General features: G+C 39.8%; 1 protein-coding gene across 2 annotated transcripts; it reads left to right on the top strand.

Moving 5' to 3' along the window:
• The first annotated feature begins 2,720 nt into the window (after positions 1–2,720).
• On the top strand, positions 2,721–58,468 carry HERC6 (HECT and RLD domain containing E3 ubiquitin protein ligase family member 6). Of its 2 annotated transcripts, none has more exons than XM_025425172.3 (23): positions 2,721–3,063; positions 4,561–4,720; positions 6,493–6,569; positions 10,132–10,359; positions 11,670–11,764; positions 13,333–13,460; positions 14,412–14,548; positions 16,233–16,300; positions 24,770–24,888; positions 26,025–26,084; positions 27,825–27,918; positions 32,005–32,194; positions 36,466–36,620; positions 41,718–41,825; positions 42,150–42,257; positions 46,246–46,392; positions 49,373–49,516; positions 51,014–51,180; positions 53,290–53,353; positions 54,409–54,479; positions 56,213–56,399; positions 56,488–56,590; positions 57,962–58,468. In XM_025425172.3, the coding sequence occupies exons 1-23, from the start codon at positions 2,865–2,867 to the stop codon at positions 58,189–58,191; spliced, it is 3,039 nt and encodes a 1,012-aa protein (XP_025280957.1). In that variant the 5' UTR covers positions 2,721–2,864; the 3' UTR covers positions 58,192–58,468. The 2 variants fall into 2 exon arrangements, with proteins under 2 accessions (XP_025280957.1, XP_025280925.1); XM_025425140.3 differs by having other exon boundaries at positions 2,744–3,063; positions 46,249–46,392.
• The last annotated feature ends 5,804 nt before the right edge of the window (positions 58,469–64,272 follow it).

Raw genomic sequence — 64,272 nt, forward strand, 5'->3', positions numbered from 1 at the left:
CTCCATGCAGGGAGCCTGATGCAGGACTCAATCCCCACAACCAGGATCACACCCTGAGCTGAAGCCAGACTCCCAAGCACTGAGCCACCCAGGCCTCCCGAGGGCTGTCTTATGCTGATGATACCAAACTCTTATAATTTGTGCCTGAGGAAAATGATAAATACTTAGGAAATTACTATTCAGAAAAAGGTTAGATACAGTGCATACTGAAATGGAACCAAAAGTCTGAATATTCATTTCTCACCACTCATGAACCCTTCTGTCCAATACATATTTATTAGCATCTACCATGTGCCAGGCACTCTTGAGCTAGAAAAACACTTATCATTATTGTTAGAGAACTTAAAATGTAGTAGTCAGGAGAGTGGAACTGCAAGCATATAAGTAGATGCTGCAATAGGGCAGCCTGGGTGGCCCAGCAGTTTGGCGCCGCCACCTTCGGCCCAGGGTGTGATCCTGGAGACCTGGGATCAAGTCCCACATCGGGCTCCCTGCATGGAGTCTGCTTCTCTCTCTGCCTGTGTCTCTGCTTCTCTCTCTCTCTCTCTCTGTCATGAATAAATAAATAAAAGCTTTTTAAAAATCTTTAAAAAAAGTAGATGCTGTAATAATACAAAGAAAATAGTAATGCCAATGATAGTTAACATTGACTTAGTCACCAATGACCTCAATTTTGCCAAAGCTAAAGATTAACACTCAATCCATCTTGTTCAAAAGGCAACGGGCAGAGGTGATCATTCCCTCGTTCTTCACTAGCTTAGTGCACACCCCATGTTCCTGGTTTTCTCCTAGGATCAGTCCCCTGCGACATGCTAGCCACATGCACCTCCCACTGAGTGATCTCATTCAACCACCTGATGACTGACTTCTCACTTCTACACTGAGGACTCCCAATTTTATGATTCCACCTTGACTTTTCTGCACAACTCCAAAATGGTTGATCTTACCACCCTTTCTATAAGAAACATCTTTCAGTTATTACCAGACTGGATTCCTGATCTATCAGCCCCAAAACGAAGCCTTCCGCAGGGTTCTACATCCCAGGAAAGAGAACAACTGTTCACCCATTTGCTCAGGCCAACCTTGGAATAATCCTAATCCTTTTCTTTCTTTCTTTCCTCCTATTTCCATTTTTTAAAGATTTTATTTATTTATTCATGAGACACACACACACACACACACACACACAGAGAGAGAGAGAGAGAGAGGCAGAGACACAGGCAGAGGGAGAAGCAGGCTCCACGCAGGGAGCCCGACGTGGGACTGGATCCCAGGTCTCCAGGATCATGCCCTGAGCCAAAGGCAGATGCCCAACCGCTGAGGCACCCAGGGATCCCCTCTTTCCTCCTATTTCCAGATCATCAGCAAATCCGTGGACTCTTTCAAAAATGTCCTGAATGTGATTATTTGTTCTCTCCTGCCTTCTAGGGTATTGCCGTAGTCCCAAGGTCATCCTTCAGACCTGGTCTCCCACAGCAGCCTCTCCTAACTGGCTTTTCTTGTACCATTTTTATTCTATTATATTCCACACAGCAGCCAGAATGAATCTGCTAAGACTGAAGCCAGATCATGTCACTTCTCTGTTCAAAAGCTTCCAACTGCTCTCCTCTGCCCTCTGCAGATACAAGGCTGACACACTCCCTCATTTTCTATGTGCCCTAGGCTCTCTGCACAAATATCACTTCATCAGAGAAGTGTCCCCTGAAGTCTTATTAAAAAAATAGAAGTTCCGGGGTGCCTGAGTGGTGCAGTCAGTTAAGCATCTGCCTTGGGCTCAGGTCATGTCTATCCAGGATGGAGCCCACCATCAGGTTCCCTGCTCAGGGGGCAGCCTGCTTCCCCTCTGTCTGCATGTCCCTCTCCCTGCTTGGGCTCTTCTCTATCAAATAAATACACACATACATAGAAATAAATAAATAAACAAAGATACAAGTTCCTTCTACCTCCATCCTCTATTACTTTGTTATTTTTCTCAGCGTTGCCACTGACATTATACTAAGTATTTACCTTTTTTTTTTTTTTAAGATTTTATTTATTTATTCATGAGAGACAGAGAGAGAGAGAGGCAGAGACACAGGCAGAGGGAGAAGCAGGCTCCATGCAGGGAGCCCCATGTGGGACTGGATCCCAGGACTCTGGGATCGCGCCGTGAGCCGAAGGCAGACGCTCAACCACTGAGCCACTCAGGTGTCCCGGTATTTACCTCTTTATAAACAGGAGAATGTCAGCACCCTGAGGATTTTGCAACTCCAGCGCCAAAAACAGCCTAGAAAAGGGTGGATGCTCAGATGCTTTTATTTTTTTTTTTTAAGATTTTATTTATTTATTCATGACAGAGAAAGAGAGAGAGGCAGAGACACAGGCAGAGGGAGAAGCAGGCTCCACGCAGTCAGGATCACACCGCGGGCTGAACGCAGCGCTAACCGCTGAGCCACCCGGACTGCCCTCGGATGCTTTGCTAAGCGCCCTAAGCATCATTCTAGCATTATGCATTATCTGTTGAATTGCCCTGACATTAGGTTTGCTGCGTTGCTGTCCACATTTCACTGACGAGGTGGCTGCAGCACAGCCTGGTTAGGTAAGCTGCCCAAAGTCCCACAGCTCGTGCGTAAGCTGCTTAGCCGGGAAGGAAGTAAACCCCGGGACTCCGCTGCCGAGCAGTGGGCGCTCACGTCCGAGCCCCGAAGGCCATTGGCCGGAGCCCGGGTGACTAAGGGCGCAGGGCGGCGCTGCGGCGGGGCGCAGGGAGCGGGCTCCCACCGAGCTGTCAGAGCGGGCCGGGCCGCCGAGCTTTGCGGTCTCCGCGAGCCAGCACGCAGGGTCGCTGCCCGAGGGCGCGCTCGGCCGCCCGGCACGCGAGCGGGATGTACCTCTCGTGGGGCCCCGGCCCCCGCGGGCCCGTGAGCCGGAGGCGGGTCGGCCTGGGGGGCGTGGAGCTGCGACAGGCGGCCTCCGGGGAGCGGCACTCGCTGCTGCTGCTGAGCAACGGCCAGGTGCACTCGTGCGGGGACAACGGCCGCGGCCAGCTGGGGCAGAGGGGCGCGCCGTGCTCCGCGCAGCTCAGTGAGTGCGGGACCGGGCTGCGGGCGCGGGCGCGGGCGGGCGCGGTGCTGGGCCCCGGAGACGCGGCCCCAGAGGCTCTGAGCTCCGGCGCGCGACTTCGTCAGTTTCGGTTTCCGGGAGCGCAGTTTGTTTCGGTTTCCAGCGCATCTTAAAAGCGAAACCGAGAGTGAAACTTCCCGGGACCGCGCTCCTTTGGAAAGGGACGTGCCCCCCCCCCCCCCCCTCGCCTTCCCAGACCAGTCCCAGCCCGCGCGTCTAGCTGCCGCCGGGCTACCTGCCCAGGTGCTAGGGGCTGGACAGCTCTAACTCGCTCAGAAGTACCCCGGGGCAACTGTTTTCTTAAAATTAAAAAAAGTCTAATAGCATTTTTACCTTTCCTGATTATTATGGAAACCCAGGAAAAGAAACTGCCTATAATTCCAATACCCAAAGACAACTACTAATATTTTGATGTATTTCTTTCTTGCTTTATTTCTATTATATATTTACTTTTATAAAAGCATGTCATTAGGGCAGTCGGGGGGCTCAGCGGTTTAGGCCGCCTTCAGCCCAGGGCGTGATCCTGGAGACCCGGGATCGAGTCCCACGTCGGGCTCCCTGCATGGAGCCTGCTTCTCCCTCTGCCTGTGTCTCTGCCTTTGTGTGTGTGTGTGTGTGTGTGTGTGTGTGTGTGACTAATAAATAAATAAATTCTTACCAAAAAAAAGCATGTCATTATATAGTTTTATATATGTAGTATTTTTTTTTTAAAGATTTTACTTATTGATTCATGAGAGACACAGTAGGCAGAGGGGGAAGCAGGCCCTGACAGGGAGCCTGATGTGGGACTTGATCCCCGGGCCCTGGGATCGGGACCGAGCCGAAGGCGGACGCGCAACCACAGAGCCACCCAGGTGTCCCGAAACTCATCCTTTTAAACAGCAACCATTGGGGCGCCTGGTTCAGTGGTTGAGCATCGCCATTTGGCTCAGGGCCTGGTCCTGGAGACCTGGGATCGAGTCCCACGTCGGGCTCCCTGCGTGGAGCCTGCTTCTCCCTCTGCCTGGGTCTCTGCCTCTCTCTCTCTGTGTCTCTCACGAAAAAATAAACTTTTTAACAAAAATAAATAAATAAATAAATAAACAAACAGCAACCATATTTCCACACAGACCGTGAAACACGCATGGAGCTTATCTCCCTCACAACTTTCGTGTGGATGTCAGGCCTTAACTTTCTTTCTTCTTTAAAGATTTTATTTACCTATTCATGGGAGACACGGAGAGAGAGGCAGAGACAGAGCAGGGAGCCCGATGCCGGACTCGACCCCGGGTCTCCGAGATCACGCCCTAGGCCAAAGGCGGCGCTAAACCGCGGAGCCACCGGGGCTGCCCGAACTTTAGTGTGCGTTGGGAAGATGAGAAATCTGAGTGACCTTTCTTTTTGAAGAAAATAAACTTGTCTTAAAGTTGTTAAATTCATAATCTTCTGAGGTATTTTGTTCTGTTTTTGTTCCTGAAGAACGAATTCGGGCCTTGGAAACTCTACACGTTGATCTCGTGAGCTGTGGAAAGGAGCACTCTCTTGCTGTCTGTCACAAAGGAAGGGTGTTTGCATGGGGGGCTGGTTCTGAAGGGCAGCTGGGAACTGGAGAATTTAAGGAAACAAATCTTATACCTATGTAAGTATTTCCATTCATTCATTCATTCATTCATCCAATAGTTTTGAGTTTTCATGTGCTAGGCACTAGGCAAGATATCAGGGTACAAAGGTGGTTATGACAAACACAGTCCCTAGCCTCAATGATGATAGTGTACCGAGAGAATGAGGCAGGAAAAAAACTTGTAACACCAATGATTACTTAATTAGAGTCCTATGAAGGAGAAGGACAGGGTGAAATGAGAACACGTGACTCTTCGATCCAATTCTTAGGTATTGGAAATAACTGTGGGGACCTACTCAGTAAATAAATATAAAATAGATGTAAAATAAACATAAAAAGAAAATAAATGTTATTTTAAAGTGAAAACATTAAATAGGAGATACAGAAAGAAATCTTATCGAACCACCTGACTAAAGCAGTCTCCTTGAAAAAAACAGCTTGAAATGAGTTTGTTATGAATCCAGTTGCTGTGAAGACAGAGTGCCCAGTCAACATTTAAAAAAACCCTATGGAACTTTTCATACTCCTCTATTGAAGCCCTAAGACCATTCCTTATGCTAAGTTGATATATACAAGGTGATTCCACACATTTTCCATTACTGGGAGCTCCCATATGTACATGTAAATAATAGATGTTATTTGTTTTTTCTCCTTTTACTCTATTGTCAGTAAGTTTGCATGTCCCCCAACTGGATCCAAACTGGAAGAGGAAAAGATTTCCTCCCCACATAACCTTTTGGTCTGTCTTAAGCCAGACAGATCCTAATATTTTATATAGTGAGATGTAGGGAGAATCCTATCCTCACAAACAGCTTGCTCTAGGACAAATGATGACAAGCAGTCTGAATTGTGTGTTCATGAATTACATGTTTAAGACTTTTCAAAAGCATGGTTTTTAATATTTGGAAGTTACTTTTTATTACTTCTTCTAGTTTTTAATTGTATAAGAGAGTGCTGTGGTTTGGGGGGAACAAACATTGAACTTGGAATGAAAAGACAAAGGTTTGAGTCTAGTTCTACAACATGATACATGTAACATGATTCCCTAGAGCAAACTAGAACTCTGAATTCTACTATATGAATTTCAACCATATGAAATTGCTGATAGTTATGTTTTTGATTCACACAAATGGCAATTTAATAGGATCTAACCATTTCTTCATTGCATAGGGCTTAAATCAGGTGATAATAAATAACAGTGTTCTATAAATTCTAAAACCCTGTGTCATATGTGTATGAAGAAATTTATTTTTTAAGCCAATAAGTATAGAATAAAAGTTAGTACATGATATACTGCATTAAAAGTCTAATAAAAATCACTCTTGTATTAAACTGGATTCTGCTCTATACCTTAAAAATAGTTGGAGGGCTTTGAAATAAGGGTGCTGTGGAAAAATAAGGAAATAAAGTTATTTCTGGGAAAAATATACCCAGGTTACCAACAGTCCTAAAAATGATGGATGGATAAATGCAGACTTGTTGGTTTGACAACAGTTTCAGAAAATTAACTCCTTAAAATTACTGAAGACTACATGCCAATCAGGAAAATCACCATTACCGTGCTGTTTCTAAATACTACCAAACAGCTTTACATACCTGTACTCATCAAGAGAACTGTTTATTCTATAGAAAAAAGATTAAAATAGCCCTATTTGAAAAGAATGGAAAGGAAGAGAAAAGTTATTTTCCTAAACCAAATGTATTACCTGGGATCGTTTTAAATATCTGTCGTTCACTTGGTGAGCCACTCTAAAGAAGGATTAATAGATTTTGTATCATTTTTATTATAGGAAGATAAAAACTCTGAATGATATAAAAATTAAACAAGTTTCCTGTGGACACTACCACTCTCTGGCATTATCAGAAGGTAAAAAAAAAAAAAGCCTTTTTGGATCTTATAAGTGTCATTACAAAGTAATTTTTTTGAATATGAGTGATGCCTGTTGATTTTTAATGCACTGGGGCTCATTTTAATGCATTTAGAAGTTTTTGACTTTTTAGATTTCATAAGCTATATTGTTCTTCATTTTTTTTCTATTTTCTTCGTTCTTACTATATTCTAAAGTAGTGCCTAATTCATTCATATCAATGCCATAAAGGGTCATTTCTGTTCACATGACCTGATCTAAGTCAGAATTGAGTAATGGTTTTATCTTGAACTTTGTCTTTTATGCTGAATTGTTGCATATACCAGCAAACTCAGCTAAACTAAGACCTATTTGTCTGTTTTACTTAGATCAAAGAAAGAAAAGAAAGCAAAATTATGACTTTACATTTTTTTCTACCATAGTCAGTCAAAATGTTTCAATGGAGAGTGCTGCAGTGGAAAAAATTTTCTCCTATCCTCTTTGGTTTGGTACCTGGGAGCCAGCAAATTTAAGAGACAACAGATTAACAAGAGAAAAGGCATACCAATTTTATTAGTAATTTCATGCATAGAAGTTTACAGAAAAGAAGTGAAACTCAAGAAGTGTTTAGACTTGAGGGCTTATGTACCCTTTTAACAAGGGAAAGATTTGGGCTTTGCAGGATGATCCATCATAGGGAAGTGACATGGAAATACATGTGAGAAACTAATGGAAGATAAGAGTTATTTTATTAAGAGTTATTTGTGAAGACTTATGTTGAGGAAGATTCTCCATCTCCGATGATGAGCCACTGACCCAACCCTGATGCAGGAGAAGAGGACAGCTTCACAAAGGGAAATATGTAACTTGCTTTTGGGTAGAGGAGGGCAGAGAATTTTCCCCACATTTGTGGATTCTCAATTGCCTTCAGCACAAAATAATCCTTTTTTTTTTGTAAAGATTTTATTTATTTATTCATGATAGTCACACAGAGAGAGAGAGAGAGAGAGGCAGAGACACAGGCAGAGGGAGAAGCAGGCTCCATGCAGGGAGCCCGATGTGGGACTCGATCCCAGGACCCCGGGATTTTGCCCTGAGAGCCAAAGGCAGACCCTCAGCCACCCAGGCGTCCCCAGTTCCAAATAATCCTTATGCCAGAGAGGCAGATTTTGGGGTGGCATATTGTGATTGCCTTCAAGAGACACGTGATATTTGCAGATCCCTCAAGTGATGTCATAATCATAATTGCAGCAGGGCCATAGGGGCTCTGGATAGCCGACATTTCCTGGTAGCCTTCTGTGCTGCTACCATGTGAAATGCTTTACCTGTGTAATCTCATGTAATCACCTAACAATCACAGAAGCTGCACATTGTTTGTATCCTTATTTTAGAAATGAGAACATTTGGGCTCAGAGACTTTCAGTGATTTGCCTAAACTCACACATTAAGAAATAGAAATGAGATTTGAACCTACACCTGCTAACATTCCAACCCTAAGTGCTTAACCACTGTACCATGCGGGCCATGAGACCATACCATAGTCCTGTGGCTAATCGTAGAACTCGCTCCTCCCATCTCCAGTGATTTGATCTAGGGCAAGTTATTTAACCTGAGTCTCAATTTTCTCATCTGTAGGAGTACTGATGCCTACCTTATGGGGCATTTAGAAAATTCTGTGAAAGAAGGAACACAGTATATCCAGTACAGACTATAGCAGATAGCAGGGATACAATAAATATTAGTCTCTTTTCCTTCTTTACTTCCTTCTTCTTAATTATTGAAATAGCCTGAATTATTTCCTTGGGGTATTGATTTGCCTTTATACTGGTCCAGGCTATAAAGGTTGTATGGAGCCCAGGTACTCTGTGCATTTGCTATGGTGAACTATGAGTTCTCATAGACCTTCATGAGTTTGACATTCTGCAGTGTGCCCTCAGAAATACTTTTCAGTGGGATAAATAACTATAGAAGAGTTAAAAAAGAAAAGTCAGATATAATAACACAAAAATCTGAGCGATGTTCACATTTTTCTGGGTAAACAATGAAGCATTAGAAGACACTGATTTTTTACCTCATGTAAATTATCTATCTCTGGTCAAATTCAATATAAAATGTTGTTGGTCTTTTTCTTCCATAGGGTCATTCCACAAGTATTTATTAAGTGCCTATAATGTTTCCAGCAGAGAGGCTATAGCTGTGAACAAACATAAGACTGCTTCCATGGAATTTATATTCTGGGGGGTGTATAGGGGAAGTGAGCTTTAAACACACAGACAAATAATTATGTCATACAACATAGATAAGGGTATGAAGAAATGGGAGGCCAGGTAAGGAGATGGGAGCAAGTACCTGAGTGGAGAAAAGGAATCTTTCTGTTTTATAAAGGATGTTAGGGAAGCAATCGGTTTGTTTTGTTTTGTTTTTTTCAAAGCAATCGGTTTTAAGATGAGTAGAGACCAAAAGAAGGGAGGGAGGGAGACATAATGCTAAGGTCGTGATCCAAAGGAATGATCTAGACGCAAAGGCAATGAGGTAGCTGCATGCTCAGCAGTATGTTCAGAAACAGCAGGGTCTCTGGAAAGGTCTGAGCCAGGGGGAGATAAGGTCTGAAACATATCATGGAGGATACTGGTGACCTGGGGCTTGTGAGAATTGGCCTTTTATTGAGCAAGATAGCAGATTCCTTTTTTTTTTTTTTTAAGATAGCAGATTCCTGAAGGGTTTAATCTGACTTTTTTTTTTTTTTTTTAAAGATTTTATTTATTTGAGAGAGAGTAAGCAAGTGAGTGAGAGAGAGCATAGGAGCAGGGGCAAGAGGGAGAAGTAGACTCTCTGCTGAGCAGGCTCCATCCCGGACCCTGGGATCATGATCTGAGCTGAAGGCAGACCCTTAACCAATTGAGCTGTCCAGGTGCCCCCTTACTTATTTTTTTAAAAAGAGTAATCTGGCTGCTTTTCAGAGAAGAGACAAAGATGGACTGTGGGAACCCAGTGGGGTGCTATTGTAACCTTCCAGGAGAAAAGTGAGGGTGACTTGGTGGCAAAGGTGGTAACAGTGGAGAGGTGAGAAGTGGTCAGATTCAGACACATTTTATTTTTTTTAAGATTTATTTATTTATTATTTATTCATGAGAGACACAGAGAAAGGCAGAGACACAGGCAGAGGGAGAAACTGGCTCTTTGCAGGGAGCCTGATGTGGGACTGGATCCTGGATCCTGGGATCATGACCTGAGCCAAAGGCAGGCACTCAACCGCTGAGCCACCCAAGCGTCCCTCCAGACACATTTTAAAGATAGAGACTAGGATGTGCTAGGTTGAAGGGTGTAAAAGAAAGAAGACAGTCAAGGATGACTCCAAGATTTCTGGTCTGAGCAGCTGAAAGAACACAGTTGACCTTAACTGGGAGGGAGAAGAGGAGTGGATGTTCCTGACCACCCACCTTGCTTTTGGTTAGAATACTCTAACCTCCTTTATCCCTATTTTAATTACTCAAGACTTTTAGAATTAGGGTGGTAGTTTCTACTTGAACTTGGTATTCCAATGTGTTTGCAATTCTGAATTTCTCTGCTTCATTTTTGTAGGTGGCCAAGTGTTTTCATGGGGAAGTAATAGTGATGGACAGCTGGGTCTGGGGAAGAAATTCCCCTCCCAAGCCAGCCCGCAGAGGGTGAGGTCCCTGGACGGCATCCCGCTGGCTCAGGTGGCTGCAGGTGGGGCCCACAGCTTCGCCCTGTCTCTCTCTGGGACCTCATTTGGCTGGGGAAGAAACAATGCAGGGCAGCTGGCCCTCCACAAGAATAATGTCTCAGGTAACAAGATAGTCATTTTCTTTGCAGTAAATCATTCTTTCTTTCCAGTTGGAAGACCAGCTCTGCAAAGGGGACTCTCAATGATTAGGGCAATGATTCCCAAACTTTGTGATACATTAGAATCACCTGGAGAGCCACCTTAATTTTTGATTGCCACTTTAATATATTACCACAGACTTGTGGCTTAAAACCACACAAATGTATTATCTTTTAGTTCCGGTGGTCAGAAGTTTGATGCAGGTCTCACTGGGCTAAAATCAAGATGCGTTCCTTTCTGGAGGGTTCAGGGCAGCAGGGTCGGGGATGGGGATGCGCGTTACACCATTTTCTTGTCTTTTTCTCCTAGAGTCCCCATCAGCATTCTTTGATTCCTAACCCCCCTCTTCAAAGCCAGCAATGGCTGGTGAAGTCTTCCTTAAGTCACATTACTCTGACAGTGACTCTTCTGCCTCCTTCTTCCTTAAAGGACCCTGTAATTACATTGGGCTCACCTAGATGACCCAGGCTACCTCCTTATCTTAAAGTCAACAGATTTGCAATTTTAATTCCATCTGCTTCATTAACTCCTCTTTGCAATATCACCTAACATATTCACAGCCTCTGGGGAAGGACAGGGACATCTTCAAAGCCCCTTCTTTTGCTTACTCTAAAAGCATTTACAAATCCCAGTGCCCAAGTTAGACCCCATACCAAGTAAATCAGTTTGTCTGGGATGGAAGCCAGGCATCGGTCATTATTAAAGATTCCACAGGCTATTCCAATGTGCAGCCAAGTTCAAGAACCACTGGATTAGCAAATGCTAGCAGGAGAAACAACCAGTTCCTCTGGCAACCCTTAAACAAACTCACCGTGAAATCTTCCCCATGAACCCTATACCTCCTCTGTTCAATTCTTTACATTCAGCTAACATATATTTAGCACTTGTTGTGTGCCAGTACTTACATCACATTTCATTTAACTTTGTCAACATGAAGTAGGTCCTCTTATTTTCTTAACTTATTGTGTATTTGCAGGACACCTACTATGTGACAGAAATGAAAAAACCTAATGGCAATTTTATTAGGAATAAAGGTGTTAAAACAACTTTTTAGGAGAATAGCTTTAGGCATTCCAGAAGATTGAAGAGTTTCCAGAAATAAATGCTATACGACTGCTTTTCTTTCTTTTCCAAAGTAGAGCTCTTTTGTGATACTTCTAAGTGTTCATTTAAAAAAATGTTAATGAATTATAAGTTGACAAAAGTATTAAAAAGTGTAAAAACTCATGAAATCTGAGTCTTATAATCTAGAAATTCTGCTTTCTTTCATCAGGACAAAGCTACAAGCCTTATTCAATTAGTGCTCTGAAGAATCTAGGTGTGATTTATATCAGCTGTGGTTATGAGCACACTGTAGTACTTACCCAGGTAATCTAAAATGTTTTGCTATTTTTTTAATTCCTAAGAAATGTTACCACAAGATACACTTACTGACTTGTTGAAAGCAATATGTGTATCAATATCTCAACATATCCATTCAATGTAAAGAGGAGAAATTAACCAAATATAAGCCATGAAATTTTCAAGATCCTATGACAGAAGCTAATTTCAGCTTTTGGAGATATTTTTAGATACCCACTAAATTAGATTAATGGGGTACGTGGCTGCCCCAGTCAATAGAGCATGTAACTCTTGATCTCTGGGTTGTAAGTCTGAGCCCCATATTGGGTGTAGAGATTGCTTAAAAATAAGCTATTTTTTAAAAAAAGTTATTTATGTATTCATGAGAGACACAGAGAGAGGAAGAGACATAGAGGGAGAAGCAGGCTCCTCACAGGGAGCCCGATGCAGGACTTGATCCCTAGACTGGGATCACACCCTGAGCCAAAGGCAGATGCTCAGCTGCTGAGCCACCCAAGTGTCCCAAAAATAAACTCTTAAAAATTAAAAAAAAAAATATTAATCTTTTGTTAATCTAGGAACTAATCCTTTTAGTAATTATTCATTCATAATGTAGTTCTACAGATGAAAATTATTATAGACGGAAAGTAATTTTTACAGGTTTTGATAACCCAATAAAAATTATATTATAGTCTAGAACTACTTTGTTCCATTTCTTGCTTGGCACAATTACAAGCCTGCTTTGTAAATGTTTGCCTCCTCTTCTTGTACTGGCCAAATAGTATATTCCAATGGGATGAATTCTTTCCATAGTCATAAGGAATAGACTTGAAAACTATTTGAGTGGTTGAAATGTTTATTTAAAAACTAAATATATATTTAAAAACTAAATATCAAGACACCTGGGTGGCTCAGCGGTTGAGTGTCTGCCTTTGACTCAGGGCATGATCCTGAGGTCCTGGATTAAAACCCACATTAGACTCCTACAGGGAGCCTGCTTCTCCCTCTGCCTATGTCTCTGCCTCTCTCTCTGTGTGTCTCTCATGAATAAATAAATACAATCTTTTAAAAATATAAAATAAATATCTAAAGTAATTTGTATTATTCTTTTAGTTAGAGAGTATGCATGCACATGAGGGGGGTGGGGGAGGGGACAGCAGGCTAGGGAGAGAGAATCCCAAGGGCACCTCTCCTGCTCCCCCCACACGTGCTCTCTCTCTAAAAAAACAACCTTCTGAAGAAAGATTTTCAGAGGAATGCTCAAAGAAATAAAGCACCCCTATACTTAAATGTTCGTATTAACATTGTCTTGAACCAATGAATTGTCCTTCCATTCATTCTACCATGAATGTCAATGATTTTTCAAATTTAATGAGTTAACTTACATTTACTATTAGAAATAATAAAAGCAATAAAGTGATAATTTTAATAATAAAAGATTATATCTTATATAATAAATATAAGACCCCTCTCCTTTATACAGAGCTTGTATTTCACATAGTGCTACCATGTAATTATCTGATGATACTTAATCTTTAGTTTTTTAGTTACTTTTTTAAATCTGAAATTAGTCTGATTCCTTCTTTCTCAAACAGAATGGGAAAGTGTTCACATTTGGAGATAATACCTATGGACAGCTGGGACACAGCCCCACTGCTGAGAAGAGTGGTCCACAACTCGTAGAAGGAATTGATGGCCTAGTTTCACAGATAGATTGTGGAAGGTAATGGGCTAGTTTTTTTGTTTGTCTGTTTTTAATGTGAGTAGAAAGTATTATATTTTATTACTTAGAAATGATTCCTCAGTGTTATCAAACCTTAAAACCCCAAATATGTGACTACTCTTTTTATAGTAGTAGTCATAAAAACTTTTTTAACTTATTTAATTTATATAGTTTTTTCTATTTTTTCTAATTTATTCTAGACATTTCATTTATTTAATAGGAATTTATTGGAAGTCTACTTATACAGACTGCCTTATTAGGTGCTGGGGGTTGGGAGGAGGGTTTAAAATAAAAATAGTGGTGGGGCACCTGGGTGGCTCAGTCAGTTAAGCATCTGACTCTTGATTTCAGCTCAGATCATGATCTCATGGTCATGGGATTGAGCCCTACATTGAGCTCTGCACTCAGCGAGGAGTCAGCTTGAGATTCTCTCTCTCTCCTCTCCCTCCCCATCTGCTACACCCTCCACCAAGCTTACTTTCTCTCTCTCAAATAAATTAATTAATTAAAAAAATTAGAATAGTAGTGCTTGCCTTGAAAAGACAAAATTTAAAGTATCTCATGCAAATAGAAGACAATATATTTGCATATGCATTCATAATTTGCATAACCTAATTATGAAGACACTGAATGTTATCTACCCAATTCATAAATAACAAAGCTTACATTTAAAACACAAATGGAAAAAAAATAAAATAAATAAAAAAAACAAATGGTAGAAACCATAATAAAGACCCATCAGTAATATTCCATCTCTAAGGTTAGTAATAAATGAATATTCACCTACCATTTGTTTAGCCACATCATTTGGTATCCTCTCACCCTGATATTATGATAAGGAATCTCTGGGTATTTAGTATAAGATAAATCTGTTATTTTGTGTTAGGAGATACCTTTTTTTCCTCAAAAAGTGTGCATATGTTGAGCTTCATTATATTCTGTCTCTTGCAGTTACCATACCCTTGCATATGTCTACACTACTGGAAAGGTGGTGTCTTTTGGTCGTGAACCAACTTGCAAAAGCAGCCCAACTCATCCAGAGGCTCTGACAGAGAACGTTGACTTTACTTGCCTGATTTCTGCTGATGGTATGAGTGGTCCCACTAATTCATGATTTTGTTTTAATTGATGCCACTGGAGGAGATATATTATTTATTTTCTTTTCACAGGAGTACATAGAACTGTGGTTCTTTTTGTACTGTTATTTTTAACCCATACAATATGCATCATTTCTTATGCAGTGATTCCTGTAGTATTTAGTAATTTTTTCTAAAGATTAGAGTAATATGGAAAAGATTCCAAGTTGATGAATGATCAGAAAGATACACTTTTATATATATATATATTTTTTTAATCTTTTTTTTTTTTAATTTATTCATCATAGTCACAGACTGAGAGAGAGAGAGGCAGAGACACAGGCAGAGGGAGAAGCAGGCTCCATGCAGGGAGCCTGACGTGGGATTCGATCCCGGGTCTCCAGGATCGTGCCCTGGGCCAAAGGCAGGCACCAAACCACTGCGCCACCCAGGGATCCCCACTTTTATATATTTAATCAAACTTCTTCTAGGGGCACCTGGCTGGCTTAGTCAGTGAAACATGTGACTCTTGATCTCAGGGTTGTGAGTTTGAGCCCCACACTGGGGTGTAGAGATTATTTAAAATGAAAAACAATCACAAAAAAACCCTCTTCTAAAACAAGTGCATGAAAAATTAAATTTTAAGTGAATATACATGTAACCTGATCAAAATTAATCTTTTATACATGTAATATGTAACCTGATCAAAATTAATCTTTTAGGGTACTTGTGGTCAAAATTCATTTGGAAGAATATAAATTGCTAATAAATAATTTAGTTTGGTAATATATAAACTTTTTTAGGGGCACCTGGGTGGCTCATCAATTAAGCATCTGCTTTCAGCTCAGGTCATGATCCTAGGGCCCTGGGATCGAGGCCTGCTTTGGACTCCCTGGAGCCCACTTTTCCCTCTCCCTCTGCCTGCTGTTCCACCTGCTTGTGCTCTGTCAAATAAACAAAATCTTAATATTTATATGTGTATATTAAGATTTAATTTATTTATTCATGACAGACAGAGACAAAGAGAGGCAGAGACACAGGCAGAGGGAGAAGCAGGCTCCACGCGAAGAGCCTGATGTGGGACTCGATCCTGGGACTCTGGGATCACACCCTGAGCCGAAGGCAAATGCTCAACCACTGAGCCACCCAGGGGTCCCCATACATACATATATATATATATATTTTTTTTTTTTTTAAGATTTTATTTATTTTAGAAAGAGAGAGCCTGTGTAAGAGTGTGGGGTGGAGGAGGAGGAGCTGAAGCAGAGGGACAGGATGACTTCATGCTAAGTTCAGAGTCCAACACAGAGCTCAATCGCATGACCATGAGATCATGACCTGCGCCAAAATCAAGAGTCAGATACTTAACCGACTGAGCCACCCAGGTGCCCCAATATATTTGTTTTTTTTTAATCTATTTTTTTTACAGCAGTTTTGGGTTTATAACAAAAGATTTATTTTTTTTCACTTCTAATAACAATAAGCATGGGGGGTACTTGGGTTCGGTCATGATCCCAGGGTCCTGGGGTTGAGGTCTACATTGGGCTCCCCTACTCAGTGGGGAGCCTGCTTCTTCCTTTCCCTCTGCCTGCTGCTCCCCCCACTTATGCTCTCTCTCTGTCAAGTAAACAATTAAAATCTATTAAAAAATTTTAAAAAATAAAATGAATAAGCATGCATTTATACTTTCTTTTAGACCTTGTGGATTTTCAAGTCAAACACATTTTTGCTGGAACGTATGCAAATTTTGTGACAACTTATCAGGTATGTATTATATTTTTTTGTTTCTTTTAAAAATCATTCTTAAACAAAAATAAGCAAAAATGAATAAAAGGCATTTTTTTCCTCTAGATTTCAGAGCAATGTTTGAAACATTTTATCACTTGTATGTATTCAGATTTTTTACTAACATAAGAAGATCCTCTGTTAGAATGCTTCTTAAAAATCTTCTGTAATTTTAGGGGTACCTGGGTGGCTCAGACAGTTGGGCATCTAACTCTTGGTTTAGGCTCAGGTCTAGATCTCATGGGTTGTGGGATGGCCCTATATCAACCAGGCTCCATGCTCAGTGGGAAGTCTGCTTGAAATATTCTCTTCCTTGGCCCCTCCCTCCACTTGCTTGCACACTCTCTCTCTCTCTCTCTCTCTCTCTCTCTCATGAGTGAATAAAGGGCCCCTGTGTGGCTCAGATGGTTGGGCATCTGCTTTCAGCTCAGGTCATGATTCCAGGGTCCTGGGGTCAAGTCCTACATCAGGCTCCCTGCTCTTCGGGGAGATTGCATCTCCCTCTCCCTCTGCCTGCTGTTCCCTCTGCTTTTGCTCTCTCTCTCTCTCTCTGTCAAATAAAAAAATAAACTCTTTTAAAAAAATGAGTGAAGAAATCTTAAAAAAAAAAATGAGATGTAGCCTCTTTTAAAAATACTTGTAATTTTCACTTCCTCCTAAGAGATGAGACCCCCAAACCTAAGTTCATTGCTTTTATTACTGTTTGTTATTAAGTAAGATTAATGATGATAATAACAGCATTAATATTGATTGTAGTCATCATGAGTTAGGGACCAATTAAAATACTCCAAGTTGATTGACACATTTAATCCTTATGTCAACTCCAATTGGTATTATTTCCCCCATTTTACAAATGAAAAAAATAAGTCTCAGAGAATTGGACTTACCCAAAGTTGTACTGCTAAGAAGTGGCAGAGCTGGATTTAAACCCAGGAAATCCAGCTCCAAAGCTTATATCATTATTCACCATACTGTAGTACCCTCCTAATTTTTGATAGAGAGGTTTTATGATCATATTTCTGGGAGTTCTGAAATGCCTGTATGGAGACAGAAGTATACAGGCATACCTTGTTATATTATGTTATGATTTAGCATTTTTTACAAATTGAAATTTTATGGCAACCTTACGTTACATCAAACAAATTTGTGGGCACCATTTTTACAACAGCATTTGCTTACTTCTTGTCTCTGTGTCACAGTTGATAATCCTTACAATAGTTAAAAATTTTCCATTATTATTACATTTGTTATGATGATTTGTGATCAGTGATCTTTGATGTTACTGTTGAAATTGTTTCAGCCATGCCCATATAGGATGGTGAACATAATCTATAAATGTGTGTTCTGATTGCTCCTCCAACTCGCTGTGTCTCTGGCTTTCTGCTTCTTCTAGGCCTAACCTATTTATTCCCTGAGCAAAATAATATTAAAATTAGGCCAATCAATAACTCTACAATGGCCTCTAACTGTTCCAGGGAAGAGTCACATGTCTCTCATTTTAAAACAAAAGGTGGGAATAATAAACTTAGTGAGGAAGGCACATCAAAAGCTGAGAAAGGCTGAAAACTGCATCAAACTTAGCCAAGTTGTAAATGCAAAGGAAAAGTTCTTGAAGGAAATCAGAAGTCCTCCTCCAGTGAGCACACAAATGATGAGAAAGCAAAGCAGCCTTATTGCTGAGCTGATATGGAGAAAGTTTTAGTGATCTAGATAGAAGATCAAACATTCCCTTAAAATCAAAGCCTGATCCCAGGAAAGGTCCTAACTCTCTTCAATTCTATGAAGTTTGAGAGAGGCGAGGAAGCTGCAGAAGTTTCCTGCACCAGGAAACCAAAAACTTTATTTGATTCATTTTATTGTGATATTCACTTGATTGTGGTTGTCTGGAACCAAACCCTCAATATCTCTGAGGTCTGCTTGTACATAGTTATTTCTTTAATTTGTACTTTTTTCTTTTTTTTTTTAAATTAATTATTTGTTTGAGAGAGAGAGAGCATGTGTGCACAAGTGGGGGATGTGGGGGGTGGAGGGGCAGAGGGAAAGGGAGAAGCAAACTATGTGCTAAGTAGGCTTGATCCTAGGGTGCTGAGTTTATAACCTGAGCCAAAGGCAGATGCTTAACCAACTAAACCACCTAGGTGCCCCTCTTTTTCTTTTTTGCCCCTCTTTTTTTTACGAATAAATTTTTTTTAGCAAGAGAAAGCACACATAGGAGGGGAGGAGGCAGAGGGAGAGGGAGAGAGAATCTTAAGCTGACTCCCCACTGAGTGAGGAGCCCAATGTGGGGCTTGATCTCATGACCCTGAGATCATGACCTGAACTGAAATCAAGAGTTGGACACTTAACTGATTGAGCCACCCAGGTGCCCAAGTTTGTACTTTTTTCTATTTTCAGGAATGTTTTAAATTTGACATTCATATAGACTCTTGCCATATTCTCTGGGAAAAAAAAAGTGGTCAGAGGCAAAAGTTTCTGTGCTGCTGGGGAGGGTGAGGAGATTGTACTTGGTTGCTCTATCATAGCCATCTAGTCAGCCAGTCAGCAGTTGACTTCTGTGTCTCAGGCTCTGCTCTCAGGGCTGGGGATAAAAGTAAGTAATACAGACAAGGTTGGTCTCATTCTTTTTTTTTTTTTTAAGATTTTATTTATTTACTCATGATAAACACAAAGAGAGAGAGAGGCAGAGACACAGGCAGAGGGAGAAGCAGGCTCCATGCAAGGAGCCTGATATGGGACTCAATCCTGGGACTCAATCCTGGGACTCCAGGATCACGCCTGGGCCGAAGGCAGGCGCTAAACCGCTGAGCCACCCAGGGTCCCCATGATTTCATTCTTGGTATTGAGTTCTACAGGGAAAGATAGGCAATAGGGATCCCTGGGTGGCGCAGCGGTTTAGTGCCTGCCTTTGGCCCAGGGTGCGATCCTGGAGACCCTGGATCGAATCCCACATCGGGCTCCAGGTGCATGGAGCCTGCTTCTCCCTCTGCCTATGTCTCTGCCTCTCTCTCTGTGACTATCATAAATAAATAAAAAAAAAAATTAAAAAAAAAAAGAAAGATAGGCAATAAATATGTAAATGCAAAATTATTAAACTGTCTTAAATAGGACATGTGAGATTGAAAAAGTGGGTTTCTTTAGAAATGTCAGTCAGGGGGCACCTGGGTGGCTGTCAGTTAAGTGTCTGATTCTTGGTTTTGGCTCAGGCCATGATCTCATGTGTCATGGGATGGTGCCTTATATCAGGCAGTCCCCTCTTAGGGTAGAGTCAACTTGAAGCTTCTCTCCCTCTTCCCCCCACTCACATGTGTATGCACTCTCATTCTCTCTCTAAAATAAATGGATAAATCTACAAAAGAAAGAAAAGAAGGAAGGAAGGAAGGAAGGAAGGAAGGAAGGAAGGAAGGAAGGAAGGAAGGAAGGAAGAAAGAAGAAAAAAAAGAGAAAGAAAGAAAGAAAGAAAGAAAGAAAGAAAGAAAGAAAGATAGATAGATAGATTAAAGAAGACCTCTCAGAGGCTGGGACATTGAAACAGAGACCTTAGCCATTCTTAGATCCAAAGACAGAGTGTTCCAGGGGTGGCTGGGTAGCTCAGTTGTGTGAGTGACCAACTCTTGATTTTGGCTCTGGTCATGATCTCAGGGTCCTGAGATCGAGCCCATCCACAGGCTCTGTGCTCAGTGTGAAGTCTGCTTCTCTCCTCTCTCTCCCCCTGCCTTTCCCTGCTCACTCTCTAAAATAAAAAAACAAATCATTAAAAAAAATTAAAAAGAGTGTTCAAGTAGAGGGAACCACATGCAGAGAGGCCCTGTGGCAAGGAGAAGTTTAGCATGTGTGAGGGACAGAGAGAGAGTCAGAAGAGCAGAGCACAGTAAGAAAGGGTAGAGAGTTATAGGAGATGGAAGTGGGTAGGTGAGATGGGGTCAGTGTGAAGTATCCTTGGGGAGGAGACCTGGAGCCTTAGCTGGATGTTCAAATCTGGAGCTCAGGGAGGACGTCAGCACTGGAATACAGACATGGTAGCTGTCCAAGCATAAACAGGATTTAAAACTGGGGCATAGATAAAAGGTCACCTCAAGAGGGAGAGTAAAAATGAAAGGAGAAATGTGACAGAATCCAACAATGAGGAGGTGCCAGGAGAAAAATTGAGAAGGGACAGTTTCTGAGGTAGGGGAAAACCAGGAGAGGGTGGTTCATCAAGATAAGAGAAGAATGGATTTCCAGAAGGAGGAAGTGGCTAATACTGCTGAGAGGTCAAGATGAGCACAGACATGATTTTTGAGAATGATCCTGTTCAGATGGAGAAAACAATGATACATGGGGGAAAAAAAAAAAGAAGAATTGCAGAAGCAATGTCCCACAACAGGAAAGGGGAGGCAGGATCCCATCTGTGTAGAATGTAGGGGCTTGAGCAGAAATATTTATTTTTCTTCTAATAAGGAACAGAGGAGGTGAGGGTGGGGTGAAATAAAGGTGATGAATGGCTTCAGTTTTCTCAGTGAGGCACAGGGCAAGGTCCTCATCTGGGAGTGAATGAGAGAGATGAGGAGTATTATATGTTTAGGAATAAAAGGAAGGTGTGCAGTAGTTGTCTCAGAGAGTGAGAAAGCAAATATTGTGGGAAATTATGAAACATTATTTGGTGCCCATCTGACATTTGCGGTAGTAGGACAGAACGTGAAATCAACATGGCTGCGTGTGATTCTCTCCAGCGAATGGACTGGATTCAGTTTTGCTTGGGTTCAATTTTGGAATAATCCAGAGTTGTTTTTTTTTTTTTAATTTATTCATGAAAGACACACAGAGAGAAAGAGTCAGAAACACAGGCAGAGGGAGAAACAAGCTTCATGCAGGGAGCCTGACATGGGACTCCATCTCGGGTCTCCAGGATCACACCCTGGGCTGAAGGTGGCACTAAACCGCTGGGCCACCAGGGCTGCCCCTCCCGAGTTGATTTTTAATCACAGATGGAGTTTTGCTAGGTAAGTCCAACAGGAAAATGACAGGGAAGGAAGTATTTGAAAGGGACTTCTTATGGTGCTGACCATGGAATCTATGCTTGGTAAGGACAAGGAGGCAATAAATAATGAACAAACAATAGGGTCAATGGATTGGAGATCCTAGTGGCCTCAAAGAATGTTGGAACGGGTTCCACTCTAAAGTAAATGTCTTAGTCTGCCCTGCCTGCTAACAAAACACCATGGACTAGGTGGCTTATGATAGTAGAAATGTTACTTCTTACAGTTCTGGAGTCTGGGAAGTCCAGGATCAAGGGACCAGTGTACTCAGTGTTTGGTGATTGTTTATGGGTGGCTGTCTTCTTGCTATGTCCTAAGGGGCAAGAGAGCTCTCTGGGGGTCTCTTAAAAGGGCACTAATTCCATTCATGAGAGCTCCACTCCCATGACTCAGTCATCTTCCAAAGGCCCCACCTCTTAATACCATTATACTGGGGATTTGAATTTCAACATATGAATTTTGGGGGGAACATATTCCGGTCCATATTCCCCACCCCTCCAACTCCCAAAATTCATGTCCTTCTTGCATGCAAAATACATTCATTCTGTTCCAATAGCCCCCAAAGTCTTAACTCATTCCAGCACCAAAGAATGTTGGAGTGGGAGTTTCACTCTAAAGTAAGAGAATCAGAAAAGGGTGTATGATGACCAGAAAAGAGAAAATCAATCTCTTTCTTTCTTTTTCTTTCTTTCTTTCTTTCTTTCTTTCTTTCTTTCTTTCTTTCTTTCTTTCTTTCTTTCTTTTCTTTCTTTTCTTCCTTCCTTTCTTTCTTTCTTTCTTTCTTTCTTTCTTTCTTTCTTTCTTTCTTTCTTTTCTTTCTTTCTTTCTTTTTCTTTCTTTCTTTCTTTCTTTCTTTCTTTCTTTCTTTCTTTTTCTTTCTTTCTTTCTTTCTCTTCTTTCTCTTCTTTCTTTTGATTTTATTTATTGAGAGAGAGGGTGAGAAAGAGTATGAGCAGGTGGGGGTGGGCAGTGGAGAGGAGGAGCAGAGGGAGAAGAAGAAGCAGACTCCCTACTGAGCAGGGAGCCTGATACAGGGCTTGGTCCCAGGACCCTGAGATCATGACCTGAGCCGAAGGCAGATATTTAACTGATTGAGCCATCCAGGTGCCCTGAGAATGTTTCTAATAGAAAATTTAGAAGGTGATATAGTTATCAATGATTATAAACCATAGGGTATCACCAAGATCTGGGGCAGTGGTTTTCAACTAGGAATGATTTTGCCCCAGGCAACATTGGGCAATTTCTGGAGACATTTTAAGTTGTAGTAACTGGAAAAGGGCAGGTGTGTTGGGGTGGCTGCCACAACACAAGGAAGCCAGGGTTCCTAAACAACCTACAATGCACAAGACCCTCACAACAAAGAATTATCTGATCTAAAATATCAATAGCATCTGCTTGAAACCAGGACATGGGTGGTTGAGATGGAACAGAGGAAGTGTGGAGATGAGATCAAGAATTGAGAGATCAAAGTGGGAAATCATGTTTATTAGTTCCGTAGTTGCCAAGAATTACAGGAAGGATGACAACAGACATGGCAGTGCCAAGGGAGACAGCAAGGTACTAAAGTTTTCAGTGTTGAAGGGTCATGCCAAGGACAAAGGGAAATGATTACTTCAGAGGAGCTGGGATTTTGAAGAGAGTAGAAGAAATGGTATGTAAGTACCAATAGGGAGCACCTCATTGTCCTAAATTTCCAGCAATGTGTGTGTATGTGGTGGTGGTGGTGGTGGGGAATAAAAGCAATGTGTGTGTATGTGGTGGGGGGGGGGGGGAATAAAAGCTTTTTTGTGATTGAACTAGAGGGGACACCCAGGACCCAGATCAAGAAGCTGAAGGAGAGCTTCAGAAGTCATGGTTACTTATCTTTTTCCAGAGGTCTTTATTTAAGCATTAAACTAAAATGATGAAGAGTTTCCTGACTCCTGGGGTGCCTGGCTGGCTCAGTTCATAGAATATGTGATTCTTGATCTCAGTGTCTTGAGTTTAAGCCCCACATTGGGCATAGAAGTTACTTTAAAAAAAAAAAGAATTTCCTGACTTATTACAAGTTCAGTGGAGGCAGAGATATAACATGAAGTGGAGCATTAATGTCTTGGAAAACTATATTAAAAAGTCAGGTTTTTCTTCCTAGGCAGTGATTTCTGACACTTCTAGCTGAGCCATTTGGTTTCAAGTATTGTATAGAACCATGGTTCTTAAAGTGTGGTCCTTGTACCAGAGCAGCAGCATCATCTGGGAATTTACTAGATGCAAATTCTTGAGCTCCACCCCTAAATCAGAAACTGTGGGGTTTGGCTCAGCAGTCTATGCTTTAAGTAAGATCACCAGGTTAAGTTTGAAAACCACTGATCTAAAAGTAAAAATCTAAAAATCTATTTTAGTAAAAATACTAAAACTAGTATCTTTTGCATACCAACTATAATCCACAGGTTTTGTATGCCTAATATTATTTAATCTTAAGAAGAGCCCAGAGAGGTAGGTATTATCTCATTTTAAAAAATATTTTATTTATTTATTTGAGAGAGAGAGAGAGAGCAAGAGAGCACACGAGACCACAAGCTGGGGGAAGTACAGAGGGAGAGGGACAAGCAGACTCCCCACTGAGCAGGAAGCCTGTTGTGGGGCTTGATCCCAGGACCCTAAGATCATGACCTGAGCCAAAGGCAGACGCTTAACTGACTGAGTCATCTAGGCACCCCTATTATCTTATTTTTCAAATTGTGGTTAAAAATACATGTATATCATAAAATTTTCTATTTTAACTATTTTTAAGTATACAACTTAGTGGCATTAATCACATTCACAGTATTGTACAACCATCACCACTATCCATTTCGAAAACTTTACCACCCCAAACAGAAACTCTGTAACCTTTAAATAAGTTTCCATTCTGTGACAGCCACCCCCCTCCCTGGGTAATCTCTAATCTACTTTCTATGAAGTTGCCAATTTCATATAAGTGAAATCATACAGTAATAGTCCTTTTGGCTTATTTTACTTAGCATAGTGTCTTCAAAGTTCATCCATGTTTCAGTGTGTTTCAGAATATCCTCCCTTTTTTGGGCTGATTATTCTGCATGTTTATACCATGTTCATCTGTTGATGCTATTGCTGGACACCAGTTGTTTCTACCTTTTTGGCTATTATGAATAATGCTACAGTGAATATTGGTGTACAAGTATCTGGTTGAGTCTCTGTTTTCAATTATTTTGTGTCATCCCATTTTTAAATGACAAAATTAAGGCCTAGACTAAGCCAAGTAACCAAGTCTAGGAACTGGAACAGCCAGGCCAGTCTGTGACATAACTCCTCTGACCAAACCCCACTGTCTAAGAGGGCGGGGCCTACCTACCACTTGTGCTGCAAGCTTTGCTGTGTTATTACTCAGCATGTGGTTATGTTTTCCTGATCATTTTTTTTTTCTTCCTTGAAGAACACCAGTTCCACAGACGTTCCCAGGAAAATCCTTCCAGGAATAAGCCAAATTAACGAGTCCTTGACAGAAAAATGGATAGCAGCAAAAAAACGCACTGAATGTGAAGTGGCTAAGAGGTAGCTCTGTCTGATAAGTTGTAAATCACTTTTATTTGTTTTGAAACCATGAGGTCATTTTATCCTAAATATAAGACAGAGGGTATGGCTTTGCTATGGAGATATTTGCATTTTAATCATGATTCTCTCCTAACATCTCGATGTTTGAAAAAGTCATTGATGTCCTCATTAATTCATCATTCACTTGACACAACTACATTGAGGACATACAATTCCCAGGAACCTCAGTAGGTGTGAGCAATGCAAGAATAAATAAAAAATCATGTGTCTCACAAAGGCTTCATTAAAGTAGACACTTTTTTTTTAATATCTTAATAGTTTATACTCTGGGCTCCATAAATTTTTGTTTTCAGAAGGATGGATTTTATTCAAATCCATGATTTAGTATAATCAACCATGAAGGGTTTGGGTGAGATTTATCAACACAAAGTATATCCAGAATCTGGAAGACTCGTAGGAAAGTAGTTATTTCATTAATGATTGCATGTCATCAGTTATATAACTAGACATAAGAGGAGGCATGCTTTATAATACGTTATGATGAAGTTTTGGAATATAAGTGAGGTCCAGAGCCAGTGACCAAGAAAGAATTCTTGAGATATCTTTGGTGCAAAAGGGTGGTTTTATTAAGGCACGGGGACAGGACCCGTGGGCAGGAAGAGCTGCTGCCCAGGGCCTGTAAGGAGTGACTGATTATATACCTGGCAGTTGGGAGGGGTTTGAGGATAGCGTACTCTCTAAGGAATTTTGGAAGCAAGGTTTCCAGGACCTTGAGGGGGCTAGCTATTGTTGAGAAAAAGTCACTTATTAATAAAACTTTAGTCATGAAACCCTTCAGATGCATATCAGTGGGCCATGTGCTTGGGGGATGATTGCCAACAGGTATCTTAGGGGGGTAAAGGAAAGGAAGTTTCTAAAGGAATTTTTATACGTTAAAGTAGACTTACAGGATCCTGGGGGTCAGGATAAGATTGCCTTTTGCCCTTGACAAACTATTAACATCGAGGCAGTTGAGTCCCCAGAGGAATGTCCCTCTGCCTGTTTCAAGGACTTGTCAATGTGCGGCCCTGCCCGGGTCCTCAGCTAGCCCTGTTCCCCATCATTATGACTTAACACATATGTTGTTACTTTTACAGTGAAATTGCAATGATATTTTCATCTCCTGCTTGTCTGACTGCAAGTTTTTTAAAGAAAAGGTAATTTTTACATGAAATTTACCTTCTTTTAAAACACTAGGGATTGGGGCACCTGGGTGGCTCAGTCGGTTAAGCAGGGTGACTCTGCAATCCCCAGTTGTTCCATTGGTTCTTAACCCAGCTACACTCTTCGTCACTCGTCAAAGGGACTGGAGGAGCTGTTGAGTCCAACAGCCTCTCCTCAGAACCAGAGAAATACAGGGAAGCTGACTGCTGTGGCTTCCCACTGGCAGCCCATGAGGCAGTGTCTTTCTAGAGTCCCCAAAAGCATCCCTGTTCATCCCCAGCATATCCCAGTCAAAGGTGAGAGAAGAGAAATAAGACACTGCTTCCCTCTGCCTTCTTCCTCTCCCATTTACTTTCTTCTTCTTGCAATCCTTCCAGGTGAAACTGAGGGACAGGGGCTCTGCCATACAATGTTTCCTCTTTCTTCCCTACCCTAGTCTCAGGCTAATCCTTATTGCATATATAACACTTTCCATGCTAAGAATATTATTTCTGTAAAGTGGAAAAGTGTCCTCCCAAGAGTAATGAACCTCAAGGTTTGGTCTTAAGATGCCAAAGACTGCAAAGGACAATATATTTTAAGGAGAGATTTACAATACTTTGTTGGAGCACTTGCATAACTATTTTAGCCCGGGTAAATATTTACTATTGATGAGTTAATTCAGTAAGCATACAATATTTCTTGATAGAACATTTATAAAGACAAGTCACTTGACAGATGCAGCCTCTTCAGATATCACCAAAACAACCCAGGAAAGCACAACACTTAGACAAAGCTTTGATAGTGTTACTGAGGGGAAGGACAAGTTGGAATTTATCAAGAATTTGCAGGTTGGTTTAGGGCAAGTCTTTTGACTTGGGAGGGGAAGGCTGGGGGCTTGATTAGGATCTGGAAAGGATTCAATTATCCAGGACAGTTGGAAACAGCAAGGCAATGACTTTGAGGCAAGCAATTCAAAGAATCTTAGGGCAAAAACTATCTGTGAACGCCTTCCATTGAGGAGTTAATGAGTCTTTTCAGGAAGTCCCTATAATGGGGATCCCTGGATGGCTCAGCAGTTTGGCTCCTGCCTTCCGCCCAGGGTGTGATCCTGGAGACCTGGGATCTGGGATCTGGGGTTGAGTCCCACGTCAGGCTGCATGGACCCTGCTTCTCCCTCTGCCTGTGTCTCTGCATCCCTCTCTCTCTCTCTGTGTCTCATGAATAAATAAAATCTTAAAAAAGAAAAAATCAATCTTTAAAAAAAAAAACAAAAGGAAGTCCCTATAATGAACAATCAAACCATTTGCCTGGGCTAGGGTCTCTTGGAATAGTGAAGCCACACTAATGAAACAGTGGAATCCTAAAGTAATGTAGATGTAGATGGTAAGGTGTGGGGGCAGGTGGGGGAGTAGTTTCAGTTCTCAGATACGGCACACAAAATTTTGCTATTATTGCAGCCCACAACTTGTAGCTACTTTATTTATTTATTTATTATTTATTTATTTATTTATTTTGTAGCTACTTTAGAGATAATAAGCTGTTACCTACTCTCTTTTAGGAGGATATAAGCTTAAAAAAATTTTTTTTTGTGCCAAGTAAATTGATTATTTCGAAAGGGGCAAGCTTTAAGAAAAAAGTTTATATCAGCTAACTAATAAAACAATAAACATGTATGGAGTATAGAAATATTCTTTTCCATCTGTTTATGTGTTGTTTTGTTTTGTTCTTTTTTACATCTCTTGTATCCAAAGAGAATCTGCAGAAACAACTTCCATTGATGTGGACTTAAAAAAGGCAAGAGATACCTTCAAGAAGTTAACAGAAACACAATGGATTTCTTTTGTGGTAATGGCCAATTTTTGCTTGACAAGTAGAGCAATAGAATTTCTTTACAGGATCCAATATGACTGCAGTTTAATTTTGTTGGAAGTTGTGTCAGAGGGACTGTGTGTGATAGTGGAGAGGGCTAGTGTTTATGATGAGGTCATTATATTCTAGACACTGTATTAGATGCTGGAACTTTTAAAATCACATGTAAATGTACATTAAATATAGAGTTTTTCTTTTCAGTATGAAAAAACAATATTTGAGAGGTAAATAACCATTCACATATATATGAAAATAGCACTAGTTCTGTTTTGTTTTTTAATAATCAATTTATTTTTTATTGGTGTTCAATTTGCCAACATACAGAATAACACCCAGTGCTCATCCCGTCAAGTGCCCCCCTCAATGCCCGTCACCCAGTCACCACCACCGCCCGCCCTCCTCCCCTTCCACCACCCCTAGTTCATTTCCCAGAGTTAGGAGTCTTTTTTTTTTTTTTTTTTTTTTTTTGAGTTAGGAGTCTTTATGTTCTCTCTTTCTGATATTTCCCACACATTTTTCCTCCTTTCCCCTTTATTCCCTTTCACTATTATTTATATTCCCCAAATGAATGAGACCATATAATGTTTGTCCTTCTCCGATTGACTGATTTCACTCAGCATAATACCCTCCAGTTCCCTCCACGTTGAAGCAAATGGTGGGTATTTGTCGTTTCTAATGGCTGAGGAATATTCCATTGTATACATAGACCACATCTTCTTTATCCATTCATCTGTCGATACACCGAGTCTCCTTCCACAGTTTGGCTATGGTGGCCATTGCTGCTAGAAACATCGGGGTGCAGGTGTCCCGGCGTTTCACTGCATCTGTATCTTTGGGGTAAATCCCCAACAGTGCAATTGCTGGGTCGTAGGGCAGGTCTATTTTTAACTCTTTGAGGAACCTCCACACAGTTTTCCAGAGTGGCTGCACCAGTTCACATTCCCACCAACAGTGCAGGAGGGTTCCCCCTTCTCCACATCCTCTCCAACATTTGTGGTTTCCTGCCTTGTTTTGGAAGCAAGATAAACTTCACCTGGACTGGGGGAATGGAAAGGCGGTTCTCTCTTTTGAGATCCATGTCAAATCTAGTTGAGATGAATCTTCTACTCATCCCTTATCCTCTTTGGGTTACATTTTCTTTAAGATTGTATTTATTTATTCATGAGAGACAAAGAGAGAGGCAGAGACTTAGAGGGAGAAGCAGGCTCCCCGCAGGAGCCTGATGCAGGACTCCATCTCAGGACCCTGGGTTCACGACCCAAGCCAAAGGCCGACTCTCAACTACTGAGCCACCAGGTGTCCCTGGGTCACATTTTCCTTACTTTTTTTTTTTTTTAAGACTTTATTTATTTATTCATGAGAGACACACACAGAGAGAGAGGCAGAGACACAGGCAGAGGGAGAAGCAGGCTCCATGCAGGGAGCCCGATGTGGGACTCGATCCCTGGACTCCAGGATGACGTCCTGGGCTGAAGGTGGCGCTAAACCGCTGAGCCACCCAGGGATCCCCTCTTTACCTTTTTTATTGGGCTCCTCATTTATTCAGTTTCTCTTTTAAGGTCTATTCCAGATTAGTATTTTGCGATTCTGGGCCGTGTGGGAAAACTTTCCCTCTACCAACTCAGGCTGATGTGTTGGGGGCCGGCAAACTTCAATAGGCTGGTTAACAAGAGAAAAGAACACAAGTTTTATTCCTGTGCTTGCAGGGAGCATTCAGATGAAGAGGCTCCGCGAAGAGCTAGAAGAGCTAGGGTCGAGGGCTTCTTCTTTTTTTTCATTAAGATTTTATTTATTCATGAGAGACACAGAGAGAGGCAGAGACAGAGGGAGAAGCAGCCTCTCACAGGGAGCCTGATGTGGGACTGGATCCCCAGACCAGGATCACGCCCTGAGCCAAAGGCAGACGCCCAACCACTGAGCCCCAGGCATCCTGGGTCGAGGGCTTCTATACCAATTAATAGGGAAAAGGGAATGGAAGAGAAGAGGTTTCCAAGAGAAAATAAATAGACTTTTTAGGGAGACACATAGGCTGTACGGAGGCCAAATGGAAGGTATGATGGCTTGTGCTAATGTTTGTTTACACGATTTCTCATCCAAGGGCAAGTGGCTGATCTTTTCCTGGCAGTGAAATTTGCCCTCCAGGGGGATTTATGGCTGCCTCACTCTTGGAAGGCCCTGCCTTTAGTCAGATAAGGGAAGATCTGAAGGCTTCTTTCTGTGTCAGCTGTATCACACATGCCTTTGGTTTAAAGTCATTTTTTTTTTTTTTTTAAGATTTTATTTGCCAGAGAGAGAACATGAGCAGGGGGAGGGCATGAGGGGCAGAAGGACCAGGAGAAGCAGACTCTCTGCTGAGCAGGGAGCCTGACACAGGGGCTCAATCCCAGGACCCTGAGATCAAGACCTGAGCCAAAGGTAGATCCTTAATTGACTAAGCCACCCAGGTGCCCCTAAAGTCATCTTTATACCATTTGAGGTCCTTACATTTTGAAGGGAAAAGGGGAGTGTTCTTTAACATGTAGTAGATATGAAATTTTTAGTTTCAAGATGAAAAAGAATAGTAGATGTTGATGTGGGAAAAGATGTTAGGGTTTGAAGCCAATGGCCAAGAAAGAATTTTTGAGCTGTCTTTGGTGCAAAAAAGGTGGTTTTATTAAAGCACAGGGACAGAACCCATGGGCAGAAAGAGTGGCACTGGGGTTCTAAGGAGTGGCCCATCATATACTTTCAAGTTGGGAGGGGGTTAGGGAGAGCGTTAAGTCTCTAAGGAATTTGGAAGCAAGGTTTTCAGTCCTTTAGGAAGCTAGCTATTGTTAGGAAAAGGTCATTTATTAGCATCTAATAGAATCTTAGTCATGAGACCCTCCAGATGTGTATCAGTGGGTCATATGCTTGGGGAAGACTGCCAACACGTATCTGCCAACATGTATTTTGGGGGGTTTAGAGATAAAGGAAATTTCTAAAGCAATTTTTATATATTAAAAGTAGATTTACAGGATCCTGAGGGTTGGCCTAAGATTGTCTTTTGCCCTTAGCAAAGTATTAACATCAAGGCAATTGAGTCCCTAGAGGAAGGTCACTCTGCCTGTTTTAAAGATTTATCAATGGGGATCCCTGGGTGGAGCAGCAGTTTGGCGCCTGCCTTTGGCCCAGGGCGCAATCCTGGAGACCCAGGATCGAATCCCACGTCAGGCTCCCTGCATGGAGCCTGCTTCTCCCTCTGCCTATGTCTCTGCCTCTCTCTCTCACTGTGTGCCTATCATGAATAAAATAAAATAAAAATTAAAAAAAAAAAAAAGATTTGTCAATGGGCTGTAGGGAGTAAGGAAAATTTTTTTTTTTTAAGTTTTTATTTATCTGCTTTTTCTCATTTGCCTTCAGCTCAAAATAATCCTCATGCCAGAATGGCATATTCTGCTAAACTTCCCACCTCTGTACAGGTTCACTGAGGAGTGATTTGGGCTCCTTCTGTCTGGAATCCTAAGCACTGGGGCCATGAAATCCTCCAGATCTCTTGTATTTGGTTGGTGGATAAGGAAAGAGTATAGAAGGTTCCATGAGAGGTTTCAGGGGTCATGCCTGGAAGTGATATATATCACCTTCACCCATATACTGTTAGCCAGAATTCAGTCATATGGCCCCACGTAACTGCAGGATAGGCTGGAAATGCCATCTTGAAATTGAAACAGGATTGGTGAGGTGAACATATGGCATTATCTCTGCCATGTTAGATTTTAAGTCAGATAGATCTGGGTACGGATCCTTCATCTGTCAGTATCTAATTGAGTGACCTCCATGATTCACACAGTATGTACGTGCACATATGATTTCACTTTATTTCCTTCATGCACCCCAATATAAAATAGGGAGGATGGCTCTCACATAATACTTTAGGGGCATTTGGGATGCAAGGAGTGATGGAGTTTGAACAATAAGTTTGAGGAAAACTAATGATTATTCCATTGGAAAACTGTGGAACAAAACCCCTAGGCCCATAGCTTGGTTTTCACTATAGTCTGTATCTAATATATGCTGGGCCTTCCCTGATCCTTTCAACTGCAGATAACTACATGTCTCAAGGATAATCTACTCAGAGCTCTTCCATGTTGTTCTTTACACCGAGAAGCATTATTAGTTTTCCTTCTGCTCCCAGAATGTCCAGTGATGCATGATCCTAGGAACTGGATGGATCTGGTGGTTCCATTTGCAGAAGCTGTTTGTAAAATGAGAGACCAATCTTCAAAGATCCTGAGTAAGTTTGATTACTTTTATCACTTTATCTGTACTCTCAATAAAGAATCACTAAAGTAAAAGCTGGAGCAAATTTTGGATAGAGGATTTAAAAATACACATATGTTTGGATATGTGGTATGTGAATGTTTGAAAAGATTAACATAATATTATTATAATCATTATTACACAAAGCATGTGTAACTCTTAGACTTGGACATGGCTTTGATATCAGGGTTTAATGACCATAGAGAATCCAGTCAAGATAAATAAACTTAAATAAAACTTCTTGTTCCTGTTTTAAAACTTGAAGTATTTTCACCTTCAGGGAAGCAAAATTTGCCACTCCAAAATATGTCTCTTTAGCATGTGGATTTTTCTAGACTATTTTTAAGAAACAGAAGGCTCAGAAAAAAAAAAAAAAAAAGAAACAGAAGGCTCAGGAAGAAACTCTGACTTTCCCTCTAACTGCCTAAAAGAATTAAGATATAAGACTTGCTCCAAGAAGGGAGCTATCACCAAGGGTACCTATAATATAATATGAACTAGGTACGGTAGACAGGGAGGAGATTAGCAAAGTCTGTTAAAATTTCTCTATGTATCCATTGTTTCTGAATGGCCCAGCAAACATTTGTTTACCAAACATTTACTCTTTTTCATCTTCCTGTGAAGTGTCTTCCTTCTTTTTGAAGACTCAGACTCCTACCCTCCTCTCCTTAACTCTGCATGGCATATAAGCCTCAATTGCCAGACTGCCTGTGGGCCTCATACACTTACAGAGCCCTCACACATACAAAATTAAATTTGATTTTCTGTAATCTGTCTCATATCAATTCAATTCTTAGACCAGCTAAAAGAAACTTGAAGGATAGTGGAAAATTTTCCTCCCCAACAAATCAGTGATGAAAAGCAAATGTTAAATTTTGTGTTCTTATTTTATTCAATATTATGGGATGTCCTTTTACAATTTTAAGCTAATGTTCAAGCTCCAAAGCTTAAAAAGGTACAAAGGGTATATACAGTGAAATATAAGCCACTCAGTCCCTCTCCCAGAAAGCAGTTATAGAAAATAGTTTTTTGTGTGTAAACTTTGAAAGATATGTATTAAAAAAATAGAGAAATATATTTTCTTTTTTTAATGGTAGCACACCATTCACATTTTTTGATACCTTGTTTTTTCCCACTCAGTGGTATATCATAAAGATATGTTTGTTCTATTATAGGAACTGCCTGGTTCTATTTAATGGCTTATTAGTATTCTATCGGGAGGATATACTATAAGTAGCTGTCTCTAAATTTTTGCTACTATAATAGTGTTAACAGGCATTTCTTTATATGTGTATAAATTTACACAGACAAGGAAAATTCCAGAAAGCACAATTACTGGATCAAATTATATGTGCATTTAAAATTTTGAGAAATTTTGGCAAATGACACAACTTTAAGTGGTTACCATTCACGTGGTAGTCTAAGTAAATTGCATGCAGTGCAAAATGATAGCCCTGACAGAGGATGTACCAGTTTACACTTCATCAACAAATATGACAACATCAGCCCACACATTTTTCTACAGTATTATCAAACTTTGGTATTTGCCATTAAGAAAAGAATCTCTTTTTTTTTTAAATTTTTATTTATTTATGATAGTCACACAGAGAGAGAGAGAGGCAGAGACACAGGCAGAGGGAGAGGCAGGCTCCATGCACCGGGAGCCCGATGTGGGATTTGATCCTGGGTCTCCAGGATCGCGCCCTGGGCCAAAGGCAGGCGCCAAACCGCTGCGCCACCCAGGGATCCCAAGAAAAGAATCTCTTAATATCAATTTTAATTTTCTCATTATGAATAAGATTGTGCTGGTTTTTCTGTATCTCAATTCCATTGTATATCATATTCTGAGAACTATCAGTTTTTCCTTATAAACCCATTTTCCCATGTGTGGTTAGTGTTTTTCTTTTTTATTTAGGAGCTTTTAAACGATGAAGCCAATTAATTCTTTATCAATAATATGAGTTACAAATCTGGGGTACCTGGGTGGCTCAGTTAGTTAAGTGTCTGCCTTTGGTTCGGGTCATGGTCTCAGGATCCTGGGATCAAGCCCTGTGTCAGGTTCAGTGCACAGCAGGGAATCTGTTTTTCCTTCTGCCCCTCCCTTTGCTCATTCTCTCTGTCTCAAATAAAGAAAATCTTTTAAAAATGAGTTATAAATCCTTTTTCTCTGTTTTTTTTCCTTTGTGGTATTTTTTTTTTTTTAGATTTTATTTATTTATTCATGAGAGACACACACACAGAGAGAGAGAGAGAGGCAGAGACACAGGCAGAGGGAGAAGCAGGCTCCATGCAGGGAGCCCGATGTGGGACTCGATCTCGGGTCTCCAGGATCATGCCCTGGGCTGAAGGCAGGTGCTCAACCACTGAGCCATCTGGGGATCCCACTTTGTGGTATTTTTGAATGCACAATTACCTTAAAACATTTTTATGAAGGGGTACAAAGGTGGCTCAGTCAGTTGAATGTCTGACTCTTGGTTTTGGTTTGGGTCATGATCTCAGGGTTCTGAGATCAAGCTCTGTGCCAGGCTTCATGCTCAGCAAGGAGTCTGATTGGGATTCTTTCCCTCTTCCTTTGCCTGTCTCCCTGCTGTCATGCACTCTCTCTCTCTCTCTCTCAAATAAATAAATAAATCTTTAAAAAAAACCAAAACCAACAAAAACGTTTGTTTCTTTATAACATTTTTATGAAGTCTAGTATATGAACATTTTCTTTTATGGTTTCTATGTTTAGATCGTACTCCAAAAAGTCTACTCTGAAATTAAAAAAATAAAAATTCCCATACTACTATTAGAATTTTTTTTTAGTTTTACTTATTTAGGTAATCTATACCTGATATGGGGCTTGAACTCACAACCCCAAAATCAAGAGTCACATGCTCTTCCAATTGAGCCAGCCAGGTATCCCCCTTTTCTTTTTAAAGAAGGCTCAATGCCCATCATGGGGCTTGAACTCATGACCCTGAGATCAAGAGTAACATGCTCTACTGAGGTAGCCAGGAAGCCTGTTCGTACTAGAATTTTTATTTCATTTTTATGTTCAAATCTTTGATCCATGAGGTGCCTGGGTGGCTCAGTTTGTTAAGTGTCTGCCTTTGGCTCAGGTCATGATTCTGGGGTCCTGAGATCAAGCCCCGCTTTGGTGCCTCCTGCTCCATGGGGAGCCTGCTTCTCCCTCTCCCTCTGCCTGACGCTACCCCTGCTTGTGCTCTCTCTCTCTCTCTGTGTCAAGTAAATAAATCTTTAAAAAAAAGATCCTTTAATCCATATGGAGCTTATCTTGATTACAATTTTTCTGAATCAATTTTCAGTTGTCCCTACACATTTATTCAATGATGTCTCATTCCCATCAATACGCAGTGCCACCTTTATCATATACTCGAGTATCATGTGTATTTATTTGAGTCCTTTTATGGAATCTCTAAGATATATATCTGTCTTTCCTGCATCTGGGTCATAGTATTTTAATTATATTAGCTATTTTAAAATTTGATAGGTTTGTTTTCTGAGAATTAAGATACAAAAATCCAAGTTGGAGATAAGTAATATTATATTGTTAATGAGTTAATTAAAAAATATATCCATATATACCAACAGTTCATAATGTCTGAAAACATAGGTAATATTGCATTTTTTCAGATCAAAAATGTCCTTGGTGACATTATATGTGTGTACGTGTGTGTATATATTCTTATGTGTGCTTTCAGATTTTTAGATACTCTCTAGAATTTTCAGTTCAAAAATCATGAAATCTAGTAGTCAAATATTAATATAAGCTATTAGCAAATTTCTAAGAATCCTAAATTTGAATATTTATTTATTTTTAAAGATTTTATTTATTTATTCATGAGAGACACAGAGAGAGAGAGAGAGAGAGAGAGAGAGAGCAAGAGAGGCAGAGACACAGGCAGAGGGAAAAGCAGGCTCCATGCAGGGAGCCTGACGTGGGACTCGATCCCAGTTCTTCAGGATCAGGCCCTGGGCTGAAGGCAGCAAGCACTAAACCACTGAACCACCTGGACTGCCCTAAATTTGTACTTTTAATTCCAATGATACTTAATCAGGGAAAAACACTTTTTTTTCACATCTGTGAGTAATAAATGTCTAGGATGATATCCTAAGATATTTTATGAGTTTTGCCATCAGAAATGGAAACTATTATCTATTTCATACATTAAAGAACCCAGTAGAAACTAGGGGATTTTTTTGGAGGATGCATGTTTATCCTAGTGATTTTATACCCCTCAGAACAGTGTTGGGCATCTTTGCAAGAATCTTCTCTCAACACACTGGTCCAGATGCTTAAAACTGCCATCATCTCTCAGTTCTATCACAGGACTCAAACCAATCAGAGTCACTGCAATCTTAAAGCTCTTCTAGGAATGATGAAAGAAGTGCATAAGGTAAAGTGAAGAGATATATATACCATTTTACTCAATTAAATCCCTTAGGTCTTTGCAAAATGGAGTCTTCTTTTGTTTTGTTTCAAAAATAGAAAATGTTTTATTCAGTCCTTTGCAATTCAAAATTTTGCTTGTTTTGCTTATTGGCTAGACTCTAGTCATACATTACATGTTTTATATATTACATATTTTACACTATTATATAGTTTATATAGTCTATATTACATATTATATATATTAGATGCTCAAATACTCAAAAATGAGAATGATTCAGCACTTTCAGTAGAGTATTAACATAATTTAGAAGTAATTTAAAGGTAGTAATTTAGAAGTAACTTAAAGTTAGGCTACTAATAAACCTAATGATTATGGGAGATAGGGAGGAGCCAGAATACTTTAAATAAAAGAGCAGAATTAAATTGGTATTGTTCAATTAAAAATAATTAGCTAATATAAGATGATTTTATAAATATAAATTGCTATATGACAATAAAAAAAAATTCATCACAAAATATCAATCCCAACAAGAGAAAATATTATGTATAAAAGTTAGTGTTTTTCAGAAGGACTAATGCACCAATATTTCTAAAGTAGTATATTTCTTTTTACCTAGCTTTATTGAGACATAACTGACATATAACATTGTGAGAGTTCAAGGTGTACAACATATTGCTTTGATATACTTATTTAAAATATTTATTCATTTTATAACTGGAAGTTTGTAGCCTTTGATCAAAATCTTCCCATTTCCTCCACCCCCTGACAACTGCCATTCCACTTTCTGTTTCCACTTTCTGAGTTCAGCTCATAAATACCTATATTTCTTTCTCTGACTTATTTCACTTAAAATAATGTCCTCCAGATCCCCCCATGTTGTCACAAATGGCAGGATTTCCTTCTTTCTTATGGCTGAATAATATTTAATGTATATATACATCTTCTTCATCCACTCATCCATCCAGGATAAATGAATGAAGTTGTTTTACTGTCTTGGATTTTGTAAAAAATGCCACATTAAACATGGGGGTGCAGATATCCTGTTGAGACAATGATTTTATTTCCTTTGAAATGAATATATTTATTCAGATGAATATTTTTTTAATATACCCAGAAGTGGGATTGCTGGATCATATGGTAGTTCTATTTTTAATGTTTTGAGGAATATCCACACTGTTTTCCATAGTGGCTGCACTAATTAATATCCCTGCCTGCAGTGTAAAGGGTTCCCTTTTCTTTACAACCTTGCCAACACGTACCTCTTGTCTTTCTGATGACAGTGATTTTAATAAGTACGAGGGGATATCTCATTGTGTAGCTTTGGGTTGCATTTCCTTGATGATCAGGGATGTTAAGTAATTTTCATGTACCTGTTGGCTATCTATATGTCTTCTGTGGAAAAACATCTATTCAGTTCCTCTGCCCATTTTTAAATCAGATGCTTTGTTTTGTTTTGTTTTGTTTGCTCAGTGGCATGTGTTCTTTATATATTTTAGATATTAATTCCTTATCTAATATATGATTTGCAAATATTTTCTCCCATTTCATTGGTTGCATTTTCATTTTATTATTTCTTTTGCCTGCAGAAACTTTGTAGTTTAGTTTAGTTTTTAGTAGTCCCACTTACTTACTTTTGTTGCTTCTGCTTTGGTTGTCATATCGAAAAAAGTCATTGCCAAGACCAATGTCAAGGAGGTTTTCCCCTGTTTTCTTTTAATTTTACAGTTTTAGGTCTTATGTATAAGTTTCTTTTTTTAAGATTTATTTATTTATTTATTCAGATTGAGAGAGAGGCAGAGACACAAGCAGAGGGAGAAGCAGGCTCCATGCAGGGAGCCCGACGTGGGACTCAATCCTGGGTCTCCAGGATCACACCCCGGGCTGCAGGCGGCGCTAAACCACTGCGCCACCAGGGCTGCCCTTATGTATAAGTTTTTAATCCATTTCAGGTTAAATTTTCTGAGTGGTATATGATATGGTTCCAATTTCATTCTTAAGCAAACGGTCATCCAGTTGTCCCAACATTTTGCGAAGAGACTGTCCTTTCCCCATTAAGTATTCTTGGGTTCTTTGTCAAATGTTAGTTGATAGGGTAAAGGTTTATTTTTGGTCTCTTGATTCTGTTCCATTGGTCTATGTGTCTATTTTTATTCTAGTACCATACCATTTTGATTACTATAGTTTTATAGTATTGTTGTAAATCTGGAATTGTGAGCCCTCCAGCTTTGTTCTTCTTTCTCAGGATTGCTTTGGTTATTCAGAGTCTAGTCGTTCCATACAAATTTTAGGATTGCTTTTCCTGTATCTGTGAAAAATGCCTTTGGAATTTGGAGAGGGCTTGCATTTAGGCTATAGATAGGTGCGGTGCTATGGACATTTTTAATAATACTAGTTCTGATCTATGAACACAGGGTATCTTTCCATTTATTTGTATTTTCTTCAATTTCTTTCACCAAAGTCTTACAGTTTTTTTTTTTTTAAGATTTTATTTATTTATTCATGAAAGACAGAGAAAGAGAGGCAGAGACACAGGCAGACGGAGAAGCAGGCTCCATGCCGGAGGCCTGATGTGGGACTCGATCCCCAGTCTCCAGGATCACGGCCTGAGCCAAAGGCAGGCGCCAAACTGCTGAGCCACCCAGGGATCCCCAATTCTTACAGTTTTCAAGGTGCCTGAGTGGCTCAGCTGGTTGAGTGTCCAACTCTTAATTTTGGCTCAGGTCATGATGTCAGGATCTTGAGATCAAGCCCTACATCAGGCTCCATACTCAGCAGGGAGTCTGCTTGAGATTCTCTCTGTCCCTCTTCTCATCTCCACACTCATGTTCTCTCAATAAATAAATAAATAAATAAATAAACAAACAAACAAACCTTTTAAAAAAAGTTTTATTGTTTTCTGTGTTCAGGTCTTTCACATCCTTGGTTAAATTTTTTCTAAGCATTTCATCTGATGCTATTGTGAATGGCCAGTTGAAGACAAAGAATCATGAGAAGTCAGACATTTTTTTAAAGTAATGTATAAAAGAAAAATGTTTGGCAGAAAAAAATTGGAAATTTTAAAAGTGAGAAATTTTATGAGAGCTGAAGGGTTTTTTTTCTAAGATTTTATTTATTTATTCATGAGAGACACAGAGGGAGAGGAAGAGACATAGGCAGAGGGAGAACCAGGCTCCCTGTGGGAGCCCGATATGGGACTCGATCCCAGGCTCCCGGGATCACGACCCGAGCCAAAGGCAGGCACTCAACCACTGAGCCACTCAGATGCCCCTGAAGATGTTTTGTAATGTACTTCTTTCATTAAGAAAAAGCATACATCAAAACTTGTAGGTTTATCCCATTTTTCATTCCTTATAATGGTTCTTTGCCTTTTTTTTTTTAAAGATTTTTTTAAAAATTTTTTATTAGAGACAGAGAGAGAGAGAGAGAGAGAGAGAGAGAGAGAAAGAGACAGGCAGAGGGAGAAGCAGGCCCCATGCAGGGAGCCTGACATGGGACTGGATCCCGGGTCTTCAGGATCACACCCTGGGTTGAAGACGGCGCTAAACTGCTAAACCACCGGGGCTGCCCTCTTTGCCTTTTTTTTTTTTTAAAGAACCAACCTTTTTGTTTGTTGATCTTCTCTCCCCTGTACATGTTCTTTATTTCCTTAATTTATATTCTTAGTTTCTTTATTTCCTGCCTTGTATCTTTTGGATTAATTTGATGTGATAAAGGCTTATTTAGGTTGTTGATTTTCTGTAATTGCTTCCTCTGGGAAGCCTTGAACCCCTGAAGTCCTTCCCCAATCAGAAAATACCTTTCATGCCTGATTACTTGTTTTTACCTATTAGACTCTGGGTCATGGGTTGGTAATCTATACCCATGGTCAGCCTTGTGTTTTTGTTAAAGTTTTACTGGAACACATCCACTCTCACTTGTTTACCTATTGTCTAACGCTGTTTTATGTTTCAAAATGGCAGGGTTGAATAGTTGCACCAGAGATTGTATTATCTGAAGCACAAATATTTACTGTTTGGATTTTTTTAAAATTTTTATTTATTTATGATAGTCACAGAGAGAGAGAGAGAGAGAGGCAGAGACACAGGCAGAGGGAGAAGCAGGCTTCATGCACCGGGAGCCCGATGTGGGATTCAATCCCGGGTCTCCAGGATCGCGCCCTGGGCCAAAGGCAGGTGCCAAACCGCTGCGCCACCCAGGGATCCCTACTGTTTGGATTTAAGAAAGATTTTGCCAACTACTATTACCAGACAGTAACTTGTGTGTCAGCAAGGACAATTTTTAGCTTATGTTTTGTTCCACACCTGACAAATAGTGTGTGCTAAATTAATATTCATTAATTAATGGAGAAAGGGCTAAATTTTTCAAAAGTACCTTGGATTTTTACAGTGCTTTTATTCCCAAAACCTAGAAATTGTTTCCAGAGGGTGCCTGGGTGGCTCAGTTGGTTAAGCATGGGTGGCTGAGTTAGTTAAGCGTCTGCCTTTGCTCAGGTCATGATCCTGGAGTCTCAGGATTGAGCCCTGCATCAGGCTCCCTGCTCAGTGGGGAAACTGCTTCTTCCTCTGCCTCTTCCCCCTACACTTATGTTTTCCCTCTCACTCTCTCTCTCTCAAATAAATTAAGAAAAAATTTTAAAATTTTATTTATTTATTCATGAGAGAGAGAGACAGGAAGAGACACAGGCAGACGGAGAAGCAGGCTCCATGCAGAGAGCCTGACATGGGACTCTATCCTGGGTCTCCAGGATCATGCCCTGGGGCTGAAGGTGGTGCTAAATTGCTAAGCCACCCAGGCTGCCCAAATTAATAAAATCTTAAAAAAAAAAAAAAGAAAGAAAAGAAAGAAATTGTTTCCAGTAAACCTGTGCCCTAAGAATTGGTTTACTAATCTCTACTGCCAACATCTGTTATCTTTTACGGTATTTATGAAAAATGGATAAATTATAGATCAAAAACTGCAAGTTTTATAGGACTCTATTTTATCAATGACAAATGCATTGGGTTTATAGAGCTCTGTTCTAATTATATAATAGCCATATATATAATAGATTAAATCATTTATTAATAGAAAATAAAATTCACAAGTCATGTTTTCTTTAAGGTAAACACAGCTAACTGTCAACTACCAGAAAATACTTTCAACATAAATGAACTCTCTAATTTGTTGAATTTTTATGCAGAAAGAAGACTGTTTATGGATAACAACCTGGTAAGACTAACATTTTTATTTCTGAAAATTTTCATACTTTATAGGAGGATGCATTAATTAGCTTTGCAGGTGTCTTGTTTATAAATCAAGATTTGAAAATTTCTTCAGTATAATGCTGAATTGCTAAATTAGATGATCACTGAAAACTTAAACATATTTCACTCAGAAAACAAATGCATTTTCTTAGAAAGTTTTCCTCGGTAATTTGAATTCTTAAAAACAGATTCCAAAAAGTATAGAGGGAAACAATCTAAAGTGATAAGGCAAAAGAATTAAGTTTTTTTTCCTTTGAATTATTAAAACTGTTACCTCTTATTTTTTTAGATACCTGCAGAAAACTCCAGTCCCATTATTTTCAGTGATTTTCCATTTATTTTTACTTTGTTATCCAAAATTCAATTATTACAAGCTGAGTCCCATTTGAAAATACTGGTATGTATGTTCTATTGTTTCTTTTTTTTCATTATCCAAAGTTACAAACATATACAAAATAGAGATAATGTGTAATGAGCCCCCATCACAAAGTTCCATTTATCATCAACATTTTGCCACACTTTCCCCATTTATCACTTTTGTTGGTTTTGAGATTGTTACTATTTTAGCTGAAGTATTTTATTTGTTTGTTAATTAATTAATTAATTAATTTTAAAAATATTTTATTTATTTATTCATGAGAGACAGAGAGAGAGAGAGAGAGAGAGAGGCAGAGACACAGGCAGAGGGAGAAGCAGGCTCCATGCAGGAAGCCCGACGTGGGACTTGATCCCAGGTCTCCAGGATCACGCCCTGGGCTGAAGGCGGTGCTAAACCACCAAGCCATCTGGCCTGCCCTAGCTGAAGTATTTTAATGGGATTCCTAGGCTCAATTTTCTTTCACCTCTCTATACTTCAATGCATTGTTTCGGGTTGTTTTACTTTTATTCATGCTGAGATTCATCAGTGGGTTCAGGTGGTGACCACATGATTCTTTATTATAATATTTACCATCAACATTTTATTTAATAATTTTATCCATCGCTTTGGTTGAAGTTTGCAAAATGGTGTTATTTTTAATCGTATCATTCCTTCCAAAGTTATTAGCTGAATTCTGTAAAGAACTTTTCCTCATCCACCAGGCCATTTGGCTATATTCATATAAGAAAATATAATTCTTTAATTATTAAATGTTGCCAAATCATTGTACATAGAGGTCATACTAATTTATGTTACTACCATCAATGTACACACTTGAATTCGTGCAGGCTATTATCAAGCTTTGTACTCTATTCCAATTCGAGAGGTTAATCATGATATTTCAGTTTAATTTTAATTTGCTTTTCTCATTATTATATAATGTCTGAGTCCTCACTTTCTTTAGATAATATCCACTGTTTTCCTTCTATGAGCAAATACTGAAATGATCTAGTAACTGCTCTTTCTCTCTCCCTTCCCTCTCCTCTATCCAGTTTTAGCTACTACTGTGATCTTAGTGTTTGGATTTCATATCTGCTGAAGAGCTTGGAGCTTGATAGGCAGTCTCCTTCAGATATTTTTTTATTCCCAGATAATACCTATGAGTCAATCTGTGAGTTTATTCTGTTTTCCATTTACTCTCTTCCTTCTGCTTCTTTTCTGGTAGTTGTAATATTCCTACATAACATTTACATGCTATTTTGTCTCTTTTATCTCCATCAGCGTTAGTTAAGTATTTGAGTGGTCACCCCACTCCCAGACGTTATACTAAAGATTTTCCAAACATGTTTTTTTTGTGTGTTTTTTTTTTAAGATTTTATTTATTTATTCATGAAAGACACACAGAGAAAGGAAGAGACATAGGAAGAAAGAGGAGAAGCAGGCTCCATTCAGAGAGCCTGATGAGGGACTCGATCCTGGGACTCCAGGATCACACCCTGAGCCAAAGACACAGCTCAACCGCTGAGCCACACAGGCGTCCCTCCAAACACATTTTGATTGCTGAGGCCTGTTAGGTTATTCCTCAGAAAAGGTTCCTATCTATTTATACTTTAAAGACTCACAGGAATCAGAAGTCATACCCATTACTTTTATTAATAATTTAAAGGATACAGGCCATCAGGTGAAACGTGGAGAAGTCTGGGACATCACATTCACAAAAGGAGCCACTCCAATTATAAAACATTTCCGTGATACTCTATTAATTATACAGCTTATGTGATATTCCCCAATGACCCATGCCCCATAAATCCATAAATTCCAGGTTTATTTATATTAAGCAATGTAGATGGACAAGGTACATCCTGCTAAAAGCATTCCACAGATAAAGACTCTCTCTCTAGTTACTATTATTAGTGTCTGTCATCAACATGTTTACAAGATTTGAATGCGACAGGTCTTCTTTTGTTTTCCAGCCACCTCTTTTTAAATTTTCCTCACATCCTGGTAATGGGAGAAAATTATGTTTCCTTTAAACAAGTTCTTCCCTCTGTGGCACTTTCTTTTCCAGCAATGTTCTGTGTAACGGACCTACTCTTAGTGAGGGGTTAGTGAGGGCTATGTGTATAGTCGAGCCAGGCAGATTGCATATCATGAAGCATTAGGAAAAGTTTGAGTAGAAGAAAACTCTTTGTTGTGGTTGCCATGAGTAAAATTTAAAAAGGAGACTCCACAACCCTAACCTCCAAAGGAGAGATGATAGACATAGTCAAAATTGTGAACTCCAAGCTATATTATCAATTCACATGCATAAATGTAGAAAAGGGAAACCAATACATAGAGAATGAGAGTAGAGGAACTGGAAAATAAGATAAAATGCAGGTTTCTTGTCTAATTCTTGGTTAGGTGAATGAAGGTTGGGGGCTACTGCAGCCATATATACCTCTCCCTGCTATAGTCATTGGAGGATATTGCTGGCCACTCCCTGTCACTCTGAGCCATGGGTCATGTAGCTCAGGAGTCAGTATTGCTGAAGTGTCCCAGAGCTACAGACTCCTGGGCTATAAGAGGAGATGATCTACAATCAGGAAGGACCAGAAATGGCACTTGTTCCATCTCCCTACAAACCTGGAACTTCTTTACAATAAACGTCTTCAAGATAAAGCCAAGAAATCTAGTGGCATCACATAATTTCTTAGTATAAAGTAGTGGCAGAGGTCTGGGGCAGGCTTTTCCAAGCCTGGAATCACATGCCCGCCTTTCTGAGATGCTTGTAAAGTGCTGCTATGGGCAACCGCACTCAGCCTGGAAACCTGGAATTGGATAGCTATTATCCACCGGTCTTGCTGTCATGATTTGCGGGACAGGCCTATAAAGAGCTACATTGGTTTATGATTCCTTTTTTTTTTTTTTAATTTTTATTTATTTATGATAGGCACACAGTGAGAGAGAGAGAGGCAGAGACACAGGCAGAGGGAGAAGCAGGCTCCATGCACCGGGAGCCCGACGTGGGATTCGATCCCGGATCTCCAGGATCGCGCCCTGGGCCAAAGGCAGGCGCCAAACCACTGCGCCACTCAGGGATCCCTGGTTTATGATTCCTAATACTACTTTTTGCCCTTAGGATGTAGCAAGAGCCCTAGATGAGTGTTAAAGTTCAAAGCAAGGACAAGTCCAACACTAGATTTTTAATCCAGGGGAGTTCAGCAGAAATAAGATCCAGACTAGAGTGGTAAGGAAATGCTGAGAATTCAAAAGAGCTAAATGGAAGTACTGTGTAAGGTGACTGAGAACAGGTAAAAAGTAAGGCTGCAGGCAGCATATTTTCTGGGACCTCTGCTACAAATCAGGTAGATGGACCACAGTTAAGTGAACAAGAGTATATCTTCTCTGAGCAAGTCTTTCCTCTGATATTTTCCCTAATTTAACATCATTCTTGAACTCCTAAACTGCTCTTATATTCTTGAGGATTATGGTGCTAAAACTCTGCTTCTTAAGACTGATGGTAGGGATGCCTGGGTGGCTCAGAGGTTGAGTAGCTGCCTTTGGCTCAGGTCGTGATCCTGGGGTCCTGGGATGGAGTCCTGCATCAGAATCCTCTTAAGGAGCCTGCTTCTCCCTCTGCCTATGTCTCTGGCTCTCTCTCTGAGTCTCTCATAAATAAGTAAATAAAATCTTAAAAAATACTGATGGTAGATTAATGTCTCAGCATATTGAATACCACTATATTGCCTTTAAGGATCACGTTTACTGTAAGTAAGATAGCTTGTAATTACTTAGCTGTACCTCCATGGTGACTAACCCCCTGTATATTTCTAGATGCCATGGTTTCACACATCCTGTGATCTCTTTATCCTCCATAGTGTAATGTAGATATGATGCCCTTTTTTCTTAAATAATTACAATCTGAGTATATATAGCAATAGGAGGGATAAGTATATGCTATGCAGATTCCATTTATTTGAAATATTAAACACTTCCTAGTTTTCCTATGAGATTCCTAAAATATTTCCTTTTTTTGGACTTAAAGCAGAAAGAATACCTGCCTTGGGGGCAAGTGATTCCATACAACGAACTCCATCCATTTACACTTAGAGTCAGACGACGTCACCTAGTTGAAGATGCTCTGCGTCAGTTAAGCCAAGCTGAAGACACTGACCTCCATAAAGCATTCATGGTACAGTAAAAGTCTCTTTGGACATTTTTACTAATGTGAAAGGGGAACATTTGTATAACATAGCAAAGGAAGAGCCTGCCTTTGCATCTATAGTTATCAGCTGAAACGTTTTCAGAATTCTAGGGTGCCTGGCTGGCTCAGTTGGAAGAGCATATGACTCTTGACCTTGAGGTTTTGAGATCAAGCTCCACGCTGGGCAAAGAGAATACTTAATAAGTAAAAAAATAGTAATTCCTTACTTCCTTTTAGAGAAAAGCTACGGGATGTTTAATTAAATATTGGAATTATGTGTAAGCTATTCATTACCATGGCCTACAAAACTGCTACATAATGAATCATCCCAAAGCTTAATGACTTAAAATGCCAATAATTTATTATAGACATCTGATATTCAGCTAAGGATCTGCTAATTTCGATTAAATTCATTTAGGTAGATTTGTAGATTTTTGTCTGCACTTGTTTACATGTTTGGGTGTTGGCTAGGAACTGGCTGGTCTAGGCTAGATTAAGGTAGGCTGGGGCAGTTTGGTTCTGCTTCTTGTGCTTTTCATCTTCCTGGGACCAGCAAGCAGTGCGAGAGGTGTAAGATAGCAAGTCCAATCACACAATTAACATTGCTTTAGTCAAACCAACTTATGTGTCTGAACCCAAGTCAAGGGCTGATGAAATATACTCAGCCTCTTTAATAGGAGAAACTGCAAAGTCACATGCAACAGACATGGATCAAGGAGGGTAAAGCATTTGGGCTATTAATTCAATCAACAAGAGCAGATAGAACAGATACTTTTCCTATATTTTGGCTCTAGTTTTAGTCATAGACTATCTACTATATTGGTTCTAATTCTAGTCATCTTTCACTTCATTCTTTGTGGGTACCTGTAGGGTTTTTACTGTGTTTATCTCAGATCATTTGTTCTATTGAGGCCATAGAATAATGAGTAATTCTTTATGTAAAAGCTGGACTCTGTCCAGAAAGGAGTGGATTTTCCTAGTATCAGCCATGAAAGGAAGACTTAGGTTCTCAGAGAAGAAACCAGAACTTAGAGTTTAGGGCTCAGACACCTGGGGACTAAGTGGGAAACACAGAAACTATTTTATAAGCCAGACTTTGTAGTTGTGTATCTCCTTCTGTATCTACTTTCTTTTAAATCTTCTTTATGAGGAAATAATAGAAAATTATTCTGCCCACAGGAGATGACAAAGAGGAAGGAAGGTTAACTTCAAGGTAGATCCAATAAAAAAAAATAGACTCTGAACAAGGCAAGGTTGTCAAGGCCAGTTATGTGTGGGTCTTGACCACAGTGAAGGCAGACTTGCCAGTGTATGTAAGCAGAAATTAGAAAACTGGAAATGAGCTTAATCTCTTATTGGGATATATGGATTGAATGTAAGATGAGCCCTTGGAAATGAGATGATGGTCTGTGGCCAAGGAGTCAGTTAATCAGTGGCAGAGATAAGATCTTTCAGGCTAAGAAAGGAGAAAGAGAACATTTAGTGGAGTTTAGTGATGCTTACATTAAGAACATAAAAAGTAGGGCAGCCCGGGTGGCTCAGCGGTTTAGCGCCGCCTTTGGCCCAGGGCCTGATCCTGGAGACCCCGGATCGAGTCCCACATCAGGCTCCCTGCATGGAGCCTGCTTCTCCCTCTGCCTGTGTCTCTGCCTCTCTCTCTCTCTCTCTCTCTCTCTCTCTGTGTGTGTCTCTCATGAATGAATAAATAAAGGTTCTTTTAAAAAAAAAAAAAAAAGAACATAAAAAGTAGGGTACCTGAGTAGCTCAGTTGGTTAAGTGTCTAACTCTTGATTTTGGCTCAGGTCATGAGATCTCAGGGTTGTGGGGTTGAGCCCTGCATGGAGCTCACACTCAGCAGGGAGTCTGCTTAGAACTCTTTCTCTCTCTCCCTCTGCCCCTCCCTCCCTGTGTGCTCTCTCAAAAATAATAAATAAAAATAAGATCTTTAAAAATAAATAAATAAAAATAAAAAGACAAAGAGAAATTGGCCAGGAAAGGAAATAGAAAAGTAATTAGAGAGGTAGGAGGAAATTTGGGATAGTATTGGCCACAAAGACCGAAGGTCAATTTTAGAGGAGGACAGTTCCTACAGCATAATTTTTAACAAAGTTAGAACAGTTTTGGCTTCTCAAACTTCATATTTGGGTAGGTTAAGCTGCCATACACATTCAGTGTGAATAGTGTTTAAATTGAAAATGTAAAAAAATTAATTTTTTCAAAAATATTTTAAAAAGTAAATAAGGGGTACCTGGCTGACACAGTCAATTGGTAAAGCGTGCAACTCTTGATCTCAGAGTTGTGAGTTTAAAGCCCCATGTTGGCTGTTTACTTAATAAAATCTTGAAAAAAGTAAAATAAAATTTAAAAAGTAAATAATAATAGAACTGAAAAAAGAAAAAGAAAAGGACAGTCCATAATGGCTTCCCACACGAGGGCAATGGGCAGTTCCTTCAGAGATGCTAAAACCCAGGGGGACTGGGAGGGTAATTTATCAGAAGTTCTAATGCGGGGAGAGAGGCAGGAGAAACCAAATAGTTGTTGTTTGGAGCCAAAGTTGTAAAATCTGAATGATTTTACAGACAATGAGACAGAAGGACCAGGGATCTGAAGCACATCAAAATGTGGCTCAAGCCTCTGGTCAACATCACCGGTAATGCTGTCTTGCCAGAATCCCCCTTTACTTGGGTCATGTGGCAGTGTAAAGGACTCACACACGATAATCTGACAATGAATAGGTTCAGGGCATCCCTTGCTCAGCAGGAAATTTAGGGAGAGCAGATTGCAGTGAGGTATGGTCTTGAAGGGATATGGGATTCCAGGAATTCTGATGATTATAGAAATTTTGAAACTTTTCCACAAAGATCAAAGCATCATATTTTAAATCTGATCCTATGCGTTCTCTTTCCTCAGGTTGAATTTATTTATTTATTTATTTATTTATTTATTTATTTATTTATTTATTTTTCAGGTTGAATTTATTAAAGAAATTCGATCTATAGGATATGGGGTAAAATCCGAGTTCTTCTACAGTATATTTGAAGAGATGACCAATATAGAATATGGGATGTTCATGTATCCTGAAGAGGGTTCCTACATGTGGTTTCCTGCGAAGGTAAGTCTTTTATTTTTTTACAGTTTTTCAGAACAGAAAAATGTATACCATATACTGCAACATGAAAACCATAATAATAATGTAAAATTAGGTCACATAGAGAGCCTTACTCCTCAAAATATGGTCCACAGAGCATGAGCTCCAGCATCACTTGGGAGCTATTAGAAAAGCAGAATCTCAGGTCCCACCCCAGATCAGTGTGTGAATTTTATAAGATTCCCAGGTGCTTCTATGCATATTAAACTTTTAAACGTCTTTTATGAAGTATAGTTGAGATACAATGAAGTACATATCAGGTGTCCATTTTGGTAAGTTCTGATATACACATATACCCATGAAATTATCACCACAATCAAAATATATAGTGAACATATTCATCATTCCACCAAATTTCCTCATACCCCTTTCTTTCTTTCTTTCTTTTTTTTTTTTTTAAGGATTTTATTTATTTATTCATGAGAGACACAGAAAGAGAGAGGCAGAGACACAGGCAGAGGGAGAAGCAGGCTTCATGCAGGGAGCCTGACGTGGGACTTGATCCCAGGTCTCTAGGATCACTCCTAGGGCTGAAGGTGGGGCTAAACCGCTGAGCCACCCAGGCTGCCCCTCATAAACCTTTCTAATCCCACCCTCCACACTCCTTCCATCCTTGCCCATGCAACCACTGATCTGATTTCTGTCGTTATAGAGAAGTTTGAATTTCCTGGAATTTATATAAATTCCAAGATTTCTATTCCAGTGCCAGCCTTGCTGTTAGCAGGTGAATGACTGCGCCACTTAATTAATAGCCTCAATCTACTTGCCCTAGTAACTTCTTACAGTAATTGTGAGGATAAATGTTTAAAACGCATTTAGCATTTTAGGCCAGCGGTCTCTTGGCTATGCTGTAGTGGTGGCCTAGCAAGATGTGGCCAGTGTTTTCTCTCATGTGAGACTACAAACAAAGTGCAGAGAGACGAGTGAAGCCGATTTCACTAGGACTCTTTCCTTCTTCCTTCCAACACCTTCCCTGACCCATATGCTTGTCTCTGTCAGCACAGCTAGGCTGAGGGCAGTATCACCAAAGGGACACACTCATCTGACACTAGTGACATGCCTGATGCACAATGAAAGTGTAGATAAAGTGCACTCTTCCCTCTGTGGTGTCTTTTTTTCTACATGAATTTGAAGGCAAAGACTATAAAATTAAATAATGAAAACCTTGGCTTAAAGGCTATCTGAGCCTATTTTTTCATATTCCAGATATGCTGTCAGTAACAAAAAATAAATCCATTCACTTAATATTCTGAACTGTTCCTTTGTATTTTAACTTGTGGAAGAAATTTAAATTGTATTAAAGCCTGTGTAAGAACCTCAAACTTTATTTTCCTGAACCATTTTGTTTCTAATTTGTGACTTCTAGAAAAGAGAACCAAAACTAATTTTTACTAATTATCCTCTTGCATTATTTATTACTTCTAATACGTTAGGGATTTTTTTTTTCTTCTCCTTTTCCAGTCTAAATTTAAGAAGAAAAGATATTTCCTTTTTGGGATACTGTGTGGACTCTCACTATACAACTTAAATCCTGCCAATCTTCCTTTCCCACTGGCTCTGTTTAAGAAACTTCTGGACCAAAAGCCATCATTTCAAGATTTAAAAGAACTCAGTCCTCTTTTGGGGAAGTAAGTAATATTTTTCCAGAACTATAGTTAAGTCTCAGTTTTTCAGGAACTGATGTTAATCACACACATACACAAAGTGATAAGGTCTTCAATTTCAATAAATGTATACTCTTTTGATGAATGTGAATTTTAGCCTGACTTAAAATAAAGTACGCCATCTGGGGATTCCTGGGTGGCTCAGCGGTTTAGTGCCTGCCTTTGGCCCAGGGCATGATCCTGGAGTCCCGGGATTGAGTCCCACGTGGGGCTCCCTGCATGGAGCCTGCTTCTACCTCTGCCTGTGTCTCTGCCCCTCTCTCTCTCTTTCTATGTCAACCATGAATAAATAAATAAAATCTTTAAAAATAATAATAATAAAGTACGCCATCAAAAAGAAAAGCCAAATGCTCTTTTGATTTTCAACCTACAACAGACCTCTGGTGTACTATCTTCAATTTATCTAGATGGAAACAGTACATGATATTCTTTTTTTTTTTAAGATTTTTTTAAAAATATTTTTTAAAGATTTATTTATTTATGATAGACGTAGAGAGAGAGAGGCAGAGACACAGGAGGAGGGAGAAGCAGGCTCCATGCCGGGAGCCTGACGTGGGACTCGATCCCGGGACTCCAGGATCGCACCCTGGGCCAAAGGCAGGCGCCAAACTGCTGAGCCACCCAGGGACCCCCTTTTTTTTTTTAAGATTTTATTCATTTACAGAAAGAGAGAGACAGAGAGCACGAGTGGGCAGGAGGAGAGGGAGAAAGAAAATCTCAAGCAGATCCACACAGTCTGGAGCTCAACACAGGGCTCAAAACCTGAGGTCATGACCTGAGCCAAAAATTAAGAGTAGGATGCTTAACCACTGAGCCAACAGGAACCCCGGAAATGGTACACAATACATATGTGTATATATATATATTTTTTTTTGGGTACACAATATTTTTAATAAGAATCATACTTGCTATATTTAATAAATCATATTTTGTCATTTAATGTATTTAAATATATCAGCATATCATCTTTATTTTTTAAGTATTGAAAACTACTTGTTCTAAGTTAGAAGGCAAACTATATCCTGTGAGGAAAATACTGGCAACATATATGATAGACAAAGGATTAGTATTGCTGATGTATAAATATAAATATATGTATGTATACATATGTGCCATCACACAGAAATATATATGGCTGAGTGTACATACATATGGCCAATCAAAAAATGAAAATATGTTCAACTTTACTAGTAATTGAGGAAATATAAATGGGAATGAGATGTCCATTTTCTGTTTACAGACTGACAAATGTTAAAGTTTTTCATAAAATACAGAGTTGGGGGATGCCTGGGTGGCTCAGCGGTTGAGCGTCTGCCTTCAGCCCAGGGCGTGATCCCGGGGTCCAGGATCGAGTTCCACATAGGGCTGCCTGCAGGGAGGGAGCCTGCTTCTCCCTCTGCCTGTGTCTCTGCCTCTCTCTCTGTATTTCTCCTGAATAAATAAATAAAATCTTAAAAAAATAAAAATAAAAAATAAAATAAAATACAGAGTTGGCAGATTGGGAAAAAGGATTCTCTTGTCAAGTACTATTAGTGTAAAAATAAACTGCCTAGATTTATACTGTATGCCCTGTTTAGAAAACAGGATTTTTCAACCTTAGCAACACTGACATTTTTGGCTAGATCATTCTTTATTGTGGAAGGCTGATCTGGCATTATAGGATGTTTAACAGCTTATGGGGTTGCTACCCACTAGATTCCTGTAGCGACCTTCCCCTAATTGTAACCACCAAAATCTCCAGATTTTGCCAAACTGTCCTCTAGGGAACAAAATCACCACTGACTGGGAATCACTGGTCTACAGGAAGGGGCTCCTTTCTGTAATTTCCATTAAGACAGAGCAGTGTCTGTGTTAGCAGGGGCCCAACCAAACTGTAAAAAGAGGTAAACTCTAGGAAGAGGGAGCAAGAAGGTAAGGAGAGGACATTTATGTGGCATTTTATACATTTCTATATTGTTCAAGATTTTTTCCATTGAACATTTATTACTTTTGAAATTTTAGAAGATCAATAAATATAACTTTATTTTTTAATTTTAAATTAAATACAACTTTTTAAATGAAAATTTTCATTAGGAATTTGCAAGAAATTCTAGATAATGAAGCTGATGACACTGAAGAACTTTACATATATTTTTCTGTGAGTACCAATGCAAACCAGATTATAGTTTAACTTTCATCTGTTTTTAAGTATAATTTCTATTATATTACTTTAAATATGGGATTCCTTTTTTTTTAAATTTTCTACCCTGCACTCCTGGGATTCCTTTTTTGAAGGGAATTTTACTTCTGTACTATATAAGACTTTCCTCCTACCTGCCCGTTCTTTGATAGTTACGTTTATATACTCTCAAGGTGAAAATATAGCAATTATGCAATCAGTGTGAACAATGTAAACCACTAAATGCTTAAGACAATATACAACATAAACTAGGGTAGGTTTTAAAAATTTTTTTATGTATTTAAGATGCTGCATAATAATAATAACTACATAATAATAATTAACTACATAAATAGTTATTTAGCTTCCAGTTATTTAAAATCTTTTAGGTTAGAATGTATGGGAATAATGAATAATGCTATTGTGGTTGTGCTGGGGAGGGAGAATTTATTCTCCCTTTCAAAGTCCTTTTAGTTGGACTAGGAATCAAAATGACATGAGGCAGATGAACAGGAGAATATCAAATTGAATTTTGAACTACGAGGAATGCATACAGATATGAAAATTCCAAAGACAGGCAAAATGAGGTATATATGTCATTCTAAACTAAGGAGAAGGGTAGAGGCCTGGACTTCAGAGCGAAGGCATGCAATTTACAGGAAGATGAAAAATAGTAAATGTTGGATAAACAAATGTTTGCCGGGCTACTCAGAAACAGTGAGACTAAGAGGACTTTGATCCAAAGCACCTTGCTAGGTTCCTCTGCGTCTACCATGCCTAATTCATATTATAGTAGTGTCCTATGGTGATAGCTCTCTTCCTGAAGCAGGTCCTCTAACTAAATTATTTTTAGACATTTGAGGGGGAAGTCAATAAAGAGCTTTTCCTGAATCTGCTGGTGGGCGGGGCTTTAAAATTTTGTTTTGTTTTTTCTGATTCTGCTGGGTTTTGACTGCTTTTAACTCAGAAATAATCTTCGTATCAAAGTGGTCCCTGCAGGTGATTGAATTGATACCTGAACATTTTCTTTACAGATATACTGGGACAAAAATAATGTTAATTTAATTCCAAATGGGATTTCTGTACCTGTGGACCAAACCAACAAGTAAGTTTTGAGATTTAGAACATCTCCTATGAATACACATAAAATGCTTTTTTATCACTATAATTTATCAATATATTTTAGCTTCTCAGATGATCATTTTAGCTCCTCATCTCTGAGGAAGATAAAAAGGTTACAGGTTGGGATGCCTGGTGGGGAGGAGGGGTGCTCAGCGGTTGAGTGTCTGCCTTTGGCCCAGGGCGTGATCCCAATTTGGGGATCGAGTCCCCCATCAGGCTCCCTGTGAAGAGCCTGCTTCTCCCTCTGCCTGCGTCTCTGCCTCTCTCTGTGTCTCTCATGAATAAATAAATAAAATATTTTTTTAAAAAAAGGTTACAGATTAAGAGAAGGGGAAAAAGGACTTAGGATTAAATATTCCCTTTGTAGAACTTTTCACTATTCATTTAACAATAATTTTTGAGTCCCTTAGATCCTATTTTAGGTGCCAGAGATACAGCTGTGAAACAGACAGACAAAACCTGGAGCTTGCATTCCAGTGAAGCAGAAAGACCACTTACAAATAAATTATTATGTAATATAAGGTCAGATAAGGATGAGGACTGTGACAAAAGAGTCACAGTCTGATTTACAGTAGTGTTATGCTGGAGCCTGCTGCCATCTGCTTATGAGAGCTGACTGTTAAAATTTTTTTTAAGATTTTATTTATTTATTCATGAGAGACAGAGAGAGAGAGAGACAGAGCCACAGGCAGATGGAGAAGCAAGCTCCATGCAGGGAGCCTGACATGGGACTCGATCTCGGGTCTCCTGGATCACACCCTGGGCTGAAGGCAGCGCTAAACCGCTGAGCCACCCAGGCTGCTCTGATTGTTAAATTTTCTAAAATGTTGAGAGTTTATCATTAAAGTATTAGTAGCATGAAATCAGCCATGGTGGGAATATTTACACCACAGAACCGGCAAATGCTGCTTTCATTTTTTTCTCTTTAGAGAACTGGTTGTTAACCATTTACCAGCACGTCATTGTTTCCAGGGGAGGGCAGACAGGGGTTGATTTAGATAGGACAGTCCGCTAGGAGAGTCCATGAAACTGTTCAAAGGGTGGGAGACTTTCATGTTTCTGGTGGCTATCTGGTAGAAATATCTCCAAGTAGTAACCCTGTGGTCAGAAAATTCATCATGGTGGGAGGAAAAGACAGACTTTTGCAGAAATAATTTCTACATAGTGACATATGTTGTAAGAGAGGAGGGCAAGGACAAGAGAGAACCAACCCTGAGAAAGTCATGTTGCTATGGAACTCTGATGGTTGACAGAAGTTACCAAGGAAAGAGGGACCACTGCAAGCTGTGGCCTAACTGCCAAAGAGACAGTGAGCCCACAGAGCTGAAGGTCAGTTTGGCCAAAGATTCAAATGCCAACTGGGAAGAGGCTGCTGTGTCAGGCTGGGAGTCAGATCAGGGGAGTTTGGAATTTACCCTAAGGGAAGTGGAAAGAAAACCTTTGAAAGATTTTAAGATGGAGAATTATATATTCAGATTAGGTGTTTTAAAAGTATCTCTCTTGGAGAAGATGGCAGCAAAACAAAGTCTTAATCCTTCTACATACTCCTAGGTTCCTTCCACATGTTTTTAACTTCTGTCTGCCTATATAGCACTGTATGGTATGCAGGAATTATTTACTTTTCTTTCTCAATAGAAATGATAAAAAGGGCAAAATAGAGAATATTTTAGTGAACGGTAATGTATGTTATTGGGTTTATTTTTTTCTTCTCTCAAGGAAAGAATATGTTTCTGCATGCATCGATTACATTTTTAACACCTCTGTAAAGGCAGTTTATGAGGAATTTCAAAGAGGATTTTACAAAGTCTGTGACAAGGAAATACTTGTTAAACTTTTCCAGCCTGAAGAACTAATGACAGCACTGGTTGGAAATAATGATTATGACTGGAAATATTTTGAAGAGGTTGGTGATAACTAAAGTGCTCCCAGTTCTTCCAAACAACTTCTGTATATTCCCCCTAAAAACCTGTTTTCTCCCTATTTTTCCCAAGAATTCACAATATGGTCCAGGATACCACAAATCACATCCTACTATACTGATGTTCTGGAAAGCTTTCCACAAATTAACTTTGGAGGAAAAGAAGAAATTCCTCTGTAAGTATTACTAATGGATGGATTTATAATTATATATCTTTTTAAAGGCAAATATTTGCCATGAAGTCAGTATTAAACTTTTTTAAAGTTTATTTTATCTATTTAAGTAATCTCTACACCCAATATAAGGCTCAAACTCACAACCCTTAGATCCATAGTTGTATGTTCTTCTGACTGAGCCAGCCAGGCGCCCTGCCATGGAATTACTATTAATAGTGGGTCACACATGTTAACAGCAAAGCCAGTCAGCAAAGCTTCCTAAACCAATGCTCTTTCCTCTTATAAAAGCTGGTTTCCCATTTAAAAAAAAGATAATAAAAAAGATATTGCTAGTTGCCTCCTAATCAAGCCTTTACTCTCACATTCAAAATGTATATTTCTCTAATACTATTTTAGAAATAATACCAATAGCAGTGACCACTGATAATACTAAGAGCATTTATTGTGTGCTTAGCCTATGCCAGGCACTGTACTGACCACTTCATATCTGTTACCTCCCTTTATCCTAATAGCAATGTTTTGAGGTAGAAACTTAATTTTTCCCCCATTTCAGATCTGAGGAAAAGAAACGACGCATTTAGTAGCTTGTCTATATTCACACAGCTGATGCATGTGAGAAACAGACTTGAAACCCAAAGCCAAGGCTCTGAACCACTAAACTTTGTGGCCTTGTGGCACAAGAACTTCTCTCAGGGAGCACCCTAAGGTTTAATGGCGTAGTCTCCCACCTCCCATCCCATTTTGCAGCTATTCCAGAGATATACATCTTCTTGCTATTTTTGTTGCTCCTAAGGACGTTGTAGGACAATTTCAACTTCACAAATCTAACCTACTTCTCCACAACCCAAACTACCTGTCTAAACTTCTCTCTTAATGGGAAACTTTTGCTTCAGCCCATTAATTCTACTATCTGTGCATTCAGTAGGTTTACTTACATCTTCCTACCTCTGGCTTTTTTCTTGGGCTTTTGCCTTCTACCTCGAAAGCTTACCCAACTCCTTTCCTGGAGAATTAACTAGCCAGATGTGACCCCTGTAAGTCTCCCTGCTACCCCAGCCTGGTGCCTCCCTCAGTCTCAGGCCTTCATTAGGCTCTCCACCTCACCTAGGACTTCCTAGTTGAGCTAAATACACTTCCACGTATCTTGCTATTCTCGTTTCATGTACGTGATTTTGCCCAGTTGGACCATGAACTCAACTGAGGACAAAGACCAAAAGTCATGATTTTTCCATGTCCATATGGCCCTGTGTAGTTCTCCCTACACAGGGGTACTCAGTGATATGTACTGAATGAAGTGATTAATTTCTTCCTTTTCATTTTATGTTTTGCTCTTTCTATGAAGTATCTTAACCAAAGTTTATTCCTTTCTAGTTTTTCTTAGGGGAAATGACAGGCTGCCTCTAAGTGGCAAACAGGAGATAGGAATCAAATTTCGCTGTCCGGAAACTTTCAGTGAAGCAGATTATCCAAGAGCACTGACCTGTCATAATATTCTGGACCTTCCTCAGTATTCTACAATGGAGAAAGTGGAGGAAGCCCTTCAAGTAGCCATCAACAGCAACAAAGGATTTGTCTCACTCCGAGTCACAGAACAACAGTGATCCACAGAGTTTTGGTGAGGCCTCAGAGTCTCAAGCCTTCCACTCTTCTGTTCTTCCTTAGGTCTAAGTAGCACAAGGGGTTGAGAGGAATTAGTTGACAAATGTTGGGATAAACAACAAAATGATGAATCAAGAGTGATTAAAAAAAAAAAAAGAGTACTTTTTGAAAATGAATCCACATTTCTTGACCCCTAAATTTACCAGAATGTTTGCTTTCTACTGAATCATTCCTGAACAATAATTTTCAGTTAAAAATAAACTGAATTTTAAAAGCTAACATATTTTTTTAAATGTTGTATACTGGGGCAGCCCGGGTGGCTTAGCGGTTTAGTGCCACCTTTGGCCCAGGGCCTGATCCTGGAGACCCTGGATCGAGTCCCATATTGGGCTCCCTGTATGGAGCCTGCTTCTCCCTCTGCCTGTGTCTCTCATGAATAAATAAATAAAATCTTAATTAATAAATAAATAAATAAATAAATAAATAAATAAATATTGTATACTAATAAACATTGTCTGCAAATATGAAAGATAGGCTGAAGCTTGAATAAGTAAAAATAATTCAACATGTTTTTGAGTCATGCAAATGTATATTTTATATTCTGGAAGGTCTCCAGAGTTTTGATTTTAGCCAACTGTTGAGTAATTTATTTGAAAAATCTAAATGTTAAAGAATTCATTGAATAATCACTTATGGCTCAATACTGTGTTACAAAAATCATTTTTAATGTATATATCATTTTGGTTAAACACTGAGCCCAAGCAGGAACTCATGTCTATTGGTATTTGGAGAAAATGAAGAACATGAGATATGTCTTAACAATACGGCTATGGAATGAATTAAAAGAGAGACAGAAGTAGATCTGTAAATGGCTAATGAATTCTGTAGACCAGTTCTATTTTATATTAAATTTTAAACTGTAAGCTATTCTTTTTTTTTTCTCTAGAGATTTTATTTCTTTATTTCAGGGAGAGAGAGAGAGCATGTGACAGCAGGAGCAAGGGAGAGAGGGAGAGGAGAGGGACAAGGGAGGAGCAGAGAGCCTGACACCCCAGGGATCATGACCCGAGCCAAAAGGCAGAGGCTCAACCAACGGAGCCACCCAGCCAAACTGTTCTATAAATGTCTGTTGTTATGGCAAACATACAGGGAAGCCTTATATTGGAAAGACCATGGTGTGTAGTCCATGTCAGGTTGCTGATGTGGAAGGAGGGCAAGAGCGTCAGAGGATAGATGGAACATGGATAGGGAATTCACTGAGGGTACTAGAATGTGAGGTGGCCTTCCTACAGCCTCAGTGAATCCTCAGATTTATTTTGGACACATCTGGTTTCTATAATAAATGGAATAAAGGCTCATATATATTCTATTTGAATTTTAAGGGAAAGATAACTCCTAAATCTCAGGGATCCTTATGCACTTGACGTTTGGGTTATATTTTTCAGGTCTTTCAACTCCATCATAAATTTTTTTCTTTTTTCTTTTCTAAGAGTACGCTTCCTCTATTTTTTTTAAGATTTTATTTATTTATTAATGAGAGACACACAGAGAGAGAGAGAGAGAGGCAAAGACACAGGCAGAGGGAGAAGCAGGCTCCATGCAGGGAGCCCGATGCAGGACTTGATCCCGAGTCTCCAGGATCAGGCCCTGGGCTGAAGGCGGCGCTAAACCGCTGAGCCACCTGGGCTGCCCTATCATAAATTTTTCTAATGCAAGTGGATGAACTATACTTGACATTTAAGGAAGAGGGTGTAGCAATTCTTTACATACTCCTTCAGAGAGCATAGGAAGAGGGGTGCCTGGCTGGCTCAGTTGGAAGAGCATGCAACTCTTGATCTTGGGGTTGTGAGCTTGAGCCCCATGTTGGGTGTAGAGATTACTTAAAAATAAAATCTTTAAGGGGCACCTGGGTGTCTCAGTCTGTTAAGCCTCTGCCTTCGGCTCAGGTCATGATCTCAGGGTTCTGGAATGGAGCTCTGTATCAGGCTCCCTGCTCAGTGGGGAGCCTGCTTCTCTCTCTCTCCCTCTCCTCTGCTGCTCCCCCTGCTTGAGCTTTCTCTTTCTGTCAAATAAATAAATAAAGTCTTAAATAAATAAATAAAAATTTTTAAAAAAGAAAATAGAGAGGGAACACTTCCTGATTAAGTACAACACCGGCATTGTACTAATGTCAAAACCAGACAAAGACATTATAGGAAAAGAAAACTACAAATATGTCTCATGAACAGAAACACAAAACACCTTTCCAAGACTTTAACACATCAAACATATCCAAAAAATATAAAAAGGATAATACCTTGTGGCCAAGTGGGGTTTAGTCCAGAAATGCACCTAAAAATCTATCATATCTCACTGTAATAAGACAAAGAAAAATCATATAATTACCTCAATAGAAGCAGAAAAAAAAATTTGACTAAATGCAATAGTCACTCATGCATGATAATTTTAGCAAACTAGGAGCAGAAGGAAACTTCTACAACCTGATAGAACCTACAAAGAGCTAATCTTACACTTAATGTTAAGAGACTAAATGCTTTCCTAGTAAATCTAGTAACAAGGTAAGGATGCCTCTCATCACTTCTATTCAACATTGTACTAGAGGTACTAGTTTATATAAGAGGGGGCAAAAAAGAAAAGAAAAGGCATAATGATTGGAAAGGAAGGAGTAAAACTATCTTATTTATAGACTATATGGTTACCTCCAGAAGATCCTAAGGAATCTAAAACAAAACAAAACCTACTAGAAGTATTAAGTAAGTATAGAAAGGTCTCAGGATTCAAGGTCAATATATAAAAATTAACTAATTAGGGATCCCTAGGTGGCGCAGTGGTTTAGCGTCTGCCTTTGGCCCAGGGCGTGATCCTGGAGACCCGGGATCGAATCCCACGTCGGGCTCCCGGTGCATGGAACCTGCTTCTCCCTCTGCCTGTGTCTCTGCCTCTCTCTCTCTCTCACTCACTGTGTGCCTATCATAAATAAATAAAATTAAAAAAAAATTAACTACTTATACACATACTAACAATCCTATAATTAAAAATTTTTAAAGTATTTGTAAAACCAAAAAATATTTAAGAATAAATTTAACAAGATATGTTAAACTATACAGTGAAAACTAGAAAAAATTGCTGAAAGACATTAGGGAAGCTTTAAATTAATGGGGAAGTTGCACCTACGTGGCTGAGTCGATTAGGCCTCCAATTCTTGGTTAGCCTCTGGTCTTGACCTCTGCCTCATAGGACGGAGCAGCCCCTCCTTTCCGGCTTCATCTGGGAGTCTGTTTGTCTCTGACCCTCCCTCCAGCATGAATGGGTGCACATGTTCTCTCTTTCTTAAATAAACCTTTTTTTTTTAAGAATTTATTTATTTATTCATGAGAGACACAGAGACATTGGCAGAGGGAGAAGCAGGCTCCCTGTGGGGAGCCCGATGCAGGACTCAATCCCAGGACCCCTGGATCACGATCTGAGCCAAAGGCAGATGCTCAACCACTGACCCACCCAGGTGTCCCAATAAATAAGCCTTTAAAAAAGAAAATGAAGAGAGAGATACTCATGGACGAAGGAATAAATAAACAGTAGGTCAATTCTTCCCAAATGATTTGATTTAGTGCAATCTCAAAATCCCTGCAGTCTGTTTTGTAGATATAAACATCCTAAAATATATATGGAAATATGGAGGACCTAAAATAGCCAAAACAAACAATCAGATAGAATAGCCAGAACAACACTGAAGAAAGACAATGGTGGAGCATTTGAATGAACTGATTTTGAGACTTAATTGTAATCTACAGTAATGAAGGCAGTGTGGTCTTGAAGTAAAAATAGACACATAGGGACACCTGGGTGGCTTAGTGGTTGAGCGTCTGTCTTTCGCTTAGGTCGTGATCCTGGGATCCCAGGATGGAATCCCACATTAGGCTCCCCATAGGGAGCCTGCTTTTCCCTCTGCCTATGTCTCTGCCTCTCTGTATGTGTCTCTCATGAATAAATAAATATAATCTAAAAAAATAGACATAGATCCAAGAGATACAGTAAAAATTCCAGAAATAAATCCAATTACACATAGCTAGCCGAGTTTTGACAAGGACCATATAGTAATTCAAGGGGGGGGGGAGGCTAGCTCTAGAACACCTGGAAATCTGTAAGGTCAAAAATTAACCCCTATCCTACCTCACACCATAAAGAAAAATTCATTTGAAGTGTAACAAAGACCTAAAACAATAAAACTTCTAGAAGATAATATATAAGAAAATCCTTACAACCTTGGGTTAAGCAAAGATTTCCTAAGACAGAAAAAGAAGAAAAGGAAAGGAAAGGAAAGGCATTAACTATATAAAAGAAAAAAATGGATAAATTGCATTAAAAATAAAAAACTTCAGCTCTTCAAAGACACTTAATAAAATTAAAAGGCAAGCCACAGATGGATAGAAAACATTTCAAAACATATCTAATAAAGAACTTGATATATAACATGAGGAACTGTAATATATAGAAAGAACTTTGAGATAATAAGCAAATCAATAAACAGCAAAAGATGTGAATAGACATTTCACCAAAGAAGAGACAGATTAGCACTAATAAACACATGAAAAGATGCTTCAACATCATTAAACATTAGGGAAATGGAAATTAAAACCACAGTAAGATATACACATAGACAGGCCACTGCAACTGAGTAAGGGACAGGTGGGAGACATAGGAAGGGGGCTACAAGATCAGACTCAAAAAATCCCTAAAATGGGCAGCCCCGGTGGCGCAGCGGTTGAGCCACCGCCTGCAACCCAGGGTGTAATCCTGGAGACCCGGGATCGAGTTCCGCGTCAGGCTCCCTGCATGGAGCCTGCTTCTCCCTCTGCCTGTGTCTCTGCCTCTGTGTGTGTGTGTGTCTCTCCTGAATAAATAAAATCTTAAAAAAAAAAAATTCCCAAAATGCTGAGGTGTAAGGAAACCAGAGAGAAGGGAACAAACTGACCACTTTGCCCTAGATGTGTGTGTGTTGGGGGGGGCTGGTGGTTGTGGTGATGGTGGTATCTTTTGTATGACAGTCACCTGTGACCAACAAGAATAACCAGACCTAAAAAAGAAGCCCTTAGAGATGTTATCACCAGTCCTTACTCAAGCCAAAATATCACAAGAGTGATAAGGCCACAAGCTCCCTGGTCGGTTCTAAATTAAAGACTCTGTCAGTGGAAGCCCAGGTTGGCAACCCTGTCCTGGCCTTTAGGTCCTAAGAGTTTTTTTCTGTATCCTCACTTAATAAAACTCTATTGCTTTACTCTCCTGTGCGTGTGTGTGCGTGTGTGTGTGTGTGTGTATGTGTATGTGTTTGGGGGGGCGGGGTTCCTTCTTCCACTCCATGAGACAAGAACCTAGCTCTCCCGCTTCATAACTGCTATAATTAAAAAGACGACGATTCAAATGTCCTCAAGGATATGGAGGGATGGGCAGGGGGACACCTGGGTGGCTCAGCAGTTGAGTGTCTGTCTTCTGCTCTGGGCTGATCCCAGGATCAGGGATCGAGTCCCACATCGGGCTCCCTGCGAGGAGCCTGCTTCTCCCTCTGCCTGTGTCTCTGCCTCTCTCTCTCTCTCTGTCTCTCATGAATAAATAAATAGAATCCTAAAAAAAAAAGAGAGAGAGAGAGAGAGAGAGAGGGACTGGCACGGCCATAAAGCGGTGGAGGGAATGCAAAAAGGGCACACAGCACCTCACAAAGATTTGATAGTTTCTTATATTCGTATGTATTTACCATACCATAGAGCAATCCCACTATATTTATTTTAAAGATTTTATTTATTTATTCATGAGACATCCGGAGAGAGAGAGGCAGAGACACAGGCAGAGGGAGGAGCAGGCTCCCTGTGGGGAGGCCGATGGGGGACTCCAGCCCGGGACCCCGGGGTCACGCCCTGAGCCACCCGGCCGTCCCCCAGTTTTAGGTATTTACTTATAAGAAAGGAACACACTGATCCACTCCAAGACGTGCTCACGGTCCGAAGCAGCTTCATTCACTGTAGCTCCAGCCTGGAGAGAACTGCAATGCCGGTGACCTGGCGAGTGGATAAAGCGCCGGTCGTCGTGTA

Source organism: Canis lupus, chromosome 32 (assembly GCF_003254725.2).
Source record: "Canis lupus dingo isolate Sandy chromosome 32, ASM325472v2, whole genome shotgun sequence".
NCBI lineage: Eukaryota > Metazoa > Chordata > Mammalia > Carnivora > Canidae > Canis > Canis lupus.

Coding starts and splice junctions, on each gene's coding strand:
- HERC6 (XM_025425172.3), top strand. CDS start 2,865: ATGTACCTCTCGTGGGGCCCCGGCCCCCGCGGGCCCGTGAGCCGGAGG. Junction 27,919..32,004: donor CACAATGGATTTCTTTTGTG/GTAATGGCCAAT, acceptor TTTCAACTGCAG/ATAACTACATGTCTCAAGGA. Junction 53,354..54,408: donor AACTTTACATATATTTTTCT/GTGAGTACCAAT, acceptor TTTTCTTTACAG/ATATACTGGGACAAAAATAA.